Raw genomic sequence first — 72,089 nt, forward strand, 5'->3', positions numbered from 1 at the left:
AGTCACCTACATCTTGGATGCCCTGGGGGTAAGCAGATAAACATCAAATTTTCATTTCATTTCACCCTTTAAGGAATTTGATATATATATATATATAGTTTAATATTTCTATATAATGCATGAAAGATTGACACCAAAGTACACACCAGCTAGTTAAATATGACATTTAAATATAAAAGAGCCATATAATTAAGGGCCAATGAATGGACAGAAGATGACACCTTTGGCTGCTGAAACATTTTAACATAAAAAAAAAAGACAATTAAAGGTAGGGTAGGCAATTTTTGAGCAGCTAGCAATAGCAAGCTAACTTTGAAAGCATAAGATCCCACCCTCCCTTCAGAGCACTCTCCAAAGCCACGCCTCCTGCAAAACACATGAACGCACACAGCCAGAGCAGAGTCTGCAAAGCGCCACAAAATATGGCGTTAAATTACTTCCAATCTCAAAGCACATAACATTTCAATAATAATAAACGTAAACAAAGAGCACTGGCTTGTACCACCTGACTGCTGCAGATTAATTCAGGCGTTGATAGTGCTGCCATTGAAATGCTGAAGACATGAACCGCTCTGAGTAGAACGTCACAGGTTGCCATCTCTTAATTACAGTTATGGCGTTAACGCAGCATAAGTAATTTGTTTTGGTACAGGAGGAACTGTAAAATGTGGCTGCTGTTTGTTTGTAGTGCTTGGTGACTGATGTCTGTCTACAAATCTGCCAAGCATGAAATGCACTGAGGTATGGAAATACATGCATTGACAGGCAGGTAGAAGGAATGCAATGATTAGACAAACATTTTTTTTTTTTTTTTTTTTTGTTGTTCCTGCAGCTTCCACAGAATATATGTTTATAAAAATATATTTAGATCACTTTACTTAATGAATGCTATCAGGATGTTAAGAGACTTTCAACCAGCATAACAAAAAAATGTTTCTGGAAAAAAAATAATAAATCGCCTACCCTGCCTTTAAAGGATTGGTTCACTTTAAAATGAAAATTACCCCAAGCTTTTCTCACCCTCAAGCCATCCTAGGTGTATATGACTTTCTTCTTTCTGATGAAGACAATCGTAGTTATATTAATAAATATCCTGATGAATCCAAGCTTTATAATGGCAGTGAACGGGATCAACGAGAATGAAGCTCAAGAAAGTGCATCCACCCATTATAAACGTACTCCACACAGCTCCGGGGGGTTAATAAAGGCCTTCTGAAGTGAAAACGATGCGTTTGTGCAAGAAAAATATCCATATTTAACAAGTTATAAAGTATCTAGCTTCCACCAGACCACCTTCTGTATTCAACTTAGGAAGAAAGTGTAACGCCTCTCGCAGTTCAAAATGCTTACCCTACGTTCTACGTCTGGCGGAAGCTAGATATTGTACTTTATTACTTGTTACATATATGTTATGATGGATAGATGCACTTTCTTCAGCTTCATAATAGTTGGTCCCGTTCACTGCCATTATAAAGCTTGGAAGTCAGGATATTTATTAATATAACTTCGATTGTGTTCATCAGAAAGAAGAAAGTCATATACACCAAGGATGGCTTGAGGTGAGTAAAGCTTGGGGTAATTTTCAGTTTAAAGTGAACTAATCCTTTAAGTCAATTAGGAATATTCCTGTAGCTCTACTACTCTTTACCCCACCATCTCTGAATCAGCATCCCTTCATATTCTGAAACACTCGTGTGTGTGTGGGAAGGCAGTTATGGGAGATAATCTTTCTTACAGCAGGCAGTGACACGCCACCTCTCCAGCGCAACAAAACCCTCTCATCAACCCAATCATACGGGTCCTCCAGCAAGACCCCCGAGCGCTCAACGCTGCCCTGCAAATGATGAGGTGCGCGGCCCGCCGAGGAGGACTCTCCTCTCCGCTTCCACAATCACTGCCTACACTCCTCCTCCCTGATTACCAGCCGTTTCTCCTCTACCCTCTTCTTCCTAGGACAAGTTCCATGAGGAGAACGGAGGAATTCTGCTCATAATCCATGCATTATCTCTCCTGTCAATGTCTGTGTAAGCCTGCAAATGTGTGACCTTCATCCTGAGTGTGACGGCACATGCGTGTTTGCTAATGGGGTTTAATGAAGTGCAGATCAGAGTCAATCAATGAAAGTGCACAGCTTATACGGATGCTTCATCTCATGAAATATCAATATATGCAACACAACGAGACCTACAAGAGTCATAATCAAAATCATAATTTAGGGTCTAAAGGCCATATTTTGCCCTCTCTCCAACCTGTTCATCATGCAAGCAAAACTCCAATAAGTCAAAACTAAAGTTTTGTGGGTTTTAGCCCATGTCTATTAGGCTTTGAGGTCATCTATAATATAGGTTAACAGTTTTTCAAAAAAATTAGGCAGATAACCTACTGACTACATAAAAAATATACACATATACTTACAGTATGTATATACATACAAGTTTACAGTCAGTAAAATTTATTTTACTTTCAGTCTCTTTTGCTCACCAAGGCTGCATTTATTTGATCAAAAATACAGTAAACAGGAATATAGTTAAATAATTTTACAATTTAAAATGAGTGTTTTTATTTTAATATACAACCTGAATTCCGGAAATGGGACTTTTTTTTTTCTTTTTTTTTTACATAAAATGAAAACTAAAAGACTTTCAAATCACATTAGCCAATATTTTATTCACAATAGAACATAGATAACATAACAAATGTCTAAACTGAGAAATTTTACAATATTATGCACAAAATGAGCTCATTTCAAATTTGATGCCTGCTTCAGGTCTCCAAATAGTTCAGACGGGGGCATGTTTACCATGGTGTAGCAGTTCCTCTTCTTTTCAAAACAGTTTGAAGACGTCTGGCATCAATGTTATGAGTTTCTGGAGTTTTGGTGTTGGAATTTGGTCCCATTCTTGCCTGATATAGGTTTCCAGCTGCTGAAGAGTTCGTGGTCGTCTTTGACCTATTTTTTGTTTAATGATGCGCCAAATGTTCTCTATAGGTGAAAGATCTGGACTGCAGGAAGGCCAATTCAGCACCCGGACTCTTCTACGGCGAAGCCATGCTGTTGTAATAGCTGCAGTATGTGGTTTTGCATTGTCCTGCTGAAATACACAAGGCCTTCCCTGAAACAGACGTCATCTGGAGGGGAGCATATGTTGCTCTAAAACCTTTATATACCTTTCAGCATTCATAATGCCTTCCAAAACATGAAGCTGCCCATATCGTATGCACTTATGTACCCCCATACCATCAGAGATGCTGGCTTTTGAACTGAATGCTGATAACACGCTGGAAGGTCTCCCTCCTCTTTAGCCCGGAGGACACGGCGTCCATGATTTCCAACAAGAATGTCAAATTTGGACTCGTCTGACCATAGAACACTTTTCCCCTTTGAAACAGTCCATTTTAAATGAGCCATGGCCCACAGGACACGACAGCGCTTCTGGACCATGTTCACATTTGGCTTCCTTTTTGCATGATAGAGCTTTAGTTGGCATCTGCAGATGGCACGGCTGATTGTGTTTACCGACAGTGGTTTCTGGAAGTATTCCTGAGCCCAGTTAGTAATGTCATTGACACAATCATGCAGATGAGTGATTCAGTGTCGTCTGAGGGCCCGAAGACTACGGGAATCCAATAAAGGTCTTCGGCCTTGTCCCTTACGCACAGAGATTTCTCCAGTTTCTCTGAATCTTTTGATGATGTTATGCTGTGTAGATGATAAGATTTGCAAAGCCTTTGCAATTTGACATTGAGGAACATTGTTTTTAAAGTATTCCACAATCTTCTTACGCACTCTTTCACAGATTGGAGAGCCTCTGCCCATCTTTACTTCTGAGAGACTCTGCCTCTTGCTTTTTCAGCCATTTGTTGCCCCTGTGCCAACTTTTTTTTGAGACCTGTAGCAGGCATCAAATTTGAAATGAGCTCATTTAGTGGATAAAAGTGTAAAATTTATCCGTTTAAACATTTATGTTATCTATGTTCTATTGTGAATAAAATATTGGCTCATGTGATTTGAAAGTCTTTTAGTTTTCATTTTATTCAATTTTTTTTTTTAAAAAACATCCCAACATTTCATATTTTAAAATGCAATTTATTCCTGTGATGCCAAAGCTGAATTTTCAGCATCATTACTCCAGTCTTCAGTCTCACAAGATCCTTTACAAATCATTCTAATATGCTGATTTGCTGCTCAAGAAACATTTCTCATGGTTATCAATGTTGAAAACAGTTGTGCTGCTTAATGTTTGTTGAAACAGATACTTTTTTTTTTTCAGGTTTTGATATATAGAAAGTTCAAAAGAACAGCATGTATTTGAAGTAGATTTATTTTGTAACATATTTGTATTGGTTTCTTTCAAAAAATCGTACTGACCCCATACTTTGTGTATATAGGATAGAACCTTTTATTCATTGAGCATGCACACTAAACTCTCTCTATTCTCTCAGAGTTTAAATTCAAAGTATTCATCCAGTAGCATCACGCTGCTCTAAATCACACATCAAACGCTCAGCTGGCCTGATCAAAGTCCAACATTCCTGCAAAACCATTAAATAACCAGGCAATAAAAAGTCCAAAGCTAATGCAGCTATAGTGTTCAAAAAGCATTATTCTAGTACCATTTGAAAATGGATGAGTGTTTGGATTTGATGAAAAGGTGAGAGAGAGGAGTGTGAACTACAGGTGCAGGACGAGGGGAGAGCAGCATGACTAAAATTGTCCATTCTGCTGTCAAATAATTTTTGTATAATAAAGTAAACTGTTTAATTGTCTGTTGTCCCTCTAAATTTCATGTCTCTTACACGATAAAATACTGATTTGAATTTAAATTATTTTATGTACACTAGTGTACAAAAGTTTTATGTCAATTTTGCTTAAAGGAGTTCACCCAAAAATAAAAATTAAGTCATCATTTACTCACGCTGATGTTGTTCCAAACCCGTAAGACTTTCGTTAATCTTCGGAACACAAATTAAGATATTTTTAATGAAATCTGAGAGATTTCTGTCCCACCATTGACAGTACACCACTTTGACTCTTCAGTATAGGTACTTATTTTGAATAAGTAATTACTTCACAGCCGCTAAAAATGTATGTTTTCTTCAGTATGAATGTGTAATATGAATGTAAAGTAATACGGATGTACTACATTCGCCATGTTGCCCTTATCACGTGACCTACTAGTGTCAGTTGCGTCGCTTCACTGCCATTCACAAATCCTCTCCCATGGCCTCATTGGATAGTAAAGTGTCCATCATATGCACACTTCAGAATTGTGCTGGAAATAATAGGTCAGCCAGGTAATTTTTGCTTACTGTTTTATAAGTACTGTGAATTCAGACATACTTATTTTGTCACATATTGTTTTTTGCCTACTATATAGCAGTGAAGTATGCGATTTCGCATGCAGCCTCATCGGTTCTTGCACATCAAGCAAACATGATTGAGCTTCCATTTACCATAACCGATGTGTGTGCTTATATGTGAATAAAGGCCTAAATTCTATCTGTTCATCATACAGCGATCATGTCTATTCAGAAAATTTGGACTAAACCGCTCAATTCTTATGGATTAGTTTTACAATCTCTTTATGAATTTTTTGAAGCGTCACAGCGCTAGTTGTTTGAACTATCAATGGAGGGACAGAAATCTCTTTAATTTTATTAAAAATATCTTCATTTGTGTTCCGAAGATGAACGAAAGTCTTACGGGCTTTGGAATGACATGAGGGAGATGAGAGTTATTGATGAAAATTTTCATTTTTGAGCGAACTAACCCTTTAACAAGGCTGCATTATTATTATTATTATTATTATTATTATTATTATTTTATTGTAAATGCATGAATAAAAGCATTAATCTATATATAAATCATGCAGGCCCCAAACTTCTGGATGGTAGTGTACATCATCCAGTCATTATCGCAAAACAAAGGATGATACAAAAGAGAATTAAATATTTTTCATTTGGTTATTTTTTTCTTAATTTTAAAATTGTTTGATGCAAACCCAAAAATAAATAAATAAAATGTCTGATAAACAATTTTATGAAACAACTAATCTGATTAAATTGTATTGTACTCAAAAACAGATTCACAAAAGACTTGAGTTAAAAACAAAAGGCCCAAAACATTACAAGTATGAGTCAGTTATGACTCTAAATTCAGAATGGATGAGCTACATTAGAAATCATTCTAGAACAATACAGCAAAGTTGTGATGTTGCTCGGCTACAATAAACAACTAAACACAGCTTTTTAGCATTTTGCCAAATGACAACCCCTTAATATTAAAGGGTAAGTTCACCCAAAAATGAAAATTCTGTCATTAATTACTCACCCTCATGCCGTTCCACACCCGTAAGACCTTCGTTCATCTTCGGAACGCAAATTAAGATATTTTTGTTGAAATCCAATGGGTCCGTGAGGCCTGCATAGCCAACAATGACATTTCCTCTCTCAAGATTCATTAATGTACTAAAAACATATTTAAATCAGTTCATGTGAGTACAGTGGTTCAATATTAATATTATAAAGCGACGAGAATATTTTTGGTGCGCCAAAAAAAACAAAATAACGACTTATATAGTGATGGCCGATTTCAAAACACTGCGTGAGGAAGATTCGGAGCGTTATGAATCTTTTGTGTCGAATCAGTGGTTCAGAGCGCCAAAGTCATGTGATTTCAGCAGTTTGACACGCGATCCGAATCATGATTCGACACACTGATTCATAACGCTCCGAAGCTTCCTGATGCAGTGTTTTGAAATCGGCCATCACTATATAAGTCGTTATTTTGGGTTTTTTTGGCGCACCAAAAATATTCTCGTCGCTTTATCATATTAATATTGGACCACTGTACTCACATGAACTGATTTAAATATGTTTTTAGTACATTAATGGATCTTGACAGAGGAAATGTCATTGCTGGCTATGGAGGCCTCACGGAGTCGTTGGATTTCAACAAAAATATCTTAATTTGTGTTCCGAAGATTAACGAAGGTCTTACGGGTGTGGAACGGCATGAGGGTGAGTAATAAATGACATTATTTTCATTTTTGGGTGAACTAACCCTTTAATTTTTTCCTCATCCTGCTCTGTACTTTCCCATTACAAGGGTCAACAACATAAAGCAGTGCTGGCCAACCCGTAGCTGCTCAAATATGTTGACTATAGTTGCAGAATTACTAATAGTTGATACAATATATGTATACACCACCATACCGACCAATCTATGCAGTTCCTACTTCCACCTTGGCCTAGTTTTTGCCTAAAGCTCTTTTTCTCTAATACAACAATCATATGCTTTAGAAATCAGAAAATGAGAGCAAGAGAGAGACAAATAGTAAAAGACACAGACACAGGCTAAGAGGCAGACAAACTGAATGAAAAAAGGAAACCGAGCCGGAGAGAGATGAAAATAAGAATACATGGAGAAAAAAATAAGACACCCACTCATACATAGGGGAACGCCGCATGAACTAATCTCCCTACGTACACAAAAGCAATAACATTTGCTGCACCAATTCAAACAATTATCACCAAGTGAAGAACAGACATTGAATGAATAAATACATGAGCTGAGAGAATTGTCACAAGTTGTTCAATGTACCTTAAACAATCACATTAGAGTCCTCTTGATTTCTTTTTCTCCTGCGCCATATGTTTCCACATCCCAGCTTGGCTGAACCTGAAGATAAACCCGTCACTTCCTCTTAGCTGATGTGTATCTTTCATGTGATGTGACATTGAATGGCCCATGACAGTGGAGGTCAGCTTTTAATGTATGTTGCCATGGCATTTCTGCGGTATTTTCCTTTTACCGCTTTTTCTCCAATTCATCTTGATGCCCGTGCAATGGATTGCTGGGTTCATGGGTGAGAAAAGCTCTCTGAGGTCCATCAGCCTGGACAAACGTCAGACAGAATGAAGAGCCTTTCACAAAAGCAAACAGAAGTCATACATTTTCAAAGAGAGGTAGTAATTTGAGGCAACATGAGGGACAGTTGGCGTTCTGACAGACTACTAACCTCAACCATGATCCTTCAGAAATCATTCTACTATGCTGATTTGGTGCTCATTTTTAATAACGATTCTCATTATTATGAATGTTGAAAACAGTTTGTGCTGTCTAATATTTTTGTGGAAAATGATACATTTTGTTCAGGATTCTTTGATGAATAGAAAGTTCAAGAGAACAGCATTTATTTAAAAAAAGAAATCTTTTGTAATCTTTTACAGATATTAATCAGCACAACTGTTCCTAATGTCGATAATATTAAGAATATTGTTTTTTGAGCAGCAAATCAGCATATTAGAAAGATTTCTGAATGATCATGTGACACTGAAGACTGGAGTAATGATGCTGAAAATTCAGCTTTGCATCACAGGAATAAATTACATTTTAAATTGTATTACAATATAAAACAGTTATTTTAAATTGTAATAATATTTCACAATATTACCATTGTTTTTACTGTATTTTTGATCAAATAAATGCAGTCTTGGTGAGCATAAGATACTTCCTTCAAAAACATAACATCTTAATTATTCCAAACTTTTTTTTTTTTTTACCAGTAGTGTATATCAAAAACAACATATGGAGACATTCTTACAGGGAGTCATTCACTAAATTAGTTCCTTCACCAGGTCCAAAACTCAACCTGATTGCTGGTGGTTTCTCCAGAGACATGCTGAGAACAAAAGGGGGAGAAGAAGAAAAAAAAACCTCCATCCTAATCCATCCCCACTTTGGATTGCAATTAACACTGTAATTAGAAACACAGCAGTGGTTTTGTCCGTGTTGTGTGGTGCCGGGTCTCTGTGGAAATCTGCAAACACAACGTGCTACTGCTCCAGGGGTGGGAGATGCAGGTGTGTGTTTGTTTGTGACTGATCATACGGAGGAAATGCGCTGAGGAGAATCATTCTGTATCGTTTCTGAACACACTGACCTCATGAAGACAATATGCAGAACACTTTTCTCATTATTATAATCGGGGGTTTAAAAATTAACTCTAAATGACAGTAAAAACTGGCTCATCAAATTGGCCGGTAACTTCAAAAACGTAAATTCTAAACTTACAAGAATGGCATATATATATATATATATATATATATTTATATATTTATATATTAATGAACTGTGTTTTTGCACTTATTGCATATTTCATAGCATAGTATTATTCCGACGAATAATTATATTAATATAACATTCAGTATGGTCATTTTGTACACAATTTTGTTCCACTCAGTAAACAAACTTAGACAACATTTTTAGCATTGCTAACCAGTTTAATCTAATTAACACAAAACATCCATTATTTGTCAGTACAGTGTATTAGATTACAGTTGTTGTCTTAGCCACATGCTGGCATGAAAGCCAATTAATCAACTATAATGTTGCCTTCAAAGTCATTAATTAATGTAATATGACATTAATGCCATTATAATTGCACAATTAATAGTGAGAAATCTGGACTTTTCTTTAAGAAACAACTTTATAAGTTACATAATCCTGGCAGAATCTAATTGGCAGTCAACTGGTCATAACCGAGCATATTGTTTTTATATTATTTTATATCATTTCAAATTTGATGCCTGCTACAGGTCTCAAAATAGTTGGGACAGGGGCATGTTTACCATGGTGTAGCATTTCCTCTTCTTTTCAAAACAGTTTGAAGACATCTGGGCATCAAGGTAATGAGCTTCTGGAGTTTTGGTGTTGGAATTTGGTCCCATTCTTGCCTGATATAGGTTTCCAGCTGCTGAAGAGTTCATGGTCGTCTTTGACCTATTTTTCGTTTAATGATGCGCCAGATGTTCTCTATAGGTGAAAGATCTATATTGCAGGCAGGCCAATTCAGCACCCGGACTCTTCTACAGCGAAGCCATGCTGTTGTAATAGCTGCAGTATGTGGTTTTGCATTGTCCTGGTGTAATACACAAGTGCCTTCCAAAACATGCAAGCTGCCCATACCGTATGCACTTATGCACCCTCATACCATCAGAAATGCTGGCTTTTGAACTGAACGCTGATAGCATGCTGGAAGGTCTCCCTCCTCTTTAGCCTGGAGGATATGGCATCCGTGATTACCAACAAGAATGTCAAATTTGGACTCGTCTGACCACAGAACACTTTTCCACTTTGAAACAGTCCATTTTAAATGAGTCTTGGGCCACAGGACACGACTGCACTTCTGGACCATGTTCACATTTGGCTTCCTTTTTGCATGATAGAGCTTTAGTTGGCATCTGCAGATGGCACGGCTGATTGTGTTTACTGACAGTGGTTTCTGGAAGTATTCCTAAGCCCATTTAGTAATGTCATTGACACAATCATGCCGATGAGTGATGCAGTGTCGTCTGAGGGCCTGAAGACCATGGGCATCCAATAAAGGTCTTCGGCCTTGTCCCTTACGCACAGAGATTTCTCCAGTTTCTCTGAATCTTTTGATGATGTTATGCACTGTAGATGATGAGATTTGCAAAGCCTTTGCAATTTGACGTTGAGGAACATTGTTTTCCACAATCTTTTTGCTCACTCTTTCACAGATTGAAAGAGTGAGCCTCTGCCCATCTTTACTTCTGAGAGACTCTGCCTCTCTAAGACATCCTTTTTATAGCTAATCATGTTACAGACCTGATATCAATTAACTTAATTAGTTGCTAGATGTTCTCGCAGCTGAATCTTTTCAAAATGTCTTGCTTTTTCAGCCATTTGTTGCCCCTGTGCCAACTTTTTTGAGACATCAAAACCCAAAATAACAACTTATATAGTGATGGCCGATTTCAAAACACTGCATCAGGAAGCTTCGGAGCGTTATGAATCAGGCATCAAATTTGAAATGAGCTCATTTAGTGGATAAAAGTGTAAAAATTTCTCCGTTTAAACATTTATTATGTTATCTATGTTCCATTGTGAATAAAATATTGGCTCATGTGATTTGAAAGTCTTTTAGTTTTCATTTTATTCAAATTTTTAAAAAATTCCCAACTTTTCCGGAATTCGGGTTGTACACATTTTGTGTACTGTGAATGAAGAAAGGCAATAAAAAAATAAATAAATAAAGTAAGTCTGTGGCAACATGGGAATGATAAAACACAGAGATAAAGCATCAATTACACACATAACATGCATCCTTTGCTCTTTATTATGTCACACTAGTGCTAAAAAGCTTCCTGTCTTTGTCAGGAAGTAAAAGAGAAATACTGCGTGAAACTGCCCAAAGTGTCCATTTTACTAATTTAAATTAAAATCACTTGAATGCACATAACATCATAATTATAACTTCCGAACTCGTAATTAGGAACTTCCCGAGAGAATATGAAGGCAGCATGAGTGTTAGTTGAATCTCTTGCACATCTCATAAGGAGTGTTAATTGTGTGGCATGAGAGTGACTATCACCGGAGTTCCTAGTTATGAAGAGTGTTTCAAATCGTTACTTATGAGGATCCATTTCCATCATGCAGCCTTAGAAGAGAGCTGACTATGTAGAAAGTAGGTGGTGAGGCGCGTCACTAGGGTTTGGAACAGAATCTACGTTCCTATGTATCTATAAGTTCCTAAAATCTAGACAACTTCTGGTTAAATGATTGGTAAGAGTCAACAGTTCTGCTAAATATCACCCCTGATTTTCATAATCTTCATAATCATGTCCCAGATTTTCAAATTCATATCATAACATAAAACTCTGCTCTTGATTGTTAAGAATGCCAAATATTTTCATAATTGAGGGGACATATTATTACAAAGTGCTTTTTTTTCGTCTTGATTTGGGGAACTCTTTTTTTTTTTTTGGCCTTTTATAACAGAGAACAGTGCCACCTTCAACCAAATTCTTTAGAAAAGGTTAGTCAAGTAGCATCCCTAAATGAGTAGAGCATAAATAAACAACTATGGCATTTAAGACCCCGAACTCCATCTGCTCGACTATTAAACCCTCAGAGCTGCACGCCAAATGCTTGTGGCTTCTTCGTATTACCTCCGGTTTTTGATTATGACCTGCTGACTGACTGTCAATTAGATTCTGCCAGGCCTCATGTTCAAGGACACATAGCAAAAACACAAACTAGCAATGGCTCAAGCGTCACACAACACAAAACGACATGATCAGATTAGTTTGTTTCATAAGTACACACATTTATTTCAGCACTGTGATCTTTGAATAATCAGACAGTGAGAAGTGACACTTGATGTGAGTGCTGATTTCACAATAGCTCTGCAGACATCAAAATACATTCTGCAACTAGAAGTGAAGGTTTCTTTGCAAACTTTAAGCTGGCTTGGCAAAAACGTCAGTTGGTGATCAAGGGGGATCAAAAAGGAAAAAGAGGAAGAAGCTTTTAAGAGCAGGGACAATAGATGAAACTCAATTGAAGGTTTGGTGGATGGTTGGAGTAGGAGTTTTAACTGTAACTAGGTCAATATAGGGCAGAAAAAAAAAATAAAAATAGGAACAACTGAATGGATGTGGCTTATAAAGATGGAATTGGCTACGGCCAATAATACATGTTTGGTTCGATTGAGGAATCTGAATCCAAAATGACTTTGTGTATCTCAATGGCAACCTTTTTTGCACATACATATAAATGCCTAATGTCGAAATGTTGGGCCCTAACCAAGTCATAACTATGTAGCTACTTAAATTGTTTGAGGAAACCGATGGCCTTAAATGGTTTAAGTTCATCAAAGTCAAAGTAATAAAGTTACATAAGACTAAGCAAAAACTAACACTGGTATAAAGCAATGATGCACAACATCAGCACAACATCCTCTCGTACCACTGTTTGAAGAATTTATCTTCCAGAATCTGGCAGTAAGTTTGGGAGTTCATTTTTAGTCAATCTCCTACCCTGAAAGATCTGTCTTGCTCATGGTTAATAGCAGCTCACAGCACGACTCCCTCACCACCGCCGCTGTTGTCTGACTTGAACTGGTGCTGGTCCCTCAAGAGTCACTCTTAACCTCTTAATCTGTCTATAAAAGCCTTCAGACAGATATGTTGTCTATAAACAGTCTTCATGTATTTCTCAACACTTTAGCTTAAGTGTGGGTCATATTTCAGGTTTCTTCACCATTGTAAAGTCTCAGAGATCCTGAGATCCTGACACCTTGTACTTCTGGAGACTCCAGGTAGGTTGCAGTTCTGGAAAATGGTAGCAGTGGAGACTAAAGGGTTCCTGATGGTTTTACACCTAATTCTTTACCTTAATTCCTAATTTCTTTTGCAGTTAACACAGTTAACATGTCTTTTCTTCTAGGCCTGTTTTTGTATGACCCTGCGGAACCAATAAGCGTTTTTCTGTCCTTTGGTCACGCCTTATTTTTGCAACTTCTAGTATTGCATCCTTCTCATAAGCGTTTAATAATTTTTTACTTTTCAGTGTGAGTTAAATCTCTTTTTTGGCTCATTTTAACTGTAAAAGAAAACTTGCTTAATAATTATGCACACCTGAATATAAGGCATTTTTCACTTCCAGCCTTCCTTAACAATTATGAAAATTGTGTCATTAATTACTCACCCTCATGCCGTTCCACACCCATAAGACCATTGTTCATCTTCAGAACACAAATTAAGATATTTTTGATAAAATCTGATGGCTCAGTGAGGCCTCCGTTGCCAGCAAGACAATCAACACTTTCAGATGCCCAGAAAGCTACAAAAGACAGTTCATGTGACTACAGTGGTTTAACCTTAATGTTATGAAGCGTTAAGAATAGTTTTTGTGCACCAAAAAAAAAAAAAAAAAAAAGACTTTATTCAACAATATCTAATGATGGGCGATTTCAAAACACTGCTTCATGAAGCTTCGAAGCTTTACAAATCTTTTGTTTCGAATCAGTGGTTCGAAGCGTGTATCAAACTGTCAAAGTCACGCACCCCAGTGGTGAACCATTGAAATTTTGAAACACTTATAACATGACGAAGCCTCGTTTACTGAAATCATGTGACTTTGCCAGTTTGATACATGCTCCGAACCACTGATTGTTGAATAAAGTCATTACTTTGTTTTTTTTTGGCGCACAAAAAGTATTCTCGTCGCTTCATAACAATAAGGTTGAACCACTGTAGTCACATGAACTGTTTTAAATATGTCTTTAACACTTTCAGATGCCCAGAAAGCTACTAATTATCTTGCTGGCAATAGTGGCCTTGTGTTCTGAAGATGAACAAAGTCTTATGGGTGTGGAACGACATGAGGGTGAGTAATGACAGAATTTTCATTTTTGGGTGAACTAACCCTTTAAATACAAAATTAATAGTAGTTGTTAAGATAAATGGGGTTTGGAATTGGTAAAATGTGCTTGAAAAATATATAAGAATATCAACTTGCATAATTATGCACACACTGTATATTGTTTTGGACAACAGAATTTATTTTATTTTATTTTTTTCCTGCTGCATAAATCTACATCTAGTGTTTGGTTTTTTTTTGGTTGAACATTTGCGCAGCAGGTCATTGTGTTGCAGCATCATACATGAGATGAGTCAGTCTCCGTCAGTGAAAATGCACCCGTCACAACAACCTGATGCCCCATTGTGATTTTCTTTCTCATATTTTTGCTTTGGAGGCTTAATGAGAGGAATATTTACCACATGGAGTTCCAGAAAATTACTTTAGGCATGCCAGATAAGCATCTGAATGTAAATATACAGAAGGTAAAAATCATCAAAAGATGCCTGAGTCACGACAGATGTTTCCTTATAGTCGGAAGCCTTAAATAGAGCAAGTCATTTATATCTACAAGAGTAAGATTATCATTCTTACAATTTAATTCAAAATAAGCAATGTATTACGTTAAAGTTTCTAATAAAGTTATCAACCTATATTACAGAGTAACTTTCCAAAGCCAGTTTCACTTGTATTATGGGTTTGGTGAGCGTTAAATTCGAAACCTGGTTAAAGGTAAGAGAATATTTGCAAGGTGGAATAGTTAAGGTAATATTAAATATAATAAAAGTAAGATGCTTATTACATTTTAACTTATTGGAACAAAACATTGTCAGTAATGGTGCTCACATCCTCAGTGATGAGTTTCCCCCATAAATAGAAGCACGCAAGTTTTTAGCATCAGGACGGATAAAAAAACTGTGGAATACCCCACAGTTATTACAGTGACTAATCGTGTAATATTAGCATCATGTTGCAGCAACAATATTCATATTTATTTCCATTATAGAAAAGCACCACAATTGTGCCGTGTAAATACTGCAGTTTATTGCTGTTTGAAGGAACCATTGTGCAAAAATACTCAATTAATCCTCAATTTCATCATTCAGCAGAATTTCCGCTTTCATACATATTTAATTCTATATATTCACTCAACTACATTAATTAGAATGAAAAGTATTAAAATTTACAGTTTTGATAACAAAACAAGGAACAAGCCTCAAGCAAATCATGAAAAATATTCCACATTAAACACAATCAGACTGCATAAATAGTTTAAAAGTATGGCACTCAGTTACACACATCACCAAACCAAATCAAACCAAGTTCATTTTCTTGGCCATTAAGGAGGTGAATCTCACAAAAACATCTGTGTGAAATATGTATAACGCATCTGGACCTTTTACTATTGAGGCTGTTTTGTCATGTTTTTAGACAATGTATAATTACTTTAAAATATTACAACAATTACATTTGAGGTTAAAAAGTGCTTAATTGTCATTAAAATAATGTCACAATGGAATAAAAAACTGAAAGGTTCTAAAACAAGCTTCAGTTTTTACATACAAAGAATAATTTTATATTTTATTTTTTTAGTGAAATATGACCTAGACATTATCTTGTGTCAAGCAAACACACTTACCCCAGTACCTCGATAAGATTGACCCTTTTTTGAGTTCCCAAAATAGCAATTCTCTACCACACAAGGCCTTAAGAAGGAAGCAAAAAGGCACTAAGTTGTGAAGATATAGAAGCCACAGAAGCTCCTTCCTCTGTTTATACATATGGGCTCTGGCTTTCTGAAGTAGTAAAGTGCAGCGCATTGGGCTGCTTTTGGGGAAATGTGGTCAGACATTAAAGGTTTTCACACTGTTGCTTTTTGACAGAGGCATAGTCGTTAAATTGATTCTTCCAGTCCACCATGTAAGAAACCCAGCGGTGGAACTGAGACTTCCACTGGAACTCCACTTCATCAATACTCACTACAGCAGAGAAAAAGAGAGAAAGAGGAAGAGAGAGAGATTGAGGCAGGTCAAGTTTGAGATGCAGGGATATTGGATTTATCATACTGCAAATGAGAAGTGAAGTCACTTAGGCCAGACAAACATTCAGGAGGCCTAAACAGTACCCGCATGATTTGAGTTTGTGCAGCGGTGCATGTGTGCATTATCGTGGTAACAGCCCTAATGAAAATATTATAAATTGCTTTACATTTTTCTCATCATGAAGCCGTATATCGACTTTGATTTAGCAGAACCAAAACCTCAATCAAATTTTCCAAGCTCTGCTGAATGTTTTGGCCTGTTAACAATATGCAAAACTGTCTTTAATAACTGAAATAATGTTGGAAATATTCCCTGATGGTGAACACTGATCTCCAAGGTAACACGTTAAAGCAATAGTTAAACCTAAAATGAATAGATACTGTGCTATCGTATGACACCAGAAGACTTGCAGTGTACAATTTGTACATTTACAATTTTATGGTGCATTTTGTCATATATTTACAAAAACTTGATGTGTTGCATTTGGAATGTTTTTGACTGTTTAACAATTCTTCTTGTGTTTTACAGCATGCAACATTTTTAGGGGAACTATTCCTTTAAGCAGCATACCAACTTATCATAATTCAAACTACCCAACAGAATGACATTGCAAATTGCAAAAAATTTACGAAACCAAAATTTACAAAAAAAAAAAAAAAAAAAACACCACCAGGAACTTAAGTTAATAGCTAGTTATTTCTTCAGTTATTCATGGAAATTCTACGCTAAAATTCCTTTTGAATAAATGACTAATCTTATTTTCACAGAGCATTCAGTGCTGCTGAAAATGCTATTAAAACATTACTATTTTTCTTTATTCCCTTACTTTCAGGCACAAGTGCTATAGTTAAAAGAAGAGACTCAAGCCTTGCATGCAACAGAATGTCATTTAATCCATGGGGGCGGGGGGGGTATATAATCGTGTTCTTTATTTAGAATGAAATCAAGTCAGGGACTTCTTGCAATCATGAAATTATTCTCATGACAGAATCACTTGAACTCAGGGACGAGCACATTTGTGCTTAGTCTATAAGTCATCAAATTTCTTCAAACATTTCTATTTAATATTTTAAAAAGAGTGACTAAGCAACATGTTTCATTCCTGTTATGCAGTAACTTTTAAACTCTGTAACTTTAAACAATAAATAGGGCTGTGATACAAATTTTTCTAAGGGTATACTAGACTTTCACATTAATTAATACTTGATTACTGTATATGCACAATGGCAAGAAAACATCAAATCCATTAATAAATTTGTGATGTTGTTTTCCATCCAATATGTGACCCTGGACCACAAAACCAGTCATAATTCGCACGGGTATATTTGTAACAATAGCCAACAATACACTGTATGGGTCAAAATTATCGATTTTTCTTTTATGCCAAAAATCATCAGGATATTAAAGTAAAAATATTTTGTAAATACACTATATTGCCAAAAGCCTTGTTTACACTGCACGTGTCTGCGGTGCGTTACGGCTGCGACGCGGCTACCGGAGCTGATCCGCAGCCACTCTAGTCAATGCTTGTGTTTACACTAGCCACACCACGGCACGTTTCAGAAGCGTCCCAGAAGCGGCTTCGCTAAAGATAGGTGCCTCACCTATTTTTGACGGAAGCCGCGTCGAAGCCGTGCAGTAATACAAAATAAAAGATCAAAAACCTGCCAATTTCAAAATAAACATCCAGTGCAGACTCATGTGGGATAGCAAAAACACAACTATAAACAGAATTAAACTGGACAAAACAAACATTTAACTTACCCATTTTAGAACACAAAAAATCACGTGGTCTCGCAAATCCTGTCGCGTCGCTCCTAAAATGCTCCTGGTGTAAATTGGCACCGCCTAGAGGACGGAACAAAACCTCGCTAGAGCCGTGACACACCACAGACGTGTGCAGTGTAAACAAGGCTTAACAGCTTCAGCTTTTCTGGGAAGGCTTTCCACAAAGTTTAGGAGTGTGTTTATGGGAATTTTTTACCATTCTTCTAGAAGCGCATTTGTGAGGACAGGCACTGATGTTGGGCGAGAAGGCCTGGCTTGCATTCTCTGCTCTAATTCATCCCAAAGGTGTTCTATCAGGTTGAGGTCAGTCAGGCCATTCAAGTTCCTCCACACCAAACTCGCTCATCCATGTCTTTATGGACCTTGCTTTGTGCACTGGTGCACAGTCATGTTGGAACAGGAAGGGGCCATCCCCAAACTGTTCCCACAAAGTTGGGAGCATGAAATTGTCCAAAATGTCTTCGTATGCTGAAGCATTAAGAGTTCCTTTCACTGGAACTAAGGGGCCAAGCCCAACCCCTGAAAAACAACCCCACACACTTTACACTTGGCACAATGTAGTCAGGCAAGTACTGTTCTCCTGGCAACCGCCAAACCCAGACTCATCCATCAGCGTGATTCGAAAACGTCTCCGCTGCATCTAGAGTCCAGTGGCGGTGTGCTTTACACCACTGCATCTGACGCTTTGCATTGCACTTGGTGATGTAAGGCTTGGATGCAGCTGCTCGGCCATGGAAACCCATTCCATGAAGCTCTCTACACACTGTTCTTGAGCTAATCTGAAGGCCACATGAAGTTTGGAGGTCTGTAGCTACTGACTCTGCAGAAAGTTGGCGACTTCTGCGCACTGTGCGCCTCAGCATGCGATAACCCCGCTCTGTGATTTTACGTGGCCTACCACTTCGTGGCTGAGTTGCTGTTTTTCATAATTGGTTCCACTTTGTTATGATACCACTAACAGTTGACCATGGAATATTTAGTAGTGATGAAATTTCACTAATGGACTTATTGCACAGGTGGCAACCTATCACGGTACCACACTTGAATTCACTGAGCTCCTGAGAGCGACCCATTCTTTCACAAATGTTTGTAGAAGCAGTCTGCATGCCTAGGTGCTTGATTTTTTACACCTGTGGCCATGGAAGTGATTGGAACACCTGAATTCAATGATTTGGAGGGGTGTCCCAATACTGTTGGCAATATAGAGTATATCAAGAATGTATTTTTGTAAGTAACATACAGTTTGCGTGTCTCGCTTTAAGAGCCAATAGAAACTGAAACCAAGTAGATAGCACAATAATTCTTTTTGCATACAAAATCAGAGACTTTACATGTTCAAATCATGCCTCCAACATGCTCCTGTTGCATTGTTTTCACCCTCTAATGAGTCTGCACAAATTGAGTTTACAACAAAAACAGCGCACAGCAGTAACTGAAAACAAATATATAGAATTTCTCAATATTTTGATTTTTTCGCACCCTCAGATTCCAGATTTTCAAATAGTTGTATCTCGACCAATATTGTCCTATCCTAACAAACCATACATCAATGGATAACTTATTTATTCAGCTTTCAGATGATGTATACATCTCAATTACAAAAAAAAAAAAAAAAAAAAGACCCTTATGACTGGGTTTTGAGGTCCAGGGTCACATATGTCACTTACTAGAGGAGGATGTCATTAAGGAATTGGCTTTCGTTAGTTAAAGGTATTTTACAAAAGAGAGACAGGATGGAAAGTGATTTAGGCTCAAGAAAACACAAACTAATTATGAATTAAAGTGATTAAATGTTTAGTTTTAAACATTTTGTTTACCCCTGTATCTACTTGTTTGTGAAATTGTGATTAAAAAATAAATAAATAAATAAATAAATCAATCAAAGTTAAATATTTCATCTAATATACTAAGGCATGATGAGGACATGAAAATGTACTGCATTGTAGAAATGACCCAAATAACAACTGTTTCAAATACCTGCATTTTCTGCCTGCTATTCTAATGTTCAGAGCTGGCTGCTGGTTCAGTCCCTGCAAGCAGCGTGCCATGAGCTATCAACGTTGTGCTCTTGATTAAGACACTTAATCCCAGGATGCTCCAGGGTAATTGTATCTGAAATAAGTTTATGGCGTCTACTTGGTTCAGACTCCATAAATCACTGTTTACCTTACATACTAGTGTATGTTATAAAAGCAGGGGCCAAACGGAGTTTACCATCTAGACCTGATCCCACTCACATGCCTTTCAGCAAATCAGCTACTACCACTGGGTGCTGCATCACTAATTAATATTCATAAGCCGAGTTGATAAGGTTTCTTCGTTCCTATGCCCCCACATAAAAAAGTCCCTTATTTGTGTATAAGCATTGCAGTCTCAAAAGAGTAGGCGAGGTAGCGAAACCTCTGGGAATGGCGTTGCCGTCACAAGCGCCATGGAGACTGCACACTGCCCGCAGTGACAATAATTCAATTTGCGCATATGTGCATTTGTATGCGCAGTCACTGGTGCCTGACCTCCAGTACATAAACAAGACAAGTCTACTACTTCACCTAGACTCAAATCAGAATCGATTCATTCCATTTCAGTGTCAAATTCAATTCTGCTCCCTACGGTCGCACTACCTGAAACTCCAATTCTCTTCCGCTTTCTACCACTGATAATACTGACAGCCAGAACTTTTCCAGACGCTACACTATTGAGCGTCACCTTGCAAAGACCTCCAAAAAGCAGATTAAAAGCATCAGTCTATATTCATTGCTTTAACTAGTAATGACAGCTGTGAAGACAGCATAAGGTTTACAAGATGATTTTAAGTGTGCCAAAAGCTGTTTAAATATACAAACGTACAAGCAGCAACCGCTTCCAGTACATAATGCTGTGACTTGCTCTCCCACCTTATGTTTAGTAACGCACTTAAAAGCACACATCTCTCACCGCAGGGCTAGAAACAGACCACAAGCTACATGTTTAGTTGAAAAAGGTTTAAATGAGCAAGGAACTACAGCAAAATGCTCTTCACTTTCTCTTCAAATAGCTTCCGCTGTTGAACCCTAGCAAAATACTCACTAACAAATAGAATATTAAACCTACTCTACCTGAAAACACCCTGATGGTGGGATACCTGTATAATGGATAAAATGGATTCACAGCAAAGACTAAAGCATTCAAACCCATTCACACTGAATTTAAATTCAAAGTGTTTTAAATTAGCACCATCTCAGCAACATATTTTTCCATTATTCATGTGTCCTTATGAATACATTCTGAATGCATTAAACACAAGTACACGCCATTTATGGTGGGGACAGAACAGCTTTTGAGAAAAGTATACATTTTACTCTCAAGCTTCTGGATTCCAGGCCAAATCATTCAACTCATTTTATTTTGTCATGCAATGGAATGACAAAATAAAATGAGTAACTATGAAAAAATAAAGATAGTGACAGGCTATTTCCTGAAAAGCATTTCTATCTAACCTGGGTAGCACAGTTTGATTCATACAAGCCGGAATATTATTAGTGGTGCTTGCTAAGGCAACTTGTCCCACCTTGTTTATGTTATACAGACATAAAAAAATAAATAAATAAATAATATATAGCTTGCTGCATATGGCATATGACATATGCTGCATATGCATATGGCATATGACAGGTGTAATATTACTTTAAAGACTTAAAGGGTTAGTTCACCCAAAAAAACAAATTAAGATATTTTTTGATAAAATCCGATGGCTCAGTGAGGCCACCATTGACAGCAAGATAATTAACACTTTTAAATGCTCAGAAAGGTAATAAAGACATATTTAAAAGTTCATGTGACTTGCCATACTTTTCTGGGCATTTGAAAGTGTTAATTATCTTGCTGTCAATAAGGGCCTCACTAAGACATCGGATTTTATCAAAAATATCTTAATTTGTGTTCTGAAGATGAATGAAGGTCTTACGGGTGTGGAACGACATGAGAGTGAGTAATTAATGACAGACTTAATTTTTGGGTGAACTAACCCTTTAAGTTTTTCCCACCTGACGAATGAAAAAACAGGTCAAACAATGTCAAAACAAACTCCACGAGGCATCAGTAATTTCGCCATTCTCGTACTGTATAATGACCCTTCTCAGCCGCTCCAGCAATGGATGCAACACAGAAAAACTATCGGGTATGGGTTTTTGCAGATAACAATATTGTTCCAGCAATTGTTTATCGGTGCCGATTAATCAGCAAAACCGATCAATCAGTCAACCTCTAATAAAAAGGATCCATGGAAATGGGTACTTTTGATTTAGAAAAGCAATCACCTAGCAACCCACTAAAAACAACACAGAAGAAAAAAGCAACTGCAAAACAACGTTTTGGCATCCATCGACAACACCACAGCATCACAGCACCAAGTTTTTCACAGGTAAGCACTCACATTTTATTTATGAGATGTTTAAAAAAAAATATATATATATATTTTAATCTACTTTTATAGTTTATCTAACTGTTTAGTTTAATAATCTACAAGCATTCTTGTAGCTCAAACATGCATTCCCTGAGAATCAAACCCATGACCTTGACGTTGCATGCTCCACTGATAAAGTGTATACCTTGAATGCAAGTTACTTTGAATAAAAGCATCTTCCAAGCGCAAAAATGTAAATAATTTCTGTGCTTTTGAAACACTCAACCACCTCCAGTCCTGCATTAAGCTCCACTAGCTGGCCAGGTCTGCACTACAGGTGTCCTCAAGAGACTAGAAGATGACACATGTGCTGGCCGGGCAGAGCTGGAGAGACAATCAGAAGCGAGCATGTCACGATTTTCTTTGTTTATGTGGTGTGGGTGGACGGTTGTTCTCATTCTGTGACTCTCACCTGTGACACACTGCAGTTTTGGCAGGAAACTGTCCCAGAACTTGCACTGCTGGGCTCTGAGCATCCGGAGTGTTTGTGACAGGCCAGTGTTAAGCGTGACATACTGCTGATGTTCCAGCGTGAATGGCGGCCAATCTGCTCCCTCCACACTCGGATCCCTGAAACATCAAGTGAGGAAATCAACTGAAAGGTCAGTTTATGTATGGCGCCAAGTTACATCAATACATTTCTGCCCCAAAACAACTCAAGCCAAATAATTAAATAATAAAAATCAATGCAATGACTCAATAGCTACGACGTTTACATGCTCTTGTAAAGAACGCCTTGCAGTCCTTTACAACAAGAGGCTTTGAATCTTAAATGCACAATCCCAGCAAAGCAAAGTCTTCAAAATAAGCCATTTAAAGAATTGCACCCGATACTTTTCATAAGCGAATCTGCCCATTTCAGGAAAAGATTAACTTCGGCGTGTTCCATTGTGATCTTGTTTACTGATCATGTTCATTGATGTATTAGCATCGTGTCATTCCCCTCCAGCGTGAAGTGTATGAAGTGTTAATTGAAAGAAACTAAGCTTGCTCACAGCCACAATAAAGGCTGTTTCTGCCTCTCTATAATTTATGCCAAACAAATGAGGATGCTAATCAACACTAGCCTGCCAGCAACACCAAGACTTCTTTTTTTTTTTTTTTTTTTTTTTTACACAACTGAAAAAGTGTGAGCAGATGAAAGCCTGTCTCATCAAGATATTATGGATTAAACTTCTCCAAATCTGCACTGGTTTATACTTTCCTCAGAGATAAATATAAACAATTCCCTCACCGTGTTTAGTAAATATATACAAATACATAGAAATTGTCTTGTAAACACAAATGTGAGAATGATATTCTCAGTATTAAAAGAATAGTTTGGTCAAGAAAGAAAACGTGTCATTCCGACACTTCTTTTTTTCTGTTCTGTGGCAAACAAATAGGCAGAATGCTTACACAGATTTTCTCCAAATAGTGAAAGAAAAAAAAAAATCCTGTCAAATGCTTTAAAAGGAACAAAAAGAGCACCCTAAGGGTAAGGGTAGCCCACGTTTTCAAGTCATATGATGCTACAAGTCACAAGAGGGTTTTTATGTGTTAAACAGACCAAAATTTAAGTCGTTATTCACTGACAATGTTCTAGGTGGCTTTCAAGCCTAATTCACACTTTGGTTATGAGGCATGCAACAGCCAATGATGTTTGACATTATTGATGTCAAACCTGGCGTGTTGTGTTCACAAAAGCGATATGTGAATATATGTAAGAACAAATGAGATTTGACAGCTGCTATACAGAGAGCAAGACTGAGTATTTTCCACACTATCAGAAAAAGTGTGCTAAAGTTGTACCTGTAGCTTGTCACATGGACAATACCCTTAAAGGGACATATTTGTATCTTATTTGTAGGGGTGGGAATCTTTTGGAACCTCACGATTCTATTAAAATCAATTCTTGAGGTCATGATTCAATTTATTAAAAAAAAAGAAAAAAAGAAAATCGATTCTCGATTTTGAATCAAATTCAATTCGATACATGCATTTTGATTCTAGTTCACCGTTTTGTGTTACTTTTCCTATTTGACATGTGGTAGACAGTTTAATAGGTCTTGAAGAAAAAAATCCCATTGAATTAAATGTGAACCCTAAAATTCAGTTTGTTTTTCTTCTCATTTTAGTCAACCTAATATTATAAAACAAATGCCATTTAAGCTGTCTGCAATCATTACACACATGGCAGATTGGTACTCTTCTGTAATAAAGCAAGGGAGGAACATAGAAGCAAATTACAAACAATAGGGCAAATACAATAGGAAAAAAAACTTCAGGTACAGTAGCCTAGGTTTATTTAACAAGTAGTAATAAATTCAAACAGAAATTGAATAACCAAATGTAAAAATAAAACACTGTATAGCAGTGATGTAGTACTCGAGACTCGGACTCGGTCTTGAACTCGGTCTCGAGACCATATTGTAATGGTCTTGGTCTTGTCATTGACTCGTGTGCACTTTGACTCGGAATTGACTCGTACTCGAACATATTAGGAATCGGACTCATTCCCGAGTCCACTCGAGTCCCATTCAAAATATTTCATGATTATTACTGTATGTTATTATTTCTGTAAATTGATGTTTGGTTTAGAAAGAAGAAAGTCATATACAACTAGGATGGCTTGACGGTGAGCAAAGCTTGGGGTTTTTCATTTGAAAGTGAACTAATCCTTTAAAAACACATTTTTCTGTTGTGTGACAAACTCAGAACACATATTTTATTATTGCTTTACATGGACTTTAAAGAAGTGTAAGACTTTAGAAAATCAATTTTTGAAATTTGTCTACTGATGTGAATCAGTAGAAGACAGAATTGTGACTCGTATGTGAATCGATTTTTTCCCCCCACCCCTTCTTATTTGCCTCTAAAAGGTTCATAGTAGTACCCTAAGGTTGCTACTCTAAAGTACTAATATGCATTTTTTTAGGGGTAGGTAAGGTACAAAGTTGTCCATTTAAGGGTACAGCTCCAGTGACAAGCTGTTGTACCCCTAAAAGTTTTTTTCTTTCTTTCTTTTTTTTTTTCTTTCCCCTGACAGTGCATGGAGGAAAGAAAGTCATTAGTGTTTGGAACAACATGAGTGAGTAAATAAAGACAGACTGAATACTGAGAATTAGAATAGAATATAAGCTCACGCAATAGATTGTGTGTCAGATTTACACTCACCCACTTCTAGCAAAGTTGCTCCAATGCTCCATTATCTTCCTGCTCATGGCCTCCTCCTCCTTAGAGAATCCAAAGGTCTGGTTCAGAGGAATCCCAAAAACAAATGGGATCTCATCCCCATGCATTACACCCATCCAATGAGGCCAGGGGTTGAAGCTGGAGCGATGGTTAAAGAGGTACAATCGGGCACTGCCACCATTCTCAACATACATACGGGCAAAATCCAGTAAGGGGCATGAAAAATAGCAGTCACCCACCAACCAGCCTAGGGCCTCTCTGTTTTTTGGTTTGCTCTGCTCATCTGTCCAATCAGTATACTGAAAAGCAGCCGCCTCTCTGGCTATGTCACTGAAACCAGGGAGGCCCAAGGATACACCTGTGAGGAACTGGTCTCGATTGATAAGACTCTGGTTATGGATGCCAAATCCAGGTGCACCATATACAAGGAAGTATGTCCCTTCATCTCTGTTCAATCCCAAAAGAACCTCTGTTTTCAGAAAATGTCCTAACTGGATTAGGACATTTGGCATGTTTAAAAGAAATTCTCCATCCACTGTTGGCGGAAAGGGCACACTTATTATCGTCGGATGAGGAATGACATTGAATTGAAGACTGACTATCTTCTCAGGTTCAACTGCTCTTAAGCAAGCCTCCATTTCATCAACAGATGAAAGTGGGCAGTTCAGAAGCTGAGCCAGAGTTAAAGAACGATTCCAGGCCTGAGCTGGCTCCACGGTCGCCCACAAGGCATTGGGACTGCCACTCTGGAGAATTGCACGGGTGAACAGGCCATGGCTGCCCTGTGAAAGCAAATGGTGTCCCACAGAGCCAGCACCAGCACTCTCCCCAAACAAGGTTACGGAGGATGGATCACCCCCAAAAGCAGCAATGTTTTTTGACACCCAGCTTAGAGCCAGGCGCTGGTCAAACAGACCAGCATTTCCTTTAATGCTCTTACTTTCAGGTACAGATAGGAAACCCAATGCCCCTAACCTGTAGTTCATGGATACCACCACCACCTGTTGGGACTGACTGAGGAAACGCCCATCGTACACATCCAGAGAGGCAGTACCTGTGGAAAAGGCTCCACCATAGATCCACACCATAACTGGGACTAAGGGTTTAACTCGGTTCTGGAGGTTGATTGAGGGAGTCCAGACATTGAGGTACAGACAGTCTTCACTAATCCTGGTGTTGGGATTCCACATGGTAGCTCCAGGGAATTCTGGGTACAATGTATCCAGTTCCTGGAAGCAGGAATTGGAGTACTGGGTGGCATCCCGTATCCCATTCCACACCTCAGCAGGCTCTGGTCGTTTGAATCGAAGCAGGTCCAATGGAGGCTTGGCGTAAGGGATCCCAAGAAAGGCCCCCACGTACCCTGAACCTCCCGGCACAGGAAGCCTCAGTCCTCTGACTTTGCCTTTGTCAGTAGAGATAATTAAGTCATCTTGCCCTGCTGTCAGTTGGAAGAACAAAAAAGCCAGAATTGGCCAAGTACATTTGATGTGAATGCCCATCATGGTGTCTTCAAGGCTGATAAATCAAAACATAAGGAGATCAAAATAAGCTTCATCCATCAAAACAAGTAATGTTCTGTTTGGGATTTCAGAGACCCCAGACCATATTAAAAAAATAAAATAAAATAAATAAACTTCTTAATGCTGAAGCATTAGTTTGAATTCATAAGTTTTCCAAACTCTAAAATAATTGATTATAAACAAATTGATAACATGCCCTCCATATAACAAAAATAACAGACTCTTGAGTTTTTAATTAGGGTTAAAGGAACTTACTGAAAGAAAATGAAGATAAAATTAAGTTAGCATTATTAATTGTTACACATACCTCATAGGAGCCTCTGGGACCCCAAATACAAAAACAGCAAATTCCATCGCAACAGAACGTCAAGGTTAACAAAGCATGATGTCATAACAGCATATATTTTTTTCTAAAGGTTGGCTCTCCCCTGTGACAAAACAGCATATTGTGACATTACATGGCTACACAAGTAAGGCAGAAGCCAGCAGAGACAGTCAGACAGCTATTAATGACACCTCGGTTTCAGCTTACTCCAGATGGAGAGGAAAGCTCAGACAATCAAAATGCTCTCTATGACTCACTCAGTATGATGAGACACCCAACAACCCCTTCAACCCTTCTCCTTCTCTAGATTACTCAGCTCCAAGTGTAAAAAAATAAATAAATAAAAAAAATTCTCGATTTCTAAAATTAGACTCCCTGATTGCTTGTTGTGATTGTGGGTAAATCCTGCTTGATTAATATGGCCTGCCTGAACCAGACAGATTGACCCAGAAGACTGAGCTTCTACGTTATTGAGAAGAACTACTTTCCTTAAGTAGAAAATGCACCATACAGAGCAGCTTCAAGAGTGACGGGACAGCTTCAGGGTTACAAGATGATGTAGTAAATTAATTTGTAAAAGTGTTTGTTTCCTCAAAAACAAAGACCTTTTCTGTCTCTTTACAGTGGTGAGAATTTTTAATTCTGACTCTTTGATGCTGTGATGAAAGGAGACCCTCCTAATCTCAAATACAAACAATAAAAATCACACTTTTTTTAAAAAAAATCTTGTAGAAAGCAATATGAGCGTCTGAAAATGGAGAGCCTAACTTTAAAATACTTAATTGCCACAGACTGAGAAACCTCACACAGAAAACTAGTATTTTTACATTTTCGGAAGCTAAAGTGTTCTGGGTTGCTTACTGGCCCAAATAAAAAAAGCCCACTTCCAAGTCTCTAAGGGTTTCTGGTCCCTATGTGCTGATTTATGGGATCCATGGGATTTTTGCATCTATTTATTGTTGGCCAGGTGAAAATTGAAAGTCTGATGGTTTAGAAAAGTAATCGCACACCTTTTCTCAACAAGCTGCATGATTTGAGGTATCATTTAACAAATGGTGCAGTACATATTACATGTGTACAGTACCTTTCAAAAGTTTAGGATCAGTAAGTGTTTTGTTTCTTTGTTGTTTTTTTAATAAATTGATACTTGTATTCGGCAAGACACATTAAATTGTTCAAAAGTCACAGTAAAGACTTTGTATTCACATAAACAAATTACATTTTAAAGTATATTCAAATAGAAAACAGTTATTTTAATTTGTAATATTTTGCAATATTACGGTTTTAACTGTGTTTTTGATCAAATAAATACAGCCTTGGTGAGTATAAATGAATTCTTTCAAAAATCGTACCAGCCCCAAACTTTTGAATGGTAGTGTAAATATTCAAGGTTAGGATCATAGATATTAGTAATAATAATCAGCACCACTAATGATTAGATTTTACTTGTAGATTAAGATTGCTTTGATTGAACATTGATTAATGTAATGGTTCACAGTAGATTACTCCAATTTCTAAATCAAAGTAAATTGTAGGGTTTTGCCGTAGGAGGTCTATCCCTAATGAGGAGCCGAACCGAACAAAGGGACAAAGGACTATGCTTCAATTTAATCCATGACAGAACCAACAGAATGTTAGTTTGTCAATTTAATGCCTGACAGATGTTGTCGATTCTCTCGCCTCTGTGAAAAATCACTCTTCAAGTCTTGGAGTTTTGATGTCAGAAGATGAAAATAGAAAATGTCTGTATTATACTTAAATCGCGTATATTCTGATTAATAAAAATCTTCTACACTGATTAAACAAATCAAACAAAAATCATGTGAACAAGAATGCATTAGAGAGACCTTTTCAGTCAACATTTAGAAGATGGAAATTTGCCAAAATGTCTTTGTAATATGTCAATTTTACTGCCTCTAAGGTTTTTTTTATATATAAATATAAATATACCTTAAGGTCTAGAAGAAAATAACCAGAGAAAGACTGCAATAGAGATAAAGAGAGGAGCAGGGGTCAAACTACAAAAAGCATGAGATGGCTTGTGGGAGATATATCAGCGAGGCAACTAATGATGGTTTTATCCATCCGACAGCAGCATCATAACACTGGCGCCAGGTTCATGTAAATGGCACGTTTAATGTCAGGAGATCCCCAAAGATCCACAGCACTTTATCCAACCGACAATGCAGAAAGACAACAGCAAATCTCTTATGTCTGCAGGTTGAATTGAGAAGATAAGACTCTCTCCTTCCCCTTTTCATTTTGTCCCTTTAGACCAAACCTTCAGACAAGCTTGTTTCCCTCTTCACTCATATCTTTGTCTCATCTTGCACACAGTTTATTTATTTATTTATTTATTTAACCTTTGTCAAAGAGAAATCAGACATTTTGGTTGAGTTGTCAGAATCCTCTGAAGCAGATCTCAACGAGACCCAAGAGGAGAGTGTTGTGGGACTTTCGCTGCAGCTCTTAAAACAAGTACCATACCTTTGCAAAGGCCAATCTGAACATTTGGCTTAAAGGGCACCTATTATGCCCCTTTTTACAAGATTTAAAATTAGTCTCTGATGTCCCCAGATTGTGTATGTGAAGTTTTAGCTCAAAACACCCCACAGATAATCTTTTTATAGCATATTAAAATTGCCACTTTTTAGGGGTGAGCAAAAATGCGCCGTTTTAGTGTGTCACTTTAAATGCAAATGAGCTGCTGCTCCCGGCCTAAGAGGGCGGAGCTTCAAGAGCTCATTTGCCAGTGTCAGGACGCACTAATAATGTCAGAAACTGTCAGTAAAAGTGTTAAGTTCGAACCAGATTCAGACAATAATGCCTACAGTGCCAGAGAATATATGCTGCATGAAGACAGAATAGGTCTGGTTTAGATTAATTATGGTTATAACTTATGTTGTCATCTTGCTTTTATCCATTATTAGTACAAGCCTTTTGTACCGAACCCCATCCGAATGATGGCCAAAACTTTACTAATGAGTTTTATGACATTTATTGTACTTCACATAAAAGATGAAGTGTCAGTTTTCCCTCCAGAAAATCACTGTAAGAGCTTAATAAAACACAGTGCAAGAAGTGTGCATTAAAATATTATCCATAAACTCATTCTCCCGTGCATTATCCTCAACATACACAGCGAATTACACAAAAACACTTGTTACAATTAACAGTAAACAAATATATATAGTCCTTATGCCTTTTCGGGGGTGCTTAATAAACTGGTAAGCTTTATATCCGTAAACCAACTCTGAGGAACTATAATAAAGTGCATGCTCTCCCTTTCATTACTGCCACATCCAGTATCGCTCTGGAGACTGTAAGCTGGATCACGAACAGTTGGTACTGATCAATCCTTGAGTAACAACTTAGCAAAACCAGTGTTTTGTATTGTCCCTTTGTATTGACATTCGTTCACAAATCAGAGTGGTGTAAAATGATTTGTGCAGACATAAACGAATTTAGGTATATGGGGCCGCATTTCCTTCAAAAATAAAACTAATCCACTGCATCTTCAGCGGCTCTGATGTCAGAAGTACATGGAGACTGTTAAGTTCACTCTTACATCCAACAACAAAACACCTTGATCGCTTACGAGACATTCCTGTCGCTGCAGCTGCTCCAGCCTGGAGAAAATGGCGGACTGCGTACAACTCGCTCAGGGTGGTGTCTATGCTAATACAGCAGAGTCCATCAGCAGTCGTGGGCATGGCCTGTGCAAAGTGACGTCACTTTGTCCAGAATCTGCAAACAGCTTGTTCTGAGATACTGCTTATTATTTAGAGGAATTTAAAAAAAAAAAAAGGATTAGGTGAATTTTTTTATCATTATACAGGGCTCAAAATGAACTTTTTTACTTGGTAGCACTGGTGCCCCCAACTTCAAAAAGTTAGGAGCACCAGCAAAAATTTAGGAGCACCACAACTAAAAAGCCTTGTCATTCGCTTGTCCGAATAAAAAAAGTTGCTTGTCTGGAAAAAAATTGGATTTCTGTGTTGTAAATATAATTTTCTGAAGCAATATTCTCATCAGTGTTCACTCAGCTTTGACATTTAAATCTGCATTTTTTTTACCTTTATAAAAGTTTTTTTTTCCCCTAATCTTATTAAATGCTTCATCTTTCATTTTAAATTTGATCAATAAATGCAATTAGAATAATAAGATAGGCTACTATAGGGCTGTTACCAGTCAAATTAAATAATTTACACTGAAAAATTACAAATAATGTTTTGAGATTGTTTTAATTTTTTTGAATATACAAATAAGAAATGTTGGAAAGAATGATTACTTTTAAACATGAAACTAACCCGCCAGTAGGTGGGTGACCCTGTTAATGAGTGAGTCATTGAGTCATTCATTGAAACGATTCGTTCGAACGGATGATTCATTCAATAATGACGCAGGTGTTTATGAATAGGTCATTGATTCTTTGACTCTACCGATTCGTTCAAAATGCTGAATCATTCAGTAATGAAAGAAAACACGATTGTGTTGTCATGAAATGCGCGATTGTTCGGCTGTGATCTTTGTTTGGAACTATTTTCGCTGCTGAAACAGAACAAAAACAGCCACTATTGCGTCTAAAATGTAAGTGATTTAATTTTAACTACTTTTTACAGTTCATTGACCTGTTGTATGAAATCAGTGTTAAATTTTCAATCGTGATGTTTTATTCAGGATATTCAGGAGAACTGTAGGCTTTCTCTTGGTCCTGTAATGTTTCTTAACTGTATCATATGTTTTAAATATAAAAACTCATGTGTTAATGTCGTGTGTAAGGGTTCTTTTCATCTTCTCTCTTCAGCTCTTTATATTTTGCACGCTAGCTCCCTGTCACGTGACAATGAAGCGCAGTGAAAGGGAGTGATTGATGGCTAATATTAACAAACCTAAAATCTGCTTTAAACTTAAGAACATAAAGATTAAGTTTAATTGGTTGTGTGATAGAACGGTTTACCGGCCGCTGTATCAGTTCACAGCAGGCACATACTGTGCTGTAATTAGCGAACGTTTTGTAGAGAAATGAAACGCACCTGAACAATTATTTGCACTGGCATAAATGCTCCCAAATATATTTTAAGGTCGCACACGTTAAATTTAGGGAGCATATGCGACTAAAATGGTCGCAGTTTCGAGCCTTGTTATAGGGTGGTTGTGTACACACACACTACCAACACACATCTATGTTCAAACACCATGTAACAGTGAATTTTGCATAATAGGGGCCCTTTAAAGTAACCATGAAATGGCATTCAAACCCATTTTACTTTCATAATGTAGGGCCAGATTTACACATTTGGGAATTGATTGGATCATGACAAATGGGCATTTCATACCGGAATAAATATTTTTGCTAAGACAAAGATTGTGTATAAAGAAAGTAATAAGGTTAAATTTTGATTTCATACTGACTTTCAATCCTTGATAGACTATAACTCACTAGTGATAATTCAATCAAACGCTCAATAAAACAGTTTAAAACTCAGGCCTTTTTAAACTAAGGAAGCAGTTTAGCTGTATTACTCTGTATGATGATGGTTTAAAATAAATAAATAAATAAACATACCGGGCAGGAATCCATCAGTCTACATATTTTCCTCCTAAATCAATATCAGTTCAGCAAGGGCTGCGGAAGACTCAAAATATCCACCCACAAGCACACATCTTCAACAGACATAGAGTTTACCGAACGCTTTTAATAAAGGAAACTCCTATAATATTTCCCGGCGCCACAGCTGTGACGCCTGCTTTTAGTAAAAATAGTTCATTGCGTCATACCTGCGTCTGTTTGTGACTCTCCCACAATCCCTCACCACAAACGCCCCCCTGCCACCACTCTCAAAGGCCTGTTAAACAAGCTATCAGATCAGTGCTGGGCAGTTTTGAATGAGATCAAGTACATTTCTACATTCTGACTCACTCCAATCACACCATCTCCAATTATTCATCTAGATCAGAGTGAGGGTCACAAAAACTGGAACAAACTTCCTGAGTGAGTCAGTAGAGCATGATGGGAGATATACTGCCACACTGTTTTCCTTGTGCTTCATAACCTTTTTAGGAAAACATACAGATAGAACTGAGAATCACGACTTTTTTTTTTTCTTTTTCTTTTTTTTTCTTTTCTTTTTAATAGAGATCATGATTCTACGGTGGACCAGTAGTGCACAGAACAACGAAATTTAAAGGGATAGTTCACCCAAAAATGAAAATTTGATGTTTATCTGCTTACCCCCAGGGTATCCAAGATGTAGGTGACTTTGTTTCTTCAGTAGAACACAAATTATGATTTTTAACTCCAACTGTTACGGTCTGTCAGTCGTATAATGCATGTCAATGGGAACTCCATCTATAAGAGTCAAAAAGAACATGCACAGACAAATCCAAATTAAACCCTGCGGCTCATGACGACACATTGATGTCCTAAGACACGAACGATCAGGTTGTGCGAGAAACCAAACAGTATTTATATCATTTTTGAGCATCCGGTGTGTGAGGTCTGAATGCCGGAAGTGATCGCTCGCACTCATTGACATATACACGCGAGAGATCACTTCCGGCATCAGAGCGCATTTTCAGACCTCACCAACCAGATGCTCAAGGCAGTTGGACATAGTGGTGTGTAAAAATTATATAAATACTGTTCGGTTTCTCGCACAAACCGATCGTTTCGTGTCTTAGGACATCAATGTGTCGTCACGAGCCGCAGGGTTTAATTTGGATTTGTCTGTGCATGTTTTTTTAATTCTTATAGATTTTGTTACCATCGCCATGCATATACGACTGACAGACCGCAACGGTTGGAGTTAAAAAAAATCATCATTTGTGTTCTACTGAAGAAACAAAGTCACCTACATCTTGGATGCCCTGGGGGTAAGCAGATAAACATCAAATTTTCATTTTTGGGTGAACTATCCCTTTAAAAAACAATGGAAACAAGCCACAACACAACAGAAACAAACGGAAACAAAATTTTGAATTTCGTTAGACCATTACCTCTGGTATAAAGTCCTTAGCTTTAACACACTTTAAAGGGAGCGGAAGCATTTCTGTTGTGTTGTGGCTTGTTTCTACTGGGTTGTGGCTTGATTCCGCAGTGTTAACTTGTATTTGCTTTTTTGATTTTCATTGTGTTGTGCACTATTGGGCCACCATATGATTCTCCCTAGATTCTGAACGGACTAAACAAAATAACATGTAATTTGCTAGAGGCTCTGACAAAATGTTTATTACTGCAGTCTATTAAAAAATGTTTAATAAACTTGAATAAATTATAATACCTGCATAATAACTGGCCTTCTGAAGGTTCATGGCTCAGTGTTAGTAACTCAGAGAGGATTGTAAGCTTTTTTGAACAAATCTCTTGAATGAATGATTCAATGAAAAATACATTTTCTAACAGTCACTTGTCGCCACCTAATGGTGTAACAATGTATGTAATCAATACAATCATTATTTGAAGTGCCAAGTTACTTTCAAATGGTGATTTGCTTTATTATGAATACTACCGCAGACATCAGTGTTTATATCTGAACTATAAACCTTTATCCCAGTACTTATTTGTAATTTGATATTTGTAAAAGACAACCACACTCAAAAGACTGTTTCATACCCATAGGCATACATTTAAACAGCTCTCTCCATGTCAGCGGCAACGCAAACACAGATTTGAATATTATGGTGTGATTTTGTCAAAGGTTTAATAGACACAGGAGAATCACTATCATTTAGGAATGAGATCGCATGGGTGTTTGAATCGAGATTGCGATCTTTTAACAATTAATTGTGCAGCTCTAACAGATAGGGTGGTCAATTAATTAAAAATTGTAACTGAATTAACTACAAGACATATGCCGATAAATCTGCAACAACTCCTGCTCTATCGTAACATTTCAGCTGATTTCAACAATATAATTCCTCCAGATTTTAGAAGCAAATACATTGAATTCAGGATGAATGATGAAATGATGCAATGACAAACAAAAAGAAAGAAAAGAAAAGGAAGAAAGAAAAAAAGAAAAAGAAAAGAACGAACAAACAAACTGGTTAGCACACAAAGATCTTAAACTTAAACTGTTGAGCAGAGAAATGTAAAGTTCATCACCCAAAGCACGTTTTACTACTAATTTTGGCCAATTAATTAAAGATAATATTTGAGGCACTCACAGCAAAAGTCATATAGTAAATGTTTTAAAATTATGATTCATTTATCAATTCAGTGAGCACTCAAAGTTCCAATTTCAACTAAAAATATTTTAAAGCTATTAATGTCCAATAAATCTGGCATTTAATTTCATTTAAATAAACAACCATTCAAAAGTTTGGGGTCAGATTTGAAAATTAATACTTTTATACAGCAAGGATGCGTTAAATTGATCAAAAGAGACAGTAAAGCCATGTATAATATTACAAAATAATCTATTTCAAATAAATGCTGTTCTTTTAAACTTTCAAAGAAAAAAAATAAAATAAAATCAGTTTCCACAAAAACACCAAGCTGCACAACTGTTTTCAGCATTGATATATATTAAAATATATTCAAATAGAAATTCCAATTGTTATAATATTTCACAATATTACCATTTTACAGTATTTTTGATCAAATAAATGTAGCCTTGGTGAGTTCAAGAAACTTCTTTCAAAAACATTTAAAAAAAATCTTACTGACTCCAAATTTTTGAACGGTAGTGTAACATTAAAAATGCCAAAAGTGAGTGATTATCAGTACTACATCAACTTAAATACTTGATGTTGTCCAAAAAACAGAGGAACTTGTTTACAAAAAAAAAAAAAAAAAAAAAAAAAACTGCAGTGGCAACTACAATCCCACAGATTGAACTGGATCGATACTTCTCTGGACAAACACTGCTCCCTGTGCCAGCACTTCCAATGGGGCCATTAGAAAGTGTGCTGTTGGACAACGCCACTTCTGCCAGTCAGCCTACAAACACTGCCATAAACCACCCAAGATCATGCTATACATTCATGACTCAAATGCTTTCAGACATCACATACTTAATCTGAGACTCACAAAAGTGATTTAAAAGTGATTTAAAATCATTATTACTCACTCTGATGATAGAATTCTAAAGCCTTCTGGAGGTTCACGGCTGAGTGTTAGTAACTCAGAGAGGACTGTAACTTGCAAAAGGCAAAAAGAATTCAATATCTCAAAATAAACTATGTGGAAAATTATTTGATGAATGAGTAATTTCTAAAAATAACAGGAAACATCTGTTGCCTTTAAAGTTTGTGTAACTTGTGATAACTGCAATGTAAGATGCTTAGTTTTATAGATAAAGGCTTGCTTAGCATAAAATGAAGAGAGATATACAAATTGAGCAGTGATTTAAAAATAAGAAGCTCTGAAAATATATCTGTGCATGACTTTTCCAAGCCTTAATACAGAGTTTTCTTCTGAAAAAAAGACTTATTACATTGATATCTATTTATTATAATATATATAAAACTTAATACAGCTTTAATAATTTCAGTTATTTTTAAGCTGCAATATGTAGATTTTTGCTGCTAGATGTCGCCTATTCAAAATAAAGGCGTAGCTTGATGACGGAATCTTTGGAAATGTCATCTTCACCTCACAGCCAGTGGAAAAGAATCGGCATAGGACTCGGGCAGAAATCATGTTCATGGATGAGATTTTTAACATTACTGTAGTATGAAGCAGTGCAGGGTCGAGTGCTGTTGGATCAGAACAAGGCCACTGGAGCGATTGCTAATGAGAGACAAACGCGACACACGCCTCGAGAGCAGCGGAGCTCTTATTATGCTACAGTCGCTACGCCGCTTCTGCTTCTTCCGGTCAAGCATATGAGGTAACACAGCGCTGTTTATCATATTTCACAAGTTCACCTGCCCATTCAGTCTGAATGGTTAATGGTAAAACAAACTTTTCCTGAAGGAGGCTCGAACCCGAGGCTCGGCTCGAGCTCCGAGTTAAACCCCCCTATAACAGTACTGCATAGAGGGAGAATAAGAGAAATAGAGGAGGAGATGGGGAGGAGGAGGGATGCTGGAAGAACTGTCGCTGGGATGATGCAGTGACTGCTGCTTATATACGCTCGTAATGATGATTGACAGGACTGAATGTTTAGGCTCCTCCAGAACCTATGTTTGGAACTACATTAGATACATTTCACTGTGTTGAAAATGATTTTATAACGTTACTCTGTGCGTTTGCTCGGCTGCTGCTGTGAGACACTTGTTGCACACTGCAGTAAGCTAGATCAATATTTGAATATCATATTAATAAATGCTGGGGGGCTTGTGTTGATAAATGGCATACAATTAACTTTAAAACATATTGTATGATGAAGAAAATGCTGTATTACTTAGCTACTTGACAAAATAGTGTTTTTCTCTGAGGCATGGAAAAAGCATGGTACTCTCGGAAAATCAAGAAAACTAGATTTAAACAATAAGACTAAACGTGTTGAGCTATATAACAATAATTCATTTCCTGTCTATAAATGTAACTAAACAGTTGTTTCCTTGTCTAATAAAACATGTAATATATTAAAGCGTCTTTGGTGTTTCCATGGTTTCTACAAAATAAAACCGGAAACTGAGGTGACTCCCGGAAACGTCCCATATCCTTGGTTAAAAATCGTGATTTTCTCACGATTTACAAATAGTTGGAAAAATTTGGGATATTGAGATACTCAACTGAACAAAATATATAACACTGGCCTATTGTTTTTTGGATATTTCACTGCGAAAATGTTACACATTGTGCCTTTAAGGGGATGAATGTATGGCATGCTAACCCTAGCTGTTGACTGTCAGCATGCTAAAACAACAATAAATGTTAATGTTATGTACACATGCAAATGGACGTCTTGCCATTTTCCAGCATATTGTGCCATAAGCATGTTTTAATGTTACAATAATAGTAATAATAAAATCTAAAAATATAATTCTAAAATTTGTATAATGTTCAAACGTACACCGATATACATGCTAAAACATACAATATGGATGTTTGGACAGCATCTAAATGTATTTACATATGCACAGCAGTGTTGTGATTGTTTATTGTTAACTATTAAAATTTTTCTCAGTAATTAAAATAAAGCTGAAATAAAATAAAATAAAATAAAATATAATTAAAGACTTAAATGAAAATTAGAAATGTTGTCTTCATTTAGGCTTGGATAAACTGATGAACATATGTTGAATATGGCACCAGAAATTACACAGAACATAATAAAACTGTTAAGTTGTTAAATTGACATGATAGCATTGAACATTTTAATTATTCTCATTGATTATGCTAAATAAAATCGAATCATAATTCCATGCATTCAATATTCTATGAACCTTAAAGGATTTATAAATATCTGCACATCTCTAAAAGCTCACTTTAGATATTCTACTAACTATAATTAACTTTGCAACTACATGTCAACTACCAGTCATTAGTGTACAAGGGTATGGGGATGACAACAGATTACTGAAAACAGAAGTTTTTCCCTTAGTGTTTTTAAAAAGTTTCGCATACAGATGACAACATTGTCAAAACGATCACAGTTCATACGGATCCACGAAAAATACTAAAAAAGTTGGCAATGTCACTTTGTAAAGAAAAACTGTGCCTGTGCAGAGCGGTGAATACAAACAATTAAAGGGTTAGTTCACCTAAAAATGAAAATTCTGTCAATTACTCACCCTCATGTCATTCCACACCAGCAAGACCTTTGTTCATCTTCAGAACACAAATTAAGATATTTTTGATAAAATCCGATGGCTCAGTGAGGCCTCCATTTGCCAGCAAGATAATTAACACTTTCAGATGTCCAAAAAGCTAGTAAAGACATATTTAAAACATGTGACAGTTCACCTGACTACAGTGGTTCAACCTTAATGTTATGAAGAAACGAGAATACTTTTTGTGCGGCAAAAAAAATTATTTCTCCTGCGGTAGAAATAGCGTTCCGGGGGGCACTTTCGCCATCAAAGGGGCAGGGCCTCAAGCACCCCTGCGCATGATGTCACAGGTTTTTTTCTCTTTTTTGTTCTCTTTTTTTTGTAGTTTACACAGATGATAACGGTATCATTTTTTTTTTAAATCTTGCTTTTTTTTTTTTTTTTTAAAGTTTGCGCTTTCAGGAACCTAAAAACCCAATTGTTGTGTAAATGAATGGTCAAAACACGTATAAAGTTTCCCGCTTTTAGCTGAAAATAATGTAGTGTAAACGGCCCCTTAGTAGACTGATTAATACCTACTGCTAACACTTTATTTTGATGGTCCCCCAACAGACATTTTACTGATTAGGAGTAAGTAACTTTGAAAACTGTCAACTTATTCTACTAACCCTAACCTTAACCTAACAGTCTACTAATACTCTAAGAGTTAGTTGATATGTAGTTGCAAATTAATGAGAGTTAGTTTACATGCAGTTGCCAAGTTAGTAGAAACTCTGAAGTGGACTATCAAATTAAAGACCAAAACCAAACCAGTAGTAACAGGAAAAAAATCAGCTGGGCTTGGACTTGTACGAATCTGGTCTTAGAAAACAAGAGTGGCAATTTCAGGTCCCTCACCAGGGACATCATGACTCACGTATCCTGACCCGACCTGACACACTGCCCTTACTACCGCATCAGAAAGTGCTACTGCAATGCCTCACGGGTCTGAAGGGGCCAAACCTGGGAACGACATACACTCTATTAGCATACTATTATCTATTCAGAGCAGGGCGAGTGGGCTGGCTGGCAATTAAGCTACGATACGAGAGAACTTCAACCACAGCGTGTGATCTGACCTAATCTCTGGTTTCGTTTGCAGGGCGTTCTCCAGACTCAATGATTTACAACGAGGAGCCAGTAATGAGGAGCTGGACCATGTAATCAGAGCTCTGGAGGGACATGAGAGAAATATAAATGTAATTCGCAAATCCACATGGACGACACTGGCAGATGTCACACTGCCATGTCCTTTACTGAAGCCACGTCATGCTGCAGTTTCACTTTACTGATCTCCTCTGATTAACAGAGATCATTATCAAATCAATAAATCAGAAGCAACCATGAGGAAAGTCAAATTTAAACTAGTTAAAGGTAGGGTAGTTTTATGAACACTTTTTGTTATTATGGTTGAAAAACTCTCTTCACAACCTAAGAGTAATCGATAATAAAAGTGGTCTAAATATTCAAAAATGTACACATATCATCTGTGGACATCTAATACCAATAAATAAATGTTCGTCCAATCATTGCACTCTGAATCCGATGCAGACATTGCGCGTTCTGTAAGGCTATGCAGAATTGTAGACAGACAGTCACCGGGTGCCGTAAACAAACAGCAGTCATATTTTACAGTTCCTCCCAAACCAAAACAAGAAGCCTATGCTGTTTTTAAGCCATGTTGTAACTACTGTTGTCAAAAGCATAGACATTATAATAAACACTAGACGCCCTATTGGCCTCTGGACCGTACGTCAAAGGCGCCGCCATATTGTGCGGGGCAACGTTCCCATAACGCGCATAACTGGAATTGAGAAAAATGCCTGCTTCGTGTGCTGCTTGGGGCTGTACAAATCGCTGCACAATTGAAAACAGGTCTCGGGGAATGACCTTTCACAGGTAAGACTGAACATTTGTTTCTGGTTGTATTTGGTCATTATATAATTATATTGATAGTAGTTGGCCACCGGAGTCAGTCAGCGATGTTGCTAACGTTAGTTAGCTGTGAAAGTTTACATGACATGAGACATGAGTTTACATGACTTCTAATATAGTTTTAGCTTATATTATATCTTATTTTATAAACTAAATTTCCTGAAGTTTAAATATGCATCTTTATTTTCTGAAAACTGACTTTTATGACAAGTACTCATTTCTGCTAGGTGACTGATATTTTGTGAATCTTACTGTAACGTTAGTTAGTTGGCTAGCTTCTCACACATTGAAGGTTTTCCAAAGACAACGAGTTGAGGAGACAGTGGGACGTAGCTAGAAGAAGGGAAGTTTCCCGACTCATCTACAAAGAGTAGGTTTGTCTTCTTAGATTATTTAATAGTTTGCCATTAAATGGTGATTTGTTTATATTTTTATTTCCTTTTTAGCCCGTTACAACCAGGGCTACACAAGCATCGAGGAAAGCTGAGGAGAGCCTGTCAGTGCACTGTTCTCACCATCTCCAAGAGATTCTTGGAAAATATATAGCCTTTTGTTGTTATTATTATTATTATTATTATTATTATTATACCAATACTATATTATTATTGTAGTCACTATTTAATTTACTATTTTTATTATTGTCTATATTATTCTGCAATTGATATTACATTGTATTTGCGATTGTTATTATTATACCAATACTATTATATTATACCACTTAAGATTATCAATTTAGTTATGCCGTTATATTATTGTCTATATTCTGTAAATGATACTACATATTCTATTGCTATTATTATAGTATTTACTATATACTATTATCAATATATTATGATATTATTGTACTTATACTATTATATAATTGTACTATTCGTTACTATTTTATTTGCTGTATATTGTTTGTTTATTGACAATATATACTTTATTATTGACTATATTATTATATTATGTACTACATAAACTATTTCTTATATATAGTGTATAACAAACTATTTACTATTCTCACTTTCTTATATTTACTATTTGCATTGCACTGTAGTTGTACCATGTCATTACCATAAAGGATCCATCAGTTATCTTTGTTTTTGTGTGTGTTGGAGGATCTATCTGCAAATATCTGTATCATTTTATTGCTATAAAAATACAGAAAGCAGCCTGTGTGATTTGTATTTGATGATTTGTTTCATTTTATCAATGGTGGTCAATTCTAAGCTCAAGAAAAGCTAAAATTGGGTTAAAGACAGAAAATGTGTTTTCCACAATAAGAAAACTTTATTTCATTTAATGTGAAAATTAAATTATATCTCAGTATGGGTGTTTTCACAATTCTTATGCAAGAATAAAGCAGCCAAATACATGACAAGCCTAAGCTTTGACTATTTCTTATTAAAATAAATATTTTATATGTCTAACTATAGAGATTTTAAGTAACTAGAACTTTTTGTACACCACGTACATTATAATTCACTGAAATCGGTTGATAAATGTAAACGTTATTTTTGTTTTTATCCAGAAAAACCGCAGCTCGCCCGTTTACTTGCATTTGTTAACAGCGCAGTCTTGCCCCGCACAATATGGCGGACTCGTTGACGTATCGCAGCAACAGTCCAAAGAGGTCAATAGGGCATCTAGTGTTTATTATAATGTCTATGGTCAAAAGTACCGCCATGTTGTAACTAGTGTTGTCAAAACACCTCTGATTGGCCATTGTTTTCATGTGCTAATCAGATGTCTGTGATTGGCTACAATGATCAACGCTTCAAAAACATATTGTAAATAGACATCAATGATGCTCTTCATCGAGCGCTTACACAGATACACACAGGAGCGTTTGAAAACATTCGTCTATCAGCGGACCGGTCCTGCTTTCAAGCACTCCCACTCCCGCTTTCAAATTCAAACACTTCCGTGTGCTTTCAGACGCTCCAGTGCGTTGATCATTGTAGCCAATCACAGACATATATGTTGAGCATGTGAACACAGTGGCCAACCAGAGGTGTTTATGAATCCGCTCAACAGCATTCAAAGTCACATTTTTAATATTTCAGTACCGACTTGGTATCGAAGTAGGTATTTTTGACAACACTAGTTGTAACTGTAATAATGAGATGGCAACCCGTGACGTGACGCTGTTCACGTCCTCAGACTCGGGTTTTGCATTTCTATGTCAACACTATGAATGCCGAAATTAATCTGCAGCTGTCAAATGGAACAAGTAAGAGCTCTGTAAGTTGTTTATGTTCATTAATATTGTAATGTTACGTGCTTTGAGACAGGAGGTAATTTAACGCCGTCTCTTATGACGCTTTGTTGAATCTGCTCTGGCTATGTGTTTTGGATGAGGTGTGGCTTTGGAGAGCGCTCTGAAGCGCTTAGCAAGCTGGGCATTTTGACATCATTTCGTATATATTTGACAGTTTAAGCGCAATAAGCCATGAAAAAGAAGTCAATTTGGTACTCGCGAGCTATTTGAGAGGTGGCTTTATCAGAGCGCCACTTATATAGATCAGTGGTGCACGCGCTTTTGACGTGAGCATGAAACCTGCGTGAATGAGTAAAATTATGCGCAATACAAGCACTATTCAACTAGAGCGAGTGAGACATTAAGTGAGACGAGGCAGGTGTGTCAATTTGCCGTCAGAAAGAAGAGAGCAAGAACACGCGGCTGGTACTGCAGAAAAGGAGTATTGGAGCCATTTCAGATATTTCAGTAATCGATACATATCGAAATAACAATATTTTTGACAACACTAAGCTATAGCTTGCTGCTCCAAAATTGCCTACCCTACCTTTAAAGTAAACTTTAAACTAGTTACCCAAAATAACTTGAAAAAATATGTCAAAGTGATTCAACCTAACAAGAAATTAACATGAGAAGTGTTGTAATCCAAAGATCCCACAAAGATTCTAGCTTAGGCTAGCTACTTCTCTGAAAAAAGTAAGAACAAATTTGAGGAAAAAAAAATGCTAAAGACACATTAATGTACTTGTACCATATTCATGTAGCATTTTAATATAATATAATATAGTATAGTATAATATAATATAATATATCAATTATTATCTAGAACAACCTAGTAACTGCATAGCAACACACTAAATACCTCTGAAGTGGAAAAAAGTAAAGCATACATAAACATTTGATAGGGGTTCACTGTATTCCCTTGGTGGGAATATGATTACTGGGAGTGGGGGGGAAATCACTGTATAAATATTGCAAAAGGAAATTACAAGTCAATAAAATATGTTTAAGTTGAGTGTAACAAATATAATTTATATTTACTAGAAATATCCATGACTTAAATTACTTTTTTATTACCTTCAAACATTTAAAATTCCCTAATATGTTTTCTTTGAGTGTAGGAGCACTGTTGATGATAAGGCTAGCAGAATCAGATTACAGTCTTAAAATAGTTCAAATAATTGCAGTTCTGCATATTAGGGAATGACATGGGTTGAGAATCCAGTGACGCGCCTCAACAAATTCAATGCTAAATCCACGAACGCGGCATCGCGTAAAAACGCCATGTACTGATCGCAACTTTGGGCCAACTCTATACAACCCGAACAAGAACCTAGAATCCAGCCTGCGCTAAAACACACACTCTAAAGCGGTATGTAAACAAACTTACTCACAAATCCGCCATTTAGGATGCAGAAACAAATCACACAACTGCCTAAACGCATTCAGGAGCTTGGAAACGGAGACACTTTGCCGGCATAAAGATGCAGTTCATACCCTTTCAGACGCTTGCCTGTCAGTTCTTCCACAAGCACGTACAGGAGATGTTGTTTGGGTTTTCGCGGTTTACTACCGGCGTCTGATCCACCTCTTGCGCGCAGTGCTTTCGGCGAGTCCAACTTCAAACCTCGCGAGGTTTGGAAATATTTGGATGAAAGATGGGCTAGACATTTAATTACATCTACATTTACATTTAATCTTTAGGGTTTTATCCAAAGCAGTTCTCGAATAACGAATAGAACGACATAAATCATTGCATAAATCAAAGCCAATCAATGTGGGCACTTGTCATTATGAATTTCTGTTTTAAACTAATAATTATTGGAGGCCAGATTTAACAACTGAGGATATTGATGATGATGATGATGGTAAGTCAGACTAATCAATCACAGATGGTTCATAAGGAGGTCACTAGGGTTTTTTTTTTTTTTTTTTCTTTTTTTTTTTCTTAATCTAGTTTTGCTTAGTTCCTGTTTTCGTGTACCGTGGCATGAGCTGCTGTATTTTGGTTAAAAGCTATGATTTCAGCTGAGTTTCATGTTGTCACAGACACAGTGGATGGGACACAAATCTGAGTCACTGGCTTGTAGGCTCTGTTATGTTGCTCATTGTAGCCCATTAGCTCAGTTTTCCCTGCCATATTGGGGAAAATGCCTAGTTTAGTACCTCAGGGTTAATCTTCATCTAAATAATTTACATGATATGACTATGTGTGATATGTACTGTATGGTTTTGGTCTGGCATTGACATTATTTTATGTGACATGTGGTGGACCACTCAAATAAGGCAAAGCCCCCTCTCCAAATTGTATTTGATTTTTACATATTTACATGGAACAGAATTTACATTACACAATAAACAAGAAACACTGTTATAACATTTATTTTTTAATGTTTACTGTTGAAATTAACTATTAAAATCAAAATTATAATCAAACACTTTTTCTTTGTTTTACTAGCTATTTTTTTTATTTATTTTTTTATTAATAGACACTCTTTTAAGACCATTTCTCTACAAATCCACTGTAAACACTGCAGGTGTCGATACTGAAAAGCATCTTTCATTTAATTGACCTGAGAGGTCGCTAAAATACAGCTCATAGACAGATCATCATTTCAAGTTCAATTCGTTTCGGTCATGAGTTACCGTGATGATGTCCGAGTGGGTGAGTTTTTAATTCTGTAATTAATCCATCCATTTTCACCAGTTTGACCTCTCATGTGGATTTGTCTCCATCTGAGTGATTATCTATTGATGTCCATTTTAGGGTTGCACACTATTATATTTTACAGTATCTCTTGTTTTACTATTGTAGTGGCTATCTTTTTTTTTTTTTCTTTTTTTTTTTGGAGAAAGCTCCCCTGATTGTTATGGCAAAAGTTTTACATTAAAGTTTTTGTTATTGAAATGCAAGGGTTAGACAAGATTATCTTCCTCCACTCCCCATTTAGCTAAAAGCCATTTTGTTTCCTTTCTTTGCTTCCTGTGGTCTGCATGTTAGCTACTACACAGATCAGATAACTCTCTTATTTCCCAGAACATTCATACCAGAGTCAAATATGAGACATTATGATGTGATGTTGTGGGTTTACTTCTACCTGGCAGTTTATTTTCATGCGTAAATGACTGAAACACACACACTACCAAGAACAAACTGGAAGTAATTTTGCTAGTCTTCTTTAATAGCATCTTCTCCCCACCACATTACGTTCATTTCCAGTTTATTTGATCTGTTCAGTCCCAGAGCGGGAATTTAGAAGTTCATTCAGATATGATTTGTGAAATGAGTGGAACATACACTATGTGCCAATTTCATGCTGATGTATTTTTTATATTCCTAATGACAATGATTGACTTAAATTCTGTTTGATTTCCCCCTATGCAGAAATAAAAATGTGTGTGCAGCTCATCACTCTTAGGCCCGGTTTCACAGACAGGGCTTAGCCTAAGCCAGGATTAGGTCTTAGTTCAATTTAAGATATTTAAGTAGCTTTTAAAAAAGTACACCAGAAAAAAAAAAAAAAAAAAAAAAACATTACTGGTGTGCATCTTGAGAGAAAACAATGGCACTGACTTATTTTAAAATATGCCAGTGCAAGTTGCTTTAAGTTAAATCGGCTCAAACATGCATTTTAGTCTAGGACTAGCTTAAGCCTTGTCTGTGAAACCGGGGGGTTAACGTCTTAACAAATCTATTAAGATGAACCCATGTAAAGACTTCCTGTAGTTTCTGTTGTTTTAGGCTGTTTGTTTTTCTCATCTGCAGAGCTGTCATGATGAATAGAATAGGTTTGAATGACAAGTTTATTTGTGATCTCTTTATCTGACTATTGCTTTTTGTGCAGAAGTCAGACTGATGACAATTAAAATAACTATTGCTGTTGGCAGTTTTCTGAAATAGGCAACATTTTCATAAACATGTCATGCATCTTTATGAGAACAGCAGCTGTTGACATGCTGTGACAACTGTGAAACATTTTATACATTTACTTTTTTGTTACTCCCTAATATGTATATGTAAAGGTGCAAATGTAAAACAGCAATATAAAAAAATTGTAAATTTGTTAGACCTAAAATAACCACTTTAAGGTCCTGTCCACACTGGTATTTGCGGTTTAGCTGTTTGTTCACACGAAAATGCAGTATCCGGTAACTGAAACTGAATGTTTTTTGAAAACTCCAGCCAGGGTGAAGATTTTTAGAAACTTAGATTTTGGCCAGTGACATCGGAGTGCGTGCTGTTATCTCCTTTGTTTGACGTCAGATTGTGCGTCGCTATCTCCTTTGTTTACGGACGAGTTTGTGTAATGAAGGATGTAGCCAAAATATTGCTGCTATTGACTGTGCTAACAGGGCTTATAACATGTATACAGATCATGCAGAGTTCTCCCATTATATTGCGGAACAGAGGCATCAGAATGCTAATGTTATGACAACATCTTTTTTTAACTTTGAATGAATGTGTCTCATTGTATTGTTCTGGTTTATGGAATTAATAATAATAGTAATAATACACTTAATAAAATGACAATGCTGTTAGCCTACCGGAACCGGTAATAAACGTTTTTCCCGGCTTCTGATTGGCACAACATGACTTTTGACAGCACTTCATACCGTGTTTTTGTGTTTTCATGTGGACGGAGATTTTTTTAAAACCGTGCTTGTGTGGACACGATTTCTTTCTAAAACGAAGGAGGAAAAACTTTGTTTATAAAAATACCCGTGTACATGTGGACTAGGCCTAAGTAACCATGACCATTTACCTAAATACATTATATTGCCAAAAGTATTGGGACACCCCACCAAATCATTGTAATCAGGTTTTCCAATCACTTCCATGGCCACAGGTGTATAAAATCAAGCACCTAGGCATGCAGACTGCTTCTACAAACATTTGTTAAAGAATGGGTCGCTCTCAGGAGCTCAGTAAATTCAAGTGTGGTACCGTGATAAGGTTGCCACCTGTGCAATAAGTCCATTTGTGAAATTTCCTCACTACTAAATATTCCATGGTCAACTGTTAGTGGTATCATAACAAAGTGAAAGCAATTGGGAACAACAGCAACTCAGCCATGAAGTGGTAGGCCACATAAAATCACAGAGCGGGGTCAGCGCATGCTGAGGCGCACAGTGCGCAGAAGTCGCCAACTTTCTGCAGAGTCAATAGCTACAGACCTCCAAACTTCATGTGGCCTTCAGATTAGCTCAAGAACAGTGTGTAGAGAGCTTCATAGAATGGGTTTCCATGGCCGAGCAGCTGCATCCAAGCCTTACATCACCAAGTGCAATGCAAAGCGTCGGATGCAGTGGTGTAAAGCACGCCGCCACTGGACTCTAGATGCAGTGGAGATGTGTTCTCTGGAGTGACGAATCACGCTTCTCTGTCTGGCAATCCGATGGACGAGTCTGGGTTTGGCAGTTGCCAGGAGAATGGTACTTGCCTGACTGCATTGTGCCAAGTGTAAAGTTTGGTGGAGGGGGGATTATGGTGTGGGGTTGTTTTTCAGGGGTTGGTCTTGGCCCCTTAGTTCCAGTGAAAGGAACTCTTAATGCTTCAGCATACCAAGACATTTTGGACAATTTCATGCTCCCAACTTTGTGGGAACAGTTTGGGGATGGCCCCTTCCTGTTCCAACATGACTGCACACCAGTGCACAAAGCAAGGTCCATAAAGACATGGATGAGCGAGTTTGGTGTGGAGGAACTTGACTGGCTTGCACAGAGTCCTGACCTCAACCCGACAGAACACCTTTGGGATGAATTAGAGCGGAGACTGCGAGCCAGGCCTTCTCGTCCAACATCAGTGCCTGACCTCACAAATGCGCTTCTAGAAGAATGGTCAAAAATTCCCATAAACACACTCCTAAACCTTGTGGAAATCCTTCCCAGAAGAGTTTGAGCTGTTATAGCTGCAAAGGGTGGGCCAACTCAATATTAAACCCTACAGATTAAGAATGGGATGTCATTAAAGTTCATGTGCATGTAAAGGCAGGCGTCCCAAAACTTTTGGCAATATAGTGTATATATAATATTATAAATTTTTAATCCATTTTAAATGTACTGTTTTGAATATAAAATCTAAAATAATTCTAAAATGGTTATTTGAGAAAACTGTAAAGTTTCTGTTGCTAAATCTATAGCATAATTGCCCAGTTTTTGTTGCTAAATCTGTCAAAAAATTGGGTTGTTTTTTGTAACATTCAGGGCCCCCATAACCCACACATTTGTGTGTGTGTGTGTGTGTGTGTGTGTGTGTTTATAATGTGCTGATGAGTGTTTCTGAAGACTGCTGTTCTCTTCTCAGTCATACTCCCAGTATGACTGAGAAGAGAACAACAGTCTTCAAGCTGTGTAAAAGAGAACTGAATGTCCTTTGATTAAAGCCTTCATTTAAGTGCACCCTCATCTTCTACTCGTGTCGAACCAAGGCTGGGACTCAAGGGAGTATTTCAGCTTGTCTAATTTTAGAGACATTTTTTGTCCCTAGATATCTCAAGTTATCTGTTTCATCTTGTGTATAAAGAGCTACAAATTATGTTCTTTAAACTTTTAGGTTCTCAGCTATCAGAGCACAAGTTCAGGCAATGTGTGTGTGAGAGATAAAAGAAAAACAGACAGCTTGCATTGTGCATGTGCAGGTACAGAACTGGACCTCTATAGAAACTGGAGTGTCAATCCTACTGCAATCAGCCACATCCTCAAAAAAACTAGGTTAAGACCCAGAGCAGGCATGCCGCTGAGTCTCACAGGGGCTTCTGGCCCCCTGAAATACTAATAAAACGTCAATTCAGCATTGTGAGAATAATTTATTCTCTACTTAGGACTCGTAAAGGTCACCAGGGCATGTCTCCACAGAGCCACCACAGACAAGAAGAGCAGCAAAATCAACACCTCCAAGGACACGAAACTTTGAATAACTAGATGTATGTTCAACAAAATGGTTTAAGCCTAATGCACATTATAAGACTATTGTGATGGTGTCCAAAAAGGTCCTGTAGTGTGTTTGTTCAATGCAGTCTGCTTTTGGCCGGTTAGCATGACCTGGTTAGCCCCTGCTGGTAGATGTCGTAACTACATTATCAGGTTCCTAAAAGCATCATTCTTCATTAACTATTTAATTTTAGAGGTTCTTAAAAGCATGAAATTGATGTATTCCCAGTCTCTGGAAAAAGGGTTTGGCACTGTGTGCATTTTTTGCTTGGGTTTATAGGATAGCATTTTTGATTTGCGTGTAAATGAGGATGTCTGAACATACGTGGACTGATGACTTATAGCAGTAACCTGAGATTTCACTAGGCTCATATCGCACAATATGACAAGCAACCATCATCTAGGACAGAAAACCGCAGCGTACACTAGGCTTTAATTAAGTACACTGGGAATGAACAACCTTCACATGGGCTGGGCCTGTAGAAATGAGAGCTTAATACATTGAAATATGTTTAAAAAATGTTCAATTAAGAACATATCTAGGGGAAAGATTCTTGTGGAAGGTGGATGAACACTTTTTGCTTTTGCTTTCTGTTTTTAAATATTTAGCGCAAGTGAGATCAGCAACCAGATGTGAAATGTGTTTTGTACTCTCTTTTATGGTTATAAATTTTTGTGATGGTGAATAATCACATCAAATTAGTTGTCTAAATAAGTAGAAATTTTAATAGTATATGGAATAATATGCAATTGCTAGGAAATGAAAATAATCACACTATTAAGCTGTGTTGTGTTGTGAGATGTAAAATAAAGACTGGAGTCGGTCTGCTGGTTCAGTTAATCTTTTCTTTCCAAGAGGCATGATCTGCATGAGTTGGAAAATGCAGCAATTATTTGTTGTACATATTATCAATGTGCAATCAAGCCTGCTTCTAGCTCTGCTCAGACCTCCCGCGGACTGAAGCGAGCTCGCAACATACAGATAATCCTATTTACAATAATAAAAGTGTACTATAAAGAAAATAATAATAATATACATCTATTCTCACATACACATATTAATTTCTAACAGAAAAATATGAGGATTTTGTGTGAATTAAAAATAAAACACAAGTTAAAAGTTAATAATAATCAATACCTGTTACATTTACACAATTGTGAATTCACCACAATCCCAAAGACTTAACCAATTCCACTTATACCCTTGACTGGGGTTTCCAAAATGTCTCTTTACCTATTTCAGCCTTAAAATGCTGCCTTCTTGAAAGGTTGAGAGAAATTCAAGGGTGATCAGGCCTTAAAAACTCCCAAAGTAAAAAAATGCCTTTTACACCATACCAGGTTTCAACCCACAAATCTTTTGGGTCAATTGTATCACATCTATAAATCACATCAAATTAATTTCTTTGCAGTCACAGGGATAAAACTCATGTGTATCAGAGGATATGAACTTGAACAATAAAATAACTTCTAAAACAAGGTGAGTAATGACTGGGACTTTCTACGTAATGTGTTTGTAATTGATTTAATCTTCAACTGTTTTTGTGCCATAGATTCAGTAAGACGATTGACCTTCTTAACCACTCTCCCAGCATGTGTAACTCGTTCTTGAGTATTTTCTACACCCTGTGTTTCGGTCTCCAGTCTCTTGACTAGGCTATTCTGTATCGGGCATGTCTCTGGTCTCCACTGTGGGAGTGGCTCTGTCACTAACAAGACTAAAACAGTCCGTCTGAATATTACAGGGCTCTGTACTATGACTGTCATCATCACAGGACTTCTCGGAGCAATCATCATCTTGACTCTGCTGTTCTGCCTTAGTATGGAAGCACACAGATCCAGTTTCACTTTGTGAGCTTTGACCCAAGGAAATGTTCTGTTTCATCAAGCACCCAGAGGCTTGTTCGTTTCTCTGAATTTTCACTCTCTAAGCAATCTGCAAAATCCTGGGGCTGTGGATGAGCAACTGACTCCCCTTCATCCTCACAGTCATCAAGATACGGATTACTGGCTCCTCCAAGTTCTGTCTGAACAGTAAGAAACTGATGTTCAACAAGAGACTACGATGTACAACTCTTTTAACTCCTTTTTCATCTTGCACTACTTAGGTATGCGTCTGGGATTCCGACTGATGACAACATAGACGGTTGACTCCCACTTGTAGGCGAATTTTCTCCTCCCTTTATCTCCTTTATTAGCAATCAGCACACGATCTCCAAAGCTTAGGTGAGTACCCTTTATTCTTTTGTTATATCCTTGAGCTAGTTTTTTCTGCTCTTTGACAGCATGCTGCTGCACAATAGATGCTGCTTCATGGAGATGAGAGAGCAGTGTCTTGACGTGGCTACCATAATCAACCACCAAGGGATCTCGAAGTACCTGCTTGAACATCACGTCTATCGGGCGTCTCGGCACATGGCCAAACATGAGGTAAAAAGGTGGAAAGCCTGTTGTTTCCTGCACAGTGGTGTTATAAGCAAATGTCAGTGTCTGGATTTGTTGGGACCACTAATGTTTAGCTTTGAGGGGCAAAGAACACAACATAGCTCCTAGAGTCCTATTAAATCTCTCAGTTCCTCCAATGCCCATTGGATGATATGCTGTGGTATGCGACTGAGCAACTCCTGACAACTTAAGTAACTCTGCAATCAAACCACTCTCGAAATTAGCAACCTGATCGGTGTGTACACGTTCAGGGAAGCCATAGACCAGGGGTGTCCAATCCTGCTCCTGGAGGGTCACTGTCCTGCAAAGTTTAGCTCCAACCCCAATTAAACACACCTGAACCAGCTAATCAAGGTTTTTAGGCATACAGGAAACTTCCAGGCAGGTGTGTTGAGGTAAGTTGGAGCTAAACTCTGCAGGACAGTGGCCCTCCGGGACCAAGTTTGGACACCCCTGCCATAGACACAGAAAACATGTTCCCACAGCTTTCTGACCACCTGCTTAGCTGTCTGATTTGCACATGGAAATGCGTGGGCTAATTTTGTAAAGTGGTCTGTGACCACCAACATGTCAACAGAGTTCTGCCTAGAGTCTTCTGCGCTCCAGAAATCCAAACATACCAGTTCTATGGGTGCTGAATTTCCGATACTCTCCAATGGGGCTAGTGGAGGGCTCAGGCATTTCAGCATAAGACTTGATGTCTTGCTCCATCTTAGGCCAATAGAATCGCTGCCTCGCTAAATGAAGCGTTCTTGCTTGCCCTTGATGTCCAACGAAGTGAATGCCACTCAATGCTTTGGCTCTAAGACTCTGTGGGAGCACAAATTGATATCTCTTGTGCTTACTCAATGGGTCTTTGATTACTCGATAGAGTATGCCATCCAGGAAGGTAAGTCTCTCCCATTGTTTGATGAGAGGAAGTGCACTTGGGTTGAGGTTTGTTTTCTCACATCTAGAAGGCCTTCTCTTGCGAGTCACAAAAGGAGCAACCACAGATATGTTCCTGTCTTTGTTGAAGTTCCTGTAGGGAGAGTTCTGGTAACATGTCCAGACTTGATGGTGCAAACTGCTGAACATATTGGATCAACTGCACTGCTTTAGACTCTGCTACCAGCTCCCAATTGTCATGATCGTCATGGCATGAACGTCTCCAACACTGCAAGTACCTGAACTAGCCACTGAAAAGATCTCTTCTAGGTCAGTCTCCGACCCCTGCCGCTGACATTGAACTTTCAGTCGAAAAGTATCCTGGATCCCTTCCTCACTGACTCCCTCAGCTTCAGACAGCAAACTCTCATACTGTTCGTTGAGCAGCCTATGGCCGAAAAAGGGTCTTGACTAAGAGAATCAGCCACATTGTTCTTGTTGCCCGTTATGTGACTCGAAGGTATAAGGGGCTAGCTTCGTGACCCAGCATTGTTTCGCAGGCATCAAGCTTCGGTTTAGTCATTATATACATCAGAGGATTGTTATCCATCCAGACAGAGAATGTGTCTCCTTTAAGCCACTGACTGAACTTCTCACAGACACTCCACTTTAGGGCTAAGAATTCTAAACGATTGGCTGGATATCGCCTCTGTGAAGCACTAAGTGGTTTACTCGCAAAATTGATGGGCCTTGCTTTGTTCTCGCCCAGGGGTATTTGAGACAATACCGCCCCTAAACCATCTAGAGAAGCATCTATGGATAAGATCAGGGGTCTTAAAAATCAGGATGGACCAGGACTGTGCAGTTCAACAGCTTCTCCTTCAGGGCGCTGAAACTCGCGTCACACTGTCCAGTCGGAGGCCTTCGGTTTTCTAAAAGTACCAGCCTATTTTGTGACATTTCCTCTACCCTTCCTCTTCTGACCAGCAGTGAGGGCAACAATGGTCTGGCAATGGCAAAACAATTTGATATGAAATGATGATAATAAAAGACCATCCCCAGGAAAGATTTAACTCTTTTTACTGAAGGAGTAACTCCGTCATCCTCCATAAGATCACGCTTGGTCATGCGGGAAATTACGCCCACCTTTTCTGGGTCCACAGCAACTCCACCCCCTTTGATGATGTGTCCTAAAAATCTCACAGAAGTTCACAGAAGGTGACACTTTTTTGGGCTGAGCTTTAGATTATGCTGGTGAAGTCTCTGTAATACCTCTTCTAGTCTACTCAAGGCTTCCTTCTCAGTTGCTGAAAACACTAGTTAGTCATCCAAGTAGCACAATAGCTGGGTAAAGTTCATGTCACCGAATATACTCAGCATCGTCCGCATAAATGAAGCAGGACTATTGCACAGACCTTGTGGCATACGATTGTATTCATGTAATCATGTAAAAGTGGTGTGGTGAATGCTGTGTATTTTTTATCCTCCTTGTTATCACTGGAGAATAGAATAATTCACTAAATATTTCAATTCTTTGTGAATTCTGCAGAACTACTTGAACACCTTCTGATTTAGCTGCAGATGTGTGCTCATACCATTACTCCCAGTCATCATCACCTTTTTGGTCGAGGGTTTGATTTTGTCCACCCACACATCCCCTTTCCATATCCAGGCTTGTTAGTTTAACGGTGGTTGCCCTTGGCTTGAATGCATACTAGGACCATTGGCACCAGACCCTGCCTTACAACACTCTCTCTTCCAATGTCCTGTTTTAAAGCAATACAAACACAATCCATCTCAACTGCAATGCATGATAGTAGAGTGGTCAGTCGCATTGCAAACTTTACATGGCTTTTGGAAAGACTGGAATCCGCTGGACCTGTACGGTGTCTGGACTGCTGCTTGATGGTTCTGCTTTAACACACGATCAAGTTGAACAATGAGATTCTGCAGGCAGTTATTATCAGACGATGTGCCAACATAGCTCACAACTTCCATTTGGGTTTGTGGCCTCATTGAAGCCCCCACCAAAGCTGATTCATCAATTGCAGCAGTCTATCATTTGCAGAAGCATATCTCTCAGCACCTGAACTTTTCGATCTGGCTCGTTGCTGCTGAATCTTCAGTTGTGTCTGATGATCATTGAGCCGTTCCTGAATTTCACTAGCTTTCCACTTGTCAGCAGTTTTGAACTTCAGCACTGCAGAAAGAGCTGGGTCTGGGCAGTGCTTGACGAACATCATAGTTACCTCTTTACTTGGGTCTTCGAGGTTACGTCCCTGCCTCTTCAAGCACACCTCTGCCAAGTCAAAAGCTTTATACAAGCGAATCCAGTAATCTATCGTGTTCTCACCCACTGTAGGTAGGGCATTGTAGAAGTCAGCAAGTGGCATTGCAGAATACATCAGTTCATCAAAGTGTTGCTTTAGTATATCAGTGATAACTCTTGGGTCTTCACCAGGTTTTAATGACGGGTTACTGCGTAATGTGTTTTTTATTATGTCTCTTGCTCTCCCTCCAAGTCTTGACATAATTTCCTGAGCCTGCTCTCCTGTAGGCGCACCTCTCTTTCTTAAATAGATGTCAATCTGCTCTTCTCACTCGTGGATAGAAAGTTTATCTCTGCTATCTCCACGAAAACTTGGTGGCTCTTTCACATCAGGTTGCATCACCAATATTACACCAGTCATGGTCAGTGAATGAGAGTCAGCAGAAGGAGGTTCTAAACCTACATTTTGGCTGTTACTCACTTTCTTCACATTTTCACTTCCCTTCTTTAGCTGTGCTGCAATGGACTGTCCTATTTCATGAGCTAAATGTGTAATGAGGTTGCTTAAATCAGTGGAAGTTGTGTCTGATCTAGGAACCTGACTATCAGTTTTTATACGTGTGGAGCAAAACACTGGAGAGTCAGCAATACCTGTGGCTCCAGTTGTGTGAGCCATATCTCTAAAAAACTGTCCTCTCCACATTACCAATGTACAGATGGAACTCAACCAGAATGCCTATTACCGCCGTGCTAGCCGCCGCGGCAAAGCGAACGCGGCAAAAATAATCCAGTCGCATTTCAAAGTCGTTTGCGAAATGACCGCCAGGAGGCGCAAAGGGACATTTTGCAAAACAGCTGCAATTGTTGCATTTTGAAATGTAATAACGTTAGAGCTGTAGTCATAAATCAACAATAATAAAAACGCAACAGTTATGTTATATAAGGTTACTGTTATATATAGTCAAACCGAGGAGGCACGTGCCCTCTCAGATTTATGAGACAAATTAAATTTAAATGCACTGCAGCTTAAAAAAGACAAACATTAATATATATGTATATATACAAATTTCAACAGCTGCTGAATTCGTTCGCTGTATGGCTTGCGCTGATCCAAAGACTGCCATGCGCTCATTTATCATTTATCTCAACCAAAGATCACAACTGTTTAGTGTTTACAGTCATATAAGGTTTATTCATATTTCTGATATTAAAATACCTATACTAGCAAATAAATAAATAAACTTGTTTGCGCAATTCCACCGTTATGGGAGTGACATTTGAAATCTGAACTTGAAATATTAATTCTCATATGAAGCCTATTTATTACTAATATATTGAATCATCTGTTTATATTTTTCAAAACACCTGAAAATACAGTCCAGACGTCAGAAAAAAATATAAATCTTTACATTTTAGATGAGGGAAATACACAGTACTACTACTAATTTAGTCTGCGCGCTAAAGCATAAAGCGTAAAGCTTGCTGCAAAGCACCAGCAAAAGTAGCCTAATGATTATGAATGTGTCGGGAAAAATTAGACATTTTATTTTTTCATTAATGTTTTCTGAGTCAGTGTCGGCTGTAAAGATGAAGTTGAGGACGCTGACTCCACAGAACAGTGGATGCGCCTTTACAGAGAAATGCAACTTTCATATATGGATTACATAATCAGATTTTCATATTTGATTTCGATATGAATTGGTTCATTTAAAAGTAGACACTTCAAGCTTTCAATGCACATATTTCTCATGTCTCTGAGGCAAACATCGAAAATATGTGAAATAAAGTTCGACTAATTGTTCATTTAAGCCATAAGTTGACTAATAATATTTATATTAATTTTATTTCTTAAATACTGGAGAGATTTAATTTTTGTTTTGTAAAGCCTTTCTTGAAAGGGAATTTCGTTTTGTTTAAATTATATCTTACTTTTAATCATTGTCTCATCAACCAGTTGCCTGGATTTAATAAATAAGAAGCAAATATAGAAGACAATATAATCAGGACATCGGAAGCGCCGGCGCGATCTCTTGCGTTGCGCATGAACTGGAGCGCCTCTCATAAATGAACCGAAACTCTCACAGACATGATAAATATATCTACAGAAAACTTTAAATGTCTACTTTGAAACAAAACAATTCAAAAGGAAAATAAATAGGTCAATCTCTGATTATGCAATCATGAAATGTGCATTTCTCTCTAGGCGCGTCCACTACTGCAGAGATGGCGAGTCAATGTCGTCAACTTCATCTTTTCAGCCGACAGTGACACAGAAAAAACTCTAGTTTATTAATAAACAATTAAAATGTCTCATTGCTATTTTTTTTATTTTTTTTTTTTACGGCAAGCTTTATGCGCGCTTGAGTGCGGAATAAATGCTCATTCTCTCGTATTCTCTCCAGTATTAAGTTATTAAATTAATATGAATGTGCGATTTGTCGACTAATTGATTAATGACCAACTACTAGTCGTCTAGAAAAAACTTATTTCTCATATTTTCAAACAGAGTCCAGCGAGAGCATCAATAAACGCTACAGGGCCAACATAGGTTAACAGCATGTACAATGTTATCATCTTACTAAATGCCTACTACTAATAAAAATGACATTGAATAATAAAGCTCCAAAAAGTGTTTCGAATCAATGTACATTTCAAACGTTTATATTTGTGACAAATAATAAACCAACAAAGCCGGGACTCGAAGTCTGATCGCTGGATGAGCTCCGAAGTCTTGCAGCGTAGTCCAAGAGGCCATATCATTGGGGTATCAAAGCCTAATTTAAGTAGCATTTTTATACTGGCATGTTTTATATTTTTATTTTGAAATATTTTCATTATTAATTAAAGAAAAGTATGCAGATCATAACAACCTACTGTATTTCATTCTTAATAGCAAAAACACAAATGCTGCTAAGTCGGTTAGCAAGTCCTGACGTCTTAATTTTACGATCATTTAGTTTCATTTATTTCAGTGTTAATGTTACAGTTAATGAATCTACTACAAATTAAAAGAAAACAAAGTATAAGAGACAACCCATTGACTTGCATTTCTAGCCTACATAAAAACCGAGCTCACAGTGTTAACATTTACTTTGCAAATAATAAATGCCTACATTTAGCCTATTTTCAGTTCTACATTTGTTCTGTAATTTCAGCACTGTGATTATGAATTCTTTAACTACAATGTTTCAACTGAATTCATCTCAATGAGCCGTGGCAGATTACTACTTGAGAGAATGAACTGATGCATTTACTTTCTCATTTTTTAAAAGTCTGTGATTATAGCGCCACTTAGCGATAAAAGGCAGTAAACACACATCTCCAATTTTACCACTGCGAAATTCAGTCTTTGGAGGGTTTTTGGGGGGGGTGGGTATATTGTAATACTCAGTCTTTGTACCCTTCTCCAGCAGATTAGACAGGAAAAGATGAATTCTGCCCAGTCCATTGAACAAAATATGCAGTACTCCGCAACGTCCAGCGGTCAATCTGACGTCGATCCTTCTGGGAATCCGGGTCACGGCACCAATGTAGCCAGTTTGGGTCTTACGTGTCTGTGTCGCTCAGATTCGGCTATCCCTCTGCGCTGTGTGATGTGATGTGAAATAAAGACTGGAGTGGGTCTGCTGGTTCAGTGAAACTTTTCTTTCCAAGAGGCATGATCTGCATCAGTTGGAAAATGCAGCATTTATTTGTTGAATATTATCAATATTGTGCAATAAAGCCTGCTCCCGCGGACTGAAGCGAGAGCGCGCCACGCACCAATGATGTCACAACTGCGACAAACGCAAAAATCATAAATAAATAATACTTTTTTTTTTCTTTTCTCACATGTATGTATTAATTTCCAACAGAAAAATATAAGCATTTCGTGTTAATTAAAAATAAAACACAAGTTATAATCAATACCAGTTACACACACACACACACACACACACACACACATCATCTAGTCTCGTCTTAGACTCACCTTATGTCTCTCCTGGATTGTTCCCTACCTGAAGTTTCCTTACCTGCTGTTCCTCTCCTCACCCAAATCTCCAGTCTCCAGCTCCCTGTCTGCAGTCTCCTGTTCCGTCTTCTCCTAGTCTTGTGGATTCACCCTATGAAGAAAAGAAAAGTGTATCAATTCATCCGTGACTGAATAACGTGTGTGTGTGTGTGTGTGTGTGTGTGTGTGGCAATGTACCTGTGTTGTCCTCCAGCTGTGTCTTCACTACTCACCTACATCACCATTCTCCGATACCGTTATGTTTAATAAAGCTTGCCTTTTATCATACTTACCATCTCTCTGGTCTATGTATCTTGACTAGTTGGATGTATATATACAAACAAGTGAAGTCTTTATGAGTCGTTGAATCATTAATTCAAACCTATTTTTAAAAAAAATAATAATAATAATCCATTCAAATGAATTCATTATATTTAACTAACTAACAAACAAAATAATTAATTAATTAGATTTTCAAGCACTTAATATTTTGTTAGAACCTCCAGTATTACATGTTATTTTTTTTTATTTTTTTTTAGTTGTCTATTCAGAATCATGGAAGATCTGTGATCTCTGTTTAAAAAAAAAAAAGATTCTCATTTTCTCCAGAATCATCCATAATAGTGTGGTTACGGCATCTACCAGCAGGGGCTAACCAGGTCAACCTTGGCTTTTTCCACACTTCACAATCACAAACCAATCAATAAATATACTTGAATATACTATAAGTTCTCTTAACAATGTTACCTACTCCTACATTCAGCATATTGGAGATCTGCAGAGTTTTCTTCTTGCTTTCTATTTAAAATAGCAGAGCAATTGCTGAACAAGCAATTTCAAGAACAAATCATGTGACGTGCTCCACCTTTCTTCAGCACACAATGAGATTCTCATGTGAATAGCACACTACAATGGTGAACTGAGAACATGCTTGTATTAATCCTGAAAGTGGGTCACAGTCCTATTTTCCTTTAACACATTCCTCAGAAAGTCTTGAGTTATGAAAATGAATTTAAGCATTGCTGTGTGGCTTTGTTGTGCCTTGACTAATACCTTTTCAGCTCATAAAGACATCCTCTTAAGCTGCTCTAACATTATAGTCCGGCTTGAGCTTCTTTTTAGCTGGATATACTGTCAAAACATCTTTTCAAAGAAGAATAAGTATTATATTTTTTGCCAATCTTAAGCCTGACTTCTGACCTTTTTGCACTTTCACTTCTCAAAAAGACAGCTGGAAAAAAATGGCTAAAATGTGCAGAAAGTATGTGATATCCCATTTAAAAGTCAATAGAAATGAAATTGTTAGATCTAACAGTGTTTTTCACACACAAACACTCACTGGACTGTATCGCTGCTCTGGGTCTGAGAAGTATTGATTGAACAACCTTATGCAGTGTGCTTTGGAAACAAGAGAGCTTTGACTGCATTGCATTCAGTTTCAGAGTTTTCTGGTTTGTATGTACGTGAATCAATGAAACATCACACTCTTTCTCATCTCTGATGCAACACTTACTATAGCATAATCCTTTTAAAGCAAGTTCACTCGGTTCACTCAGTGGCCATCTTGGCAACACCCCCGGACAGCTATTTTTTATCTAGCATGTAAGTGCAGCTCCTGACTGTTTGAATCTGGAAAGACCTAAATCTTCACTTTTTTTTTTTTTTTTTTTTTGTGTGTGTGTGTGTGTGTGTGTCAAGATTGCATTTCAATAGCATATAAACTACTTTCACAATCCTACTAGAAAATCTATCAGCCTAATTTAGCTGATAGCGGTCTTTATCTTGTCCAGGCTGGTCATTTGTTGGTCCTAGCTGGTCTAAGACATCTTGGAGCAACACCAATCCAGCTAACTGCTGGTCAAATAAGTTAGTTTAAAGGGTTAGTTCAGTTAGGTCATTTATTACTCACCCTCATGCCGTTCCACACCCGTAAGACCTTTGTTAATCTTCAGAACACAAATTAAGATATTTTAGTTGAAATCCGATGGCTCCGTGAGGCCTGCATAGGGAGCAATGACATTTCCTCTCTCAAGATCCATTAATATACTAAAAACACATCTAAATCAGTTCATGTGAGTACAGTGGTTCAATATTAATATTATAAAGCGACAGAGAATACTTTTGGTGCGCCAAAAAAAACAAAATAACGACTTATATAGTGATGGCCGATTTCAAAACACTGCTTCAGGAAGCTTCGGAGCATTATGGATCTATGCAGGCCTCACGGAGCCATCGGATTTCAACTAAAATATCTTAATTTGTGTTCCGAAGATTAACAAAGGTCTTACGGGTGTGGAACGGCATGAGGGTGAGTAATAAATGACAGAATTTTCATTTTTGGGTGAACTAACCCTTTAAGATGAGTTTTTGGAACATAACTGCTGGATGACCAGCTAATAACCAACCTGAACAATCTAATGACCATCTTATTAATAGCAACATATGGTTACAATTTATTTCCATAGTCCACTTTCTGTAGTTGCAAAATTAGGTTACTTATAGTCAGTAGAATGTCTGTTGAGAGACCATCAAAATAAAGTGTTATCAGATATTAAGCAGAATGTCTAAAGTGGACTATCAAAATAATAAAGTGTTAGTGTGTTACCCAAATGAACAAAAACATACCTACAGCATGAATACTATTCACTGCAGTTTCCAGCTGAAATGAACACTATGCAGTGAAATGGCAACAACTTTTATTCCTTTTCACACAGATTATTATTATGGGGGCAAATTATTGATTAATAAGTCTTATTAATCAATAATCTGCCCCATATCATGGTATTTCTGCACGATTCCTCAAAACTCAAAACTCGTTTACTATATTGCATGATTTGTAAACTACTACATTTTGTCATTTGCATCATATAACTGGCTCCATATGCATGGCTTTTCTGATGTAACAATCTTGCTTGGTAGCTCACCTTATTGCATGTATATGCACTACGAGTTCTCTGAAAAATAAATTGTTATTTTCAAACACAATAGAGCATTAATCTTTTAGTGCCACTCACTGGACATTTCATTTCTGAACTGTTGTGATACACACAGCAACCAATGTATACAAAACATTGCCAGATTCACATGAATCTGTTTCAGATAAAATTGAATACACTTTTAACGCCACTCACTTTGAAAGTCTTATGAAACATTGCAGCTACCAACTTAAGCTTTTCCTTGAGAGTTCACATGTAAACAAAAAAAAAAAAAATAGTAATAATCCGCTAGTAAACATTAGTAGCCATGCAAGCTCTGCTATATTGTTATTGTTGTCTGCTATATCTATTTGTGTTGTGCCATCGTTCCTGTGCTTCAGTGGCAAGAATGAAGGTAAAACATTGACTGTGTTAAAGGAACACTCCACTTTTTTGAAAATAGGCTCATTTTCCAACTCCCCTAGAGTTAAACAATTGAGTTTTACCATTTTCGAATCCATTCAGCCGATCTCTGGGTCTGGCGGTACCACTTTTAGCATAGCTTAGCATAGTTCATTGAATCTGATTAGACCGTTAGCATCTCGCTCAAAAATGACCAAAGAGTTTCAATATTTTTTTTCTATTTAAAACTTGACTCTTCTGTAGTTACATTGTGTACTAAGACCGACGGAAAATGAAAAGTTGCGATTTTTTAGGCCAATATGGCTAGGAACTATACTCTCATTCCGTCGTAATAATCAAGAAACTTTGCTGCCGCATCATGGGTGCAGCAGGCGCAATGATATTACGCAGCGCCTCTCACAAATGTCTCCATGGTTGCAAGGCACGCTCCCTGTGAAAACGGGGTCACAGACGCTGTGTAATATCATTGCGCCTGCTGCACCCATGGTACGGCAGCAAAGTTCCTTGATTATTACGCCGGAATGAGAGTATAGTTCCTAGCCATATCGGCCTAGAAAATCGCAACTTTTCATTTTCCGTCGGTCTTAGTAGACAATGTTACTACAGAAGAGTCAAGTTTTAAATATGAAAAATATCGAAACTCTTTGGTCATCTTTGAGCGAGATTCTATTGGTCTCATCAGATTCAACGAACTATGCTAAACTATGCTAAAAGTGGTACCGCCAGACCCGGAGATCGGCTGAATAGATTCAAAAACGGTAAAACTCAACTGTTTAACTCTAGGGGAGTTGGAAAATGAGCCTATTTTCAAAACAAGTGGAGTGTTCCTTTAATGCACAATCCCAGATCATTGTGATTTAGGAAGCTAGAGTGGCTTTGCCTGAACAGCCAATAGGAAAGGGTCTGTGCTGATCTGCTGATCTCAGGTCAGTTTTTCCCATCATGCATCAGCGTATATGTCTGCCGCAGCTTCATAGTGATGACCCAGGACCTGTGGGAGGGGAAAACCTTGTCTGGCTATCTCCTAATAACACACTTAACCAACTAACATGCTGTTTAGTGTCCTGCCATGTATACACTTGTGCAGGTTTTATTGCCAATGTGCATTTGAAGTGTTGTGGGATTTTTATTGAGGCCATATTTCATTTTGGCCTACTTTCCCTAAATTGCCTGTGGGACTCGGTGAGGGGAGTGAAGCGTAGCTGCTTCTAAATGAGATGGGAGGAAGGAAGACAAAAGACAGGGAGGGAGAGAGAGGGCCCGACCCTTTCTGGTGATTGTGACTCATCAAAAAAGACGTTGAGAGAGAGCTGAAGAAGAGGAGAAGTGAAGGATGCTTGGATGAACAGGGTCAAGTCCTAACTAAATGAGGAAATTGTGCTGTCTCGGTCATTACTGATCAGTAATGGTCATTATTTGGTAAGAGTTCAGCCGTGGTGATTAGAGGTAATAGCAAAGTTGTGTTAAAGGCTGCAGAACCTAGCAAAACATTTAACAGTAGTACGTAGGACAAGATTGTCTGACTCATCGCCGGCACTTTTATACATGTCTTATTTGATTCTCATTTCCACATATTGAAGATCTCATAGATGCATCTTAAGAATAGCTAGATGACTAAGTGTCACCAGAGCTGTTCTCCATTCACATGCATGATCATCTCAGCATTTGAAAATAAATGAGGAAATTGCCTGAAATGTAATTTATACAATATGTAGAAAGCGACAAACAGGCAAATTAGGGAGAGAGAAACTGTGAACCTCAACAAAGATGTGAAGGCTACTAGAAAAAGAAATGCTGCCAAGACTATGAACGTTGGCTTGACGCTATACTTCTTTTGAGTGTTGGTTTGACGCTTTACTTCTTTTGAACTAAAAATAAGAAATTATACTTTCAGTCTACTTTTTATGTACTTTTCGGAAATATACAGTGCTCAGCGTAAATGAGTACACTCCCTTTGAAAAGTAACATTTTAAACAATATCTCGATGAACACAAAAACAATTTCCATAATGTTGACAAGACTAAGTTTGATATAACATATGTTTAACTTATAACATGAAAGTAAGGTTAATAATATAACTTATATATATAACTTCAGTTTTACTCAAATTAGGGTGATGCAAAAATGAGTTCACCTCACAACAAAAACTACTCTATCTAGTACTTTGTATGGCCTCCATGATTTTTAATGACAGCACCAAGTCTTCTAGGCATGGAATGAACAAGTTGGCGACATTTTGCAACATCTTTCTTTTTCCATTCTTCAAGAATGACCTCTTTTAGAGACTGGATGCTGGATGGAGAGTGATGCTCAACTTGTCTCTTCAGAATTCCCCATAGGTGTTCGATTGGGTTCAGATCAGGAGACATACTTGGCCACTGAATCACTTTCACCCTGTTCTTCTTCAGAAATATGTTTAGGATCATTGTCATGTTGGAAAAGTGCACAACGACCAAGGGCACGGAGTGATGGTAGCATCTTCTCTTTCAGTATAGAGCAGTGCATCTGTGAGTTCATGATGCCATCAATGAAATGCAGCTCCCCGACACTCATGCAGCCCCACATAAGGACACTGCCACCACCATGTTTCACTGTAGGCACCATGCATTTTTCTTTGTATTCCTCACCTTTGCGACGCCATACAGTTTTGAAGCCATCAGTTCCAAAAACATTTATCTTGGTCTCATCACTCCAGAGTATAGAGTCCCAGTAGTCTTCATCTTTGTCAGCATGGGCCCTGGCAAACTCTAGGTGGGCTTTTTTGTGCCTGGGCTTTAGGAGAGGCTTCTTTCGTGGATGGTGTTACGTCAGAAGACGTATTGTTGTTTTTCCTCCCCCTTTTTTTCCCTGTGTGTGGAGACGTGTGTGCTCGTCTCTCTCTCTCTTTCTCTCGCTCGCTCTCAGGTAGCTCCGCCTTGATTGGACGTAGGCGAGACGGATTGGTGGACTCGAGTGGAACGTTCCTTTTAAAAAACGCCCGGGATGCAGACGTGGCAGAGGGGAGAGTGGTCTTGGCGTGTTGTAGCTACTGAGGTGTTATTGACATAGTTGACTTGTGATCAGTGAGATCTAAATCGTGTACATTGTTTTAAGTTGTCACCAATTCTTATTCACTTCTGTAAAGCACTCTCACTTTTGATTCTTGACCATATTGTTTTCATTCCATTATAATTCTTTTCGTTTCTTTATTGTGGCAGTTGTATTGCCATTTTTTTTGTGAATATTGTATATATAATATTTTCTTTGATTACTGAAGCGGTAGGGGTTGGGTGCCTTTTTCTTTTGCGTACATCTTTTCTCCTGTGTTGAATTAGCCAGGAAAGTTAGGTAAGGACCTCTGTATTTTTTTTTTTTTTACAGGGTTTAGTTAGAAATAATTCGGGTTTAGTTTAGTGGCCGTTTTGTTTATTGTTTTGGCCTTGCCCAGCCCTGAAGAAGTTGCTTCATTTATTTTCTTGGCTTTGTGACGAAACTAAACAGAAAATAAATAAAAAGAAAGAAAGAAATTGTTGAAACTGATTTTTATTTATTTATGCTGCTTCCCTGACCTAGACCAGGGTCGTAACATAATCGGGGGCTCGTCTGCTGTTTACAATAACAAACGGGATTTTCACTTGCTTGCGTTGAAAGGAAAATCATCCGCAACCCTTGTTGTGGCTACATGTGGGGTAAGTTATTGAATTTTATTCTTTGTCTGGCTGTTTTCTTTTTGGTGTGGGAAAGAGTAAGTGGGAATATGGAATTTGATTTGACTGCGTTTACGCTAGCTCCAAGCACGGAACAAGTTGATCGCTGTAGGAAAGATGATCTCTTAAAATTGCTGATTTCTTTAAAATAGAAATTCCTCGCTATGCATCCAAGCAAGCGGTTAAAACGTTATTGTATAACGAATTGGTGCAGCAACAAATTTTACCTGAGGAGTCAGGGTTAGTAAATGTGCAGGAGGGAGCTGCTGCGCTGGCGTAGGCCGACGAGAAGCCCTCCCCTGTTTTGCTTTCTCCAGTACGCCCCAGCGATCCGTTTTTTGTGCCTCAAAGTACCCCATTGGTAGCAGCAACGTCAGTCACCGATCCACTAATTACGTTAAAACTAAAAGAATTGGAGCTAAGAGTAAAGATGGAAGAGAAGGAGACTAAGAAGCTCCGGCTGAGAGAACTAGAGTTGGAAATGGAAAAGGATGCACGACTTCGTGGGTTTCGCGGTCGGCCACAGCCGACTGTAAGCTCACCGGGGGGTTCACCTGCTTTTCCCTCGTTCGCTCAGCTGCCTTCGGGCCCTGCGCCGGGTTCTCTTGGTCCCGCTCCAATTCCAGATGTGAGTAGTTCTCCCTTATTTGATGTAAGTAAGCATATTAATTTGGTACCTCCTTTTCGAGAAGCTGAGGTCGATTCGTACTTCACGGCTTTTGAGCGTGTCGCCGCTACATTGCAATGGCCTAAAGAGATGTGGGCTCTGCTATTGCAATGCAAGCTGGCCGGGAAAGCCCAAGAAGTATGTTCAGCATTACCGATAGAGAAAAGTCTGGACTATGACGTGATCAAGGCAACTGTTCTGCGTGCTTACGAGTTAGTGCCAGAAGCCTATAGACAAAGATTTAGGGCCTTAAAGAAAACTGACAGACAAACATTTGTGGAGTTTGCAAGGGAAAAACAAACCCTTTTTGACAAATGGTGTATGGCAAGTAAGGTAAACACTGTTGAGGACTTAAGAGAATTAATTTTATTGGAGGATTTTAAAGGTTGTGCTCATGAAAACTTGGTGGTATATCTGAATGAGCAGAAAGTGACGTCTCTCTCAGCAGCCGCCGTACTTGCTGATGAGTTCGTTTTGACCCACCGAACTGTTTTTTCTCCAGTGGGGAGATTTGACAAAGAAGCTGTCCATAGTGCTGAAATGCAGGGGAGGGGAGGACGAGATGTTAATGCCAAGTATAGCCGAGGTGGTGGGGCGTATGGAGGGGGCAGATTTGCAAAAAGTCGATCTAGTGATGGGCGAGTCTGTTTCTACTGCCTGGATGGGGGTCATCTGATCGCTGATTGCGAAGCTTGGAAAAAGAAAAATCTGTCAAGCAAGCCTAAAACTGTAGGTTTTGTAAATTCTGTTTCACCCATTTCTCCCTCGTCTGGTTATGAACCGTTTATGTTACATGGATGTGTAGCATCCAATAGTGAGGACGATGCTATACACGTCTCTATGTTACGAGACACGGGAGCAGCCCAATCGCTCATTGTAAGCAATGTGCTAAAGCTCGCCCCAGAGACTTATACTGGTACTGACATTTTACTCCGCGGCGTGGGTGCCGATTGTATAAAAGTTCCTCTACACAGGCTTTTTCTGAGGTCAGACTTGGTAACTGGGTATGTGAATGTGGCTGTGTGCACACAACTCCCAGTGGATGGAGTTGAGTTTATATTAGGGAATGACCTGGCTGGCGGTCAAGTGTTTTCCCAGCCGATTGTAGTGGAAAACCCAGGGGAAGTTAGTGATGTACCTCATGAATTTAAGGATGTCTTTCCTGCGTGTGTGATAACGCGAGCACAAGCTCGTAAGTTTAATGATGTGGTTAACTTGTCAGATTCATTTATGGTTGCACCTGATGTGAGTGAATCGTTGTCTGAACCAGAAAAGTGTGCCTTTCTTCTCGAAATTCCTTTGCAGTTCGGTCGCAAGCAGCTAGCAGCCGCGCAGAACGCCGATCCGACGCTATCAGGTTGTATTGCTGCTGCAACGGATAATCAAAGCTGTGACTCTAAGGTAACATATTTCTGGGACAATGAAATTCTAATGCGTAGATGGGAAGCTGAGGATAGTGTGTGGCAGATCGTAGTTCCGAAGGGTTACCGTAATCAGATAATGGAGCTGGCGCATGATAATGTTCTTTCAGGACATTTAGGAATCAGAAAAACGTATGAGCGAGTGTTACGTCATTTCTTCTGGCCAGGATTAAAATCTGACGTGTCTGACTACTGCCGTTCTTGTCATGTTTGTCAGATGGTGGGGAAACCTAACCAGAAGATACCTCTTGCGCCACTGCATCCGATACCTGTAATAGGAGAACCGTTCGAACGTATTATTATCGACTGTGTAGGCCCATTGCCGAAATCCAAGTCTGGGCATCAATACATCCTAACCCTTATGTGTGAGGCTACGCGTTTTCCCGAGGCCATTCCTATGCGAAACATTAAAGCTAAAGCTGTGGTAAAGGAGTTGATAAAATTTTGCTCAGTTTTTGGTTTGCCAAAGATTATCCAAACGGATCAGGGTTCCAATTTTACATCAACGCTGTTCTCACAGGTTCTTAGGGAACTTGCAGTTAAGCATCAATTGTCCAGCGCTTATCATCCTGAGAGTCAGGGCGCGCTCGAGCGTTTCCACCAAACACTCAAAACCATGCTGCGCGCGTTTTGTGTGGAAACGGGTCGAGACTGGGATGAGGGTTTGCCGATGCTTATGTTCGCTATTCGTGAGACTGTGCAGGAGTCGCTAGGTTTTTGTCCCGCTGACTTGGTGTTCGGTCATACTGTGCGTGGACCACTAAAATTGTTAAAAGAGAAAATACTGGAAGAGAATTCATCTCCAGTATCCGTGCTTGAATACGTGAGTCAGGTTCGTGAGCGATTACATTGTGTGGGTGAAATCACTAAGGAAAATCTGACTGTAGCTCAAAGCAAAATGAAAAGTACTTATGACGCACAAAGTGCGTATAGGAGTTTTTAGCCTGGTGACTCTGTCCTTGTTCTGCTCCCAATTCCTGGTTCTCTGCTGCAGGCAAGATTTTCAGGACCATACGTAGTCGATGCGAAATTGAGTGAGACGAATTATGTTATTCGCACCCCAGAACGTAAGCGCAAGACTCGTGTCTGTCACATAAATATGCTCAAGCCATATGTGAAAAGAGCAGAGGTAAACGCGGAGTCTGTACCTGTGGCTGCTGTGACAAAATTGCCTTCCATCACCTGTGAAGATGATGATTTAGGGGTTTGCGTCGAAACCACATTATGTGCACGATTGTCAAATGCAGAACTTTTGCTGAACATTGAAAATCACTTGGGTTATCTTTCTGAGGGACACCGCAAAAACATTGTATCGCTGATTCATGAATTTCCTTCATTGTTCTCAGATAATCTCTCGCAAACCAATGTTCTCTTTCACGATATTGATGTTATGAATACCACACCTATCAAGCAACATCCATATCGCGCAAACCCATTGAAAAAAGAAATTATGAGAAAAGAAGTAAATTACTTATTAGAACAGGGACTTGCGACACCCAGTTTAAGCCCTTGGAGTTCGCCCTGTCTCTTAGTGCCAAAATCGGACGGTACCTTCAGATTTTGCACTGACTACAGAAAGGTAAACAGTGTAACTAAACCAGACTCATTTCCTTTACCCCGGATAGAGGATTGTATAGACCGCGTTGGTTCTGCATGTTTTGTGACCAAATTAGACTTGTTAAAAGGCTACTGGCAGGTGCCACTGACAGCTCGTGCGTCAGAGATTTCTGCATTCGTCACGCCGGATAATTTTCTCCAATATTCCGTTATGGCTTTCGGAATGCGGAACCCTCCAGCCACCTTTCAGCGCTTGATGCAAAAGGTATTGTCCGGTGTGAAAAATTGTGAAGCGTATCTAGATGATGTGGTGGTTTATTCCAGTTCTTGGGAAGCCCATTTACGATCGTTACGGGAAGTGTTCCTTCGTCTGTCAAATGCTTCTCTAACTATTAACTTGGCTAAGTGCGAGTTTGGGAAGCAACGGTCACATATCTGGGTAAACAAGTGGGCCAAGGTCATGTACGTCCCATTGATGCCAAGGTGATGGCAATTTTGGAGTTCCCTGTCCCTAAAACAAAGAGAGAACTGCATCGTTTTTTGGGAATGGTTGGCTATTATAGGGGATTCTGTAAGAATTTTGCTACGGTTGTGTCCTCACTTACAGACTTGCTAAGTTCATCCAGAGTTTTTCGCTGGAATGCAGATTGTGAGTTAAGGCTGCCAAAGATCTTCTATGCAATGCCCCAGTCCTCTCCGCCCCTAATTCCTCCCGTCCTTTTAAATTGGAGGTGGACGCAAGTGCTTTAGGAGCGGGTGCTGTGTTAATTCAGGAGGGTGAAACAGGAATTGATCATCCAATCAGTTATTTCTCGAGGAAATTTTCAGGAGCACAACGCAACTACAGTACAATCGAGAAAGAAGCCCTCGCATTACTCCTAGCCCTTCAACATTTTGAAGTTTATGTTGGTGGAAGTTCTGTACCAGTGGTAGTATATACTGACCATAACCCCCTAGTCTTCCTTTTGCGAATGTCTAATTCAAATCAAAGGCTAATGAGGTGGGCATTGATGGTTCAAAATTTCAATCTTGAAATACGAAACAAGAAGGGTAGTGAGAATGTGTTGGCAGATGCTCTCTCTCGTGTATATCAAAGTTAATTTACTTCTATAAAATGTGTCAAAACGAAATAAAATAATTCCTGTTTTGACTTTTGATGGGTGAGAGTGTTACGTCAGAAGACGTATTGTTGTTTTTCCTCCCCCTTTTTTTTTTTTTTTTTACAGGGTTTAGTTAGAAATAATTCGGGTTTAGTTTAGTGGCCGTTTTGTTTATTGTTTTGGCCTTGCCCAGCCCTGAAGAAGTTGCTTCATTTATTTTATTGGCTTTGTGAAGAAACTAAACAGAAAATAAATAAAAAAGAAAGAAATTGTTGAAACTGATTTTTATTTATTTATGCTGCTTCCCTGACCTAGACCAGGGTCGTAACAATGGCACCCATGCATGCCATTCCTCTGCAGTGTACGCTGTATTGTGTCACGGGAAATAGTCACCCCAGTTTGGCTTTCTACTTCTTTAGATAACTGCAGTGAACTTGCATGCCGATTTTCTTCAACCCTTCTCATCAGAAGA

The 72,089-nt window shown here is 38.1% G+C and overlaps 1 protein-coding gene across 8 annotated transcripts; it reads right to left on the bottom strand.

Annotated features, from left to right (window-relative positions):
• Window positions 1-15,189: 15,189 nt before the first annotated feature.
• LOC127499489 (cholinesterase-like) lies at window positions 15,190-45,530 on the bottom strand. 8 transcript variants are annotated; one of them, XR_007926132.1, is made up of 6 exons: window positions 33,033-33,230; window positions 27,446-27,566; window positions 25,598-27,133; window positions 22,854-23,011; window positions 22,671-22,765; window positions 15,190-16,149 (listed from the first exon to the last, which is right to left on the bottom strand). XR_007926132.1 is itself a non-coding variant. In XM_051869842.1 (5 exons), the coding sequence occupies exons 2-5, from the start codon at window positions 27,490-27,492 to the stop codon at window positions 16,022-16,024; spliced, it is 1,869 nt and encodes a 622-aa protein (XP_051725802.1). In that variant the 5' UTR covers window positions 27,493-27,566; window positions 44,844-45,530; the 3' UTR covers window positions 15,190-16,021. The 8 variants fall into 8 exon arrangements, 7 of the variants coding, with proteins under 7 accessions (XP_051725802.1, XP_051725801.1, XP_051725803.1 ...); XM_051869842.1 differs by lacking the exons at window positions 22,671-22,765; window positions 33,033-33,230 and adding an exon at window positions 44,844-45,530; XM_051869841.1 differs by lacking the exon at window positions 22,671-22,765 and having other exon boundaries at window positions 33,033-33,227.
• Between the last annotated feature and the right edge of the window lie 26,559 nt (window positions 45,531-72,089).

The sequence above is a fragment of the Ctenopharyngodon idella genome, chromosome 18, assembly GCF_019924925.1.
Source record: "Ctenopharyngodon idella isolate HZGC_01 chromosome 18, HZGC01, whole genome shotgun sequence".
Taxonomy (NCBI): Eukaryota; Metazoa; Chordata; class Actinopteri; order Cypriniformes; family Xenocyprididae; genus Ctenopharyngodon; species Ctenopharyngodon idella.

Coding starts and splice junctions, on each gene's coding strand:
- LOC127499489 (XM_051869842.1), bottom strand. CDS start 27,492: ATGGAATTTGCTGTTTTTGTATTTGGGGTCCCAGAGGCTCCTATGAG. Junction 27,134..27,445: donor GTCCCAGAGGCTCCTATGAG/GTATGTGTAACA, acceptor TTGATTTATCAG/CCTTGAAGACACCATGATGG. Junction 16,150..22,853: donor AAAACTGCAGTGTGTCACAG/GTGAGAGTCACA, acceptor TCTCTGCTGTAG/TGAGTATTGATGAAGTGGAG.